The sequence below is a fragment of the Phaenicophaeus curvirostris genome, chromosome 3 (genome assembly GCF_032191515.1).
Source record: "Phaenicophaeus curvirostris isolate KB17595 chromosome 3, BPBGC_Pcur_1.0, whole genome shotgun sequence".
Classification (NCBI taxonomy): Eukaryota; Metazoa; Chordata; class Aves; order Cuculiformes; family Cuculidae; genus Phaenicophaeus; species Phaenicophaeus curvirostris.
The window spans coordinates 73,068,926-73,141,014 of record NC_091394.1 but is presented as its reverse complement, the minus strand read 5'-3'; the positions used below and the strand labels follow the sequence as shown (position 1 = coordinate 73,141,014).

Sequence of the window (72,089 nt, the reverse complement as noted above, 5' to 3'; positions counted from 1 at the left end):
AAAGCACTTTACTTTCATGTTTTATGCACCGTACCAATTGTTCATCAGAACATCTTCTTTTCCCTCCCTAATCTCTTCTTAAAGAATTAAATTTTTTTTTTCAGAATAAAATATAAGAATTAATTCATTCTAACATACTTATCCTCTTTTTAACTATCTGTGTTTTAAAATGCTGCTGTGTAGTGTCAGAATTCACCTTCTAGACAGGGCAGGGAGTATCTCAGTCATGTCGGCTCTACTTTGGGGCTCAATCTGTGAACCTGGCACTTCTCCAATGATATTTTTTGATGACCAGTGAACTGATACCTGGTGTCTCAGGGGTGCTTTACCTTCTCTGCCACTGCAAGGACTAGCTCCCTTCAAATCCCATATTGGCAAACGCAACACCATTGTCTTTATTCCAGATGTGACTCTTTGCCCAACACATGTGAAAGCTACTACTTAGGTGGCATTCTGTTAAGCTCTCAAAGCCATAGACTCTTCCAAAATATGGAGAGAATGTCTGCGTATTTAGGAAATGGTGAGCATTTTGAAGTGTAGAGGACATTACTGGTCTTGTTCAGTAAGTTTACGCAAATAATGCTCATTCTGTTGTATTCATCCTGTAACAAAATGAATTCTCTTTTTATCGTCATGAACTAAGTTAGGTCTACAAGACACAGGGCTTAAAGAGGTCACCCCACTGGCTAGACAGAGTTTGGAAAATGGGAACTCATAATCCATTTATTCCTCTGTTGGCAAAAGAGGCCCAGTCCTTCAACACAAAATATTAGGCAATTTGGAGCTGCAAAGTTTTGAACTCCATGGAGAAGCTGGACAACAATGAAAGTCTTTCATTAAAGGAAGTGTCAGCCAAATTCGCAATGCCTCTTTGATCAGAAAAAATGGCTTTGCATGTTATGCCTTAGAGTGCTTCCTCAAGGTCCTAGTTCCCTAATTTTCTAAAGATGTGGTTATTAACTCTTCAGGTACTGACTCATAGTCACTGGTGCAGAAATGAGCATTCTTCCTCCCTTGCTGTGCTTATTACCAGATGTAAAAATAATTCATGTCTCTCAACAGCTGAGGAAAATGTTATCTGTTCACCTTTCTTATAACTTTCTTTCATCCATTTGATACAGCATCATCCTCCAAAGGAAAAACTGATCCCATATCTTGTCTAGTACTGTATTTTGAGGAAGATTTTTATGGATGTATTTCCAGGTTCAGGCAGGACAGCACATGAAATTTTCATGGAGACCTCAGATGGGATTCTGAACGCTGCTCCAAGCCTCCAGACCTTCCTGATATAGAGTCTCGCTCAGAGTGGAGTATCATTGCTCCAATGGTTAAGAATAATTTTGTACACAGGAATTTCTTCAATAGCCCAGACGCAAATCCTTAAGTGTTTATTATATGAACAATGAATGTGAACAATGAATCAAACCAACATGTTAAAATCACTGATGTCTCACCATATTTTTAAGGATAGTCACTATTTTTCTATAGTTTACAATGTCTTATACCCTGCAGAACATCCTGATATGTTTTCTTTTGCTGTGTTTTGGTAGGAGGCAGGCTGACTGCAGGCTGATCTGCAGTAACCATTGAATTTATACCTAAGCAATTACTTTTTTTGAGAGAATGCAAAAAAGCTGAGTCTGGTAATTTTATCACATTTTTTATTGCATTGTATTGTATGAGAAATCAGATGACAGCACAAATGAAATCACGGGAGAGTCCTCCACTAGGATTTTAAGGAACAGAAATATTTTCAGTAGTAGTACATTTGCTTAAAGGCCTTTAGAAAAACTTCTCCCCTCTTCTTTTGGCTTTAGGTCTGTTTTGAAACAACATGGCTATTCTGCCCTTCTACCTTTCTACTGTCTCTGTATCTATCTGGAAATATTTTTCATCAGACAGGAGTGTCCTGTACAAGAGGGAAAGAAAACATTATCACTTGTTCAAAACAAAAAATCCAAAGGCTTCACTGTGGAATGAGAAAGGGTCTGGTGACATTTCCTAGCAGCCAGCAAATCATGCTGTCATGCATAGGGAAAAAGCCACTAAAATATCCCCAGCTAAAATATCACAAAATTATGTAGAGCTCAATCCTAGGGAGCCATCTGCCATGTGAAAGCTCCACTGATTTCTAAAGGCGTTCATTGCAAGCAGGCTTGCAGGACTGGACGCATAATTTGTCCCTTTTAGAAACTGTAGCTGTCAAAAAAAAGCCTTTATCAAAAACACTTGAGTGGCAGAGGCTGCCTGAAAAGAATGTCTGTGAATTCGATTGGGCAAAAAGCCCCACCACACACCCTCAAAAGGAGTGTGTGCTTGCTGAAAATGTACCACAACTACAAGTACAGGAATGAGCTACCCATAAAAGATCTGATCCTGCCACGAGTATGCATGGGAATCTGCCTGCTATCGAGGAGTTTTCTCTTCAGAGAGTGGGCAGATAAGTTTCTTCCTCAGTAGTCATCCTTTTCTGAGTTATAAGCCCTTTAAAACAAAAGTTAAATAGTACTAGACCATGTGGAGGAATTTTTGGCATGTACTACACATATATGAAGAGTTGTGTGTATAATATTATATGTGTATAATATTTTAGTATTACTTTTCACTTTGTTAAGAAATACCTGTTGGCAATGGTTTAGTGGGTCCTGCCTTGGATCCGTGCAGCCATTCAGATGGCTGAATAGTCTCTCAGGGTCCTTCTCCCAGCTCTGTGTTTTTGGAAGCACTGAACCTCTATGTGGAGGCAACAATCTGCAGAGAGGCAGAAGGGGATGTGTTTTATAAATTGCAGCCTGATGAGATCTGCAACAACATTAAACACCCATGGAGAGTTACTATAATACAAATATTAAATTAAAAATCTTTTATGGCACTAGTGAAAGCCAAGCCTCTGATATATATATAAAATAGATAAAATTCCATTAATTTTCAACTTGGGACAGACGGTATATTTGAATTTACAGACATGCCAAATGGTAATTTTGGCTTCCAGTCTTTGATCTATTATGGGTGATAACAGCATATGCTGCTTTCTGAGTCAGTTTCTGTTATGTCATGAGAAGCACCACCACTACTACTGGGAAGTGTTTTTACACTAACTAAATTACCAGATCAGGATCATAACATAGAAAATAGGTGGGTTCTAAAGGTAGATTCGGTATTTCAGATAGATGTCAAATCCAATACTGATGAAATAAATCAACAAAAGCAAAGCTCACATGACAAATCAACAAGGCGTGTAGCTTGTTCAGATTTTTTTCTTTCATGATGTCAAAGGCTTGTGTATCTTACAAACTTTCTTTAGCTGGTCATGCCTGGGAGAATTAACAGAGACATTTGGTCTTTGTCAGTCTGTGTCCGAACTTATATGTCCTGGGGAGGCACGTAGCTGCTTGAGACACCACAGAGCCACCACAAATAGCTGAGGAATGAGAGCATCTGAGTGCAATTTGATGGAGCAGATGTTGCATCTCGGCACTCCACAGCTGCCTCAAGGCTTCGTCTGGTGTCAGCCCTTTCCTAAATGAGTTTTCATAATGAATTCATTTGTTAATTGACACATAAAAATCTATGCTAATATAACATTAAGGACCTATCTTAAATTTACAAATGCCAGGAAACTGGATGGAAAAAAACCAGCCTAAGCTTGACTCATCAAAACTTACCTACTCTTTTCCATGGGGAAAAAGCCACTGAAGCAAACACATTTTGCATACCACAAAATTAAACCTCTTATACAGTATTTCTGTGGAAAGGTCTGGTGTCACTAGAGTTACCTCACCACTGACCAGGCCAAGCAGTGAGGCACTTTCCTTACTCCTTGGAGAAATGTAAAGATGCTCTTTCTCAATCTTTCAGTGTTACCACTATTTTGACAGCAGAGCCAACAAAACATAGTAGTGACCCTCATTTGAAACATAAGTTAAGGCAGCTCCTTCAGTACAATAGCCCAGTTTTTAACATTTAAGATGAGAAATCCAGAAACAATCACCTTTTCAGGCTGATAAGATTCAAATATACCATTTTACCTTCAGGGAATACCCTCTGTCAGGCAAGCTGCACTTCTAAAGAAAAAAACCTTGCATGCGGATCAAGGGCCTGCCAACAGCATATGGTTCAAGATTTTATGGTCAATATCACACAGTCTCATTCTCTTGTGGTTTCTTCCCATGCTCTGCTGCCCACCCAGTGCCTCCCTCCTGTCTCATCACAGCCTCACAGCCCACCAGTATCTTAGCCCTGATCTCCAGCTCTGCATCTGCATCATTTCAGGTATGGTTCAGCCACCACTGCATCTCCAGTACTTGTGATACGCAATCTGTAGAGCAGACTATCTGCCAATAGGAGAGATAGGAAGGAGCAAAGCAAGCAATTCTCTGGTCTGCAGAGCATTATGAGTCCTCAGCAGGTCACCATCTGTGTCTTGTAGGACTGAGAACTGAAGAGAAGAGACATACTGGATGTGTGTGAAATGAGGGCAACAGGTAGAGCCAGGCCAGTGCTGAACCTGAGCTATGACTGGCAGATTTAAATAACAATTTTACTACTGAAAATAAAATGACAACGATCACAAGTTGCAGACTGCAAATGTAATATTCCAAAACCTGTTTCAAATCTGGAAATACTCCAAGACCAAAAAAAGTACAATTTTTTTTCTTATCAGTTAGGATTGCTCTCATTTTTTCAAAACATGTCTTCCTTCATGGAGGTACCCTGAACTGGAAAGTTGGCTAGAGGAACCAAGCTAAAATGGAAAAGAATAAGTTCCAGAGATTTAAAAGCAGTCACAGAGAGAGCGAAGAGAAAAAGGAATGTGAAGCAAAATGTGTTTGAAATTAAGTATTTGAAATTGTGAGTTTGTACTGGAGTATAAAGTAACTACACTGGAGTACCAACTAACAACTCCAGTACTGTGACGACTAAACTCTCTTCAATAGGAAATGTCATGATGTTATTTGAAAGCATATTTTAGAAGGACTTTACTAACAGAGATGTAAACATAGGGAGTCCACAAATGCAGAATGGAAAATCAGCTGCAGACATTACAGCAAAATACTGTAATGACCATTGATACTACAGATGAGCTGGAGCTAGATAAAACAGGAATGATATTCAGTGTCTGCTGTATGATGGAGAGAAAAAGACAGTCCTTCTCATAACAACAGGACTAAGAAGATGCTGCACTTCTTTCTTTGCTACAGAGAGCATGCAGGATGGATCTGGTCTACCAATTATTTTGTTCTTAAGACTGAATTGGAAAATATCACCTGCTCCTTCCTGCTTCTCTTCAGGGGAGCAAAAGACAGACTCTTTGTCCCCTCACGTCATGGGCAAATATACAATCTGTACCAGCAGTTTACAGATTGAAGAAGTTGCATAAGGAACATGTAAATATAAGTCATCAGGAACAGGGCATGTTCAGGAGCAGAGGTGTATTTCAGGGTGGAGATGGATGACTGTTCTTTGGGTAATACTACTCTGTGTTTACAAAATCTCTCTCCATCTATAGACTACCACAAATAAATTGTTGACATAATTACTATAGTCTGTTTACACTGCAATTTTTGAAATAGCAAGTCATGACACAAGCAATCATGAAAGTAAAGATTATTTTTCAAGGTTATAAAGAATAATTATCAGATTACAGAAAAATACAAATCAGCGATGGAACAGGTCCTTCCCAGTCCTCTGTTTGTAAAACCATCTACTTTTTCTATTGATTTAGTGGTTCAGTCACCCCAGAAGCTAAGAGTGGTACAAATCTAAAGCAATTCAAGGGGTGTCATGTATCATTTTGTGATGCACCACCACTTTGCCTCTAGAGTAATTTCCTGAACTGATGAGCAAGAGTTTTAACTATGCTACCTGGGTCTAAATTTCACATTTGCTGATGACTTTGTTTATATAAAGTCTGTGATATTTGGCCATTGGCATCTTGGCTTGTATCAGAAATGGCGTGACCAGCAGGTCCAGGGAGGTTATTCTCCCTCTGTACTCGGCACTGGTGAGACTGTTCCTCGAACACTGTGTTCAGTTCTGGGCCCCTCACCACAAGAAGGATGTTGAGGCTCTGGAACAAGTCCAGAGAAGAGCAACAAAGCTGGTGAGGGGGCTGGAGAACAGGCCTTATGAGGAACAGCTGAGAGAGCTGGGGTTGTTTAGCCTGGAGAAGAGGAGGCTGAGGGGAGACCTCATTGCTCTCTACAACTACTTGAAAGGAGGTTGTAGAGAGGAGGGTGCTGGCCTCTTCTCCCAAGTGACAGGGGACAGGACGAGAGGGAATGGCCTCAAGCTCCGCCGGGGGAGATTTAGGCTGGACATTAGGAAAAAATTCTTCACAGAAAGGGTCATTGGGCACTGGAACAGGCTACCCAGGGAGGTGGTTGAGTCACCTTCCCTGGAGGTGTTTAAGGCACGGGTGGACGAGGTGCTGAGGGATATGGTTTAGTGTTTGATAGGAATGGTTGGACTCGATGATCCGGTGGGTCTCTTCCAACCTGGTTGTTCTATGATTCTATGATTCTATATATTCAACAAAGCAAAAAATGTGCAAAAAGTAGCTTCACCAAAACCTTATAACTATTAATTAAGTAACAAGGGATCAAACAATTTTACCTCTCAAATGGAATGTAAGACAGTGTATCCTATTAGTAGGACATGCTTTGTGACACTTAAGTGAATTTACAGGGTGTAGTGTAACTCAGTAATTGTGGAGTTTTTAATAATTCCTAACATTTGGCTGGATTTTTAAACTGTGACATCATCAGAAAGCACAAATGGGATAAAAAGTATTTACCATCACCCAGTCAGTCAGAGTAACAACATAGATTTTATGACAACTTGTGCAACACTTCAAGCCACTCCCTCTGTTCTTCTTAATCTCTTGAATGTACCTGGCATAAAAGACGTCTTTATTGGAAAACACATTAGAAAAAAATAAGCAAACAGCCATTTCTTTCCCTTTGTCATGCTCTCCACAAATGCCATGGAGCCAGAGTACTCCTAGTAAGGAAGGAGTTCCTCCTCAAATTATCTCTCAAGCCCCTGGTGAGAGCTCATCTTAATTTCTATAAGCCTGTTTTGGGAATGAAAACAATGATGTTGCTCAGCCATCTAACCCCAAAGTGATTTTCTTGCTACTGTGTGAACGTAATTAAGAAGCATAGCATAGCTCTAGAATACAGATTTTTATCAATAAGAATGTATTAAGAATATAGCCTCCAGGAGTTTATGGCACTGCAAATAGTTTATATATTTTTGCAAATGAGTGTAAAATCAAAAAGGTAGAGGTTGCATTAATTTTGGTAGAGGCAAATGCTTTCACAAATTACCAGGTGGGAAAAACTAAGCTGCTACTTTTAAGGTCAAATTTTAAAGACATGTCAATCTATTTTCTGTTAATGCTTGCCCACAATTCCTCTCTACTGAGGTAGACATAAACTGTATATAAGCAATACCATCAGTACACATAAATTGGATATGAGGAGCACCATCTGTAGATGAAATCGACAATTAAAAAAAGATGTGTTCAAATAACTATGCATACATAGAAGTGATACTGGAAAAATTGATCCAATGTCTCTCACAGAGGTAAAACTGTCAGACATCATACTCTCCTAAGAACAGCAAAGAAGCCAAACTTCTGAATGTAATGCAATTTCTTCTCTCTCATTATTAAGATTTAATACTTTTTTGAGGTTGGAGAATGCAACATATCTCATTATAGACTGGTTAGTACAGAATGTAAAAAAAAAGGAAGCTTCTAAGTATTGAAATAATGAGGGCATTTTCCTCCTTCCACATGTAAATAGTCTCATATTCCAATTTATTTCCTTATAAATTTATTGTTACATATGGTAATACAGAGAATTGAAACAAGGAAAAATAATTAAATGTGTTATAAAACATATGGAAACATACATATTATGTGATCTTTACAAAAAAAATCCATCTTAATGATGAAAGCACCATTTAGCATCCACTCTGAAACTGCACTTGATCATTTATTTATGAGACACTACTTTCTGTAGACAAAGAAAGTATCTTCCAAAAATAGGAATGCCATATTTTCAAGGCATACTGCTTATTTTATTTTTTGTAACTAGTAAATGTCAAACAGTATTCATACACAATATTGATGCATCAATGTTTTCATTCAACAGTGAAGGTACCTTTCCTTGTTACATTATATATCTATGACTCACAGAGTTGTCAAATAAATTATGTCAAAGCAGCTAAAATCAGACCTTATGACACTTGAATTATAGAATTAGGGCAAACAACCTTTGAAATGAAAGACATATGATGAGAATTAGAAACTTTTAATTTGCATAAATATAATGCTAACATTTTCTTCCTTATTATATATTTTATGCCTAATTTATGATTGTCACTATATTAATTTCTTAATATAAGTTTACACTCAAGTTTTTTCCTTCTTGTTTTCCTTGTTTTGGAGTGTGTGAAACAAATTCTGTAAGGACCACATGATCCAATCCTGATTTTGAAATACTCTGATTTATACACCTTAAATTTTTGCGGAAAACTCTTTATTCATGTAATGTGCTATCTAATATTTAGAATGAAGGCTCTGAATTTGATCCTTGGCCATCTCTTGAAAACCATCTTATATTAATGTTTTTGTAGGAAGTGCAGAATATACCAAAATGTGCAAAATTGAAGCATAAGATAGGTAATTCATGCATTTTCAATTTAGGAATGTAAAATCTGAGCATTTAAGTACACAGATAAGAATCAAAGTGAATGGTTAGGTTTTCAGAATTGTTTACTACTCAGAGTAGTACACTTATTGGCTTCATTAGTTGAAACCTGGTAGCAAATGAGACACTTTCTGAAGCTTCTGTTACAGGTGTGGAGTAGCTTTCACACCTCTAGACATCAATACGAACAGAGAAAGCTCATCACTTTGCAGGACTCAGTCCCTATTTCCAGGACTGCACAAGCCTATATATGCAAGCATGGTTAATAAAACTTTGAATTACTCTGAAAGCTCTCTAGGGATGTTCAGGTAAGTAAGGCACAAAGGCACAAAGGTTAATTTCTGCCTTAGGAGGGGACAATATCTAAACCCCTTATTCTTACTGGCTTTAATTCACCTCTTTGGGGATCATGAGACCTGGACCTGCACCACTGTAAGGAGACACAGACTTTGAGCAGCCTGTTTGCTACAGGGTGAGTCTGGCTCACCTTGCCCTTTAGCCTAGAGAAGAGAAGGCTCTGGGGAGAACTTATAGCAGCCTTCCTGTTCTTAAAGGGGGCCTAAAGGAAATCTGGAGAGATTCATAGATTAGTTTGGGTTGGAAGAGACCTTAAAGATCATCCAGTTCTAACCCTCCTGCCATGGACAGGGACACCTCCCACTGGAGCAGGCTGTCCAAGGGCACATCCAGCCTGGCCTTGAACACCTCCAGGGATGGGGCTTCCTCAACTTCCCTGGGAAACCTGTGCCAGTGCCTCACCTCTCTCATCATGAAGAAATTCCACCTTAAGTCTAGTTTAAATCTGCCCCTCTCCAGTTTACAGTCATTGCCCCTCGTGCTGTCACCATAAGCCTTTGTAAAAAGTCCCTTGCCAAGGGAGGGGCTCTTTATCTGGGATTGTAGTGACAGGAAAAGAGGTAATGGTTTGAAGCCAAAAGAAAGGAGATTTAGATTACATATTAAGTAGACTTTTTTTTTACTGTGAGGGTGGTGAGGCACTGTAACAGGTAGCCCAGAGAAGTCATGGAAATCCTATCACTGGAGGTGGTCAGGGCCAGGCTGGATGAGGTTTTGAGCAACCTGACCTAGTGGTAGGTGTCTGTGACCATTGCAAGGGCATTGGAAATAAATGATCTTTATGGTCCCTTCCAACCCAACCTACTCTATGATTCTATGATTCTGTGTTTATATTGTATTTTATACTATTCTATTATTTTACAGTAATTGTATTTGGACTAGATGGTCATTGTAGATGCCTTTCAACTGTTCTATCCTATCCTATCCTATCCTATCCTATCCTATCCTATCCTATCCTATCCTATCCTATCCTATCCTATCCTATCCTATCCTATTTTAGTGAAGCTAATTGGGATGTTTTGTGTTAAGCTCCAACACATTTGCATAATAATTATTCTTGAGAGCCAGAGTGAAGTCAGTGGTCAGACTGCACAAAGAAGCATTGAGGAATGGGTTGAAATTCACAGTAGACTCCAAAACTTAATCTAGGTGGCTTAGGGTGTTTCTTTCAATTTTCACCAAAGAACAGCAGTTGTTTGTGTGTTGACTCTGCAGGTGAAGCAAATACACTACCACCAGAGATTTGCAGAGAGCAAGTCAGGCAAGACACTAACAGCCCACTAGCAGAGTAATCAGTGATCTCCTGCCAGTCACTCACTGGTGTATGAGATGTGATGGTGTGATATCTTGGTCACTTGAAGACAGGCACTGTGTAATCACCAGTTTCGGTAAACATCAATAGTTCAGCAGAGGAGGGACCGTAGGGTGCACTGGAGAAACAGAAACTGGACCAGAAGTCATTTGCCCTTCAAGGAAAATGGGAAAAAAGAAACTACCCTCCCTCATGTGTTAACCATGGCTCTGTAAAGCAGTTCTGGTCTGACAGTGTTTAAACTCAATACAGATAGTTTTAAAGCAATCAAAAGGGCAGCTATGATCATGGATGCCTTGAACGCTCTGTTCTGCTGAGAAACAACTATCCTAAGTGGAGCCATGTGCCAGAGAGGGACTCTAATTAGCAGTGTATATTCTCAGATATAGAAAGAAATGTAGGCTAATTTTATAAAGCAAAATACATTACAGGAATATTACAAGTATCCCAAAGCCCAGTGTTGGAAGGTTAGGAAATTTAGAGTTATGACCAAATGTTCTAAGGGAAGAACTGTATTTTATCCCCAATTCTGTCCTGAGAAACAACCGGGCAGCAATCACAGTGTTATTTTGAGTTTGAAGTCTTATGCTGATGAAGCACTTTTTTAAATGACTCTGAAGGTCTTTGAGCTAATGGGAGATAAATATCCATCTCAAACCAGCCATTCAGCTGTGGAAAGCAGTGGAAAGTGGAAGCCACTTTGATTAGCACTACAAAATTGCTAATTTGATGCAGAGGATTTCATCGAGGGTTAATGCTACAAAGACTTTTGAAAGCATCTGTGTTGTTCCATTTACAAGATCATTCAGAACAAATTCAAAAGTCTGGTAGATGCGTCTTTGCTTAAGAACTTATTCTTAACAATATCATTAATGAACTTGTCTGTAAATTTTCAGGAAAAAAGCATTTAGGCATCAAAGAATAAATACAGAACTTAGTAGAAAAGATGCCATTTATTCATTTGTTCGGTTTACAGTTAAGTAGAGATCTCCATTCAGCTGTGACATACAATTGATGCTCTACAATTAATGTACAATGTAAATAGTTTCTAAAGTGTTAATAAATTACTAAAACTGTTTGAGGATTTTATTAATCAAATGTTACAGACTGTTACTGAGTCTGAGGATGTAATGAGTCATCTACAAACAACTACAGCATCTGAAATGAATGTGCTTGGAACAATGCACAGAATTTATTTCTCCCATGTATAACAAGCTTCTCACAGTTATTAATAAACCCTTTATAAAGTATTTATGAAAGCAGCCTTAGCAGAACATGTACAGCACACTTCTGGTCATCTGTGGGACAAAGCAGGGAATAACTCCAGGAGTCACCTATAATTGAAAGGGTAAAAAACGTTATGCACTTCTGTATTGTCTTCTACTAGTGTGGAATCACAAAGACCAGAAGCCTATCGATGCCTTAACACAAGTATGCAGTGACATGAAAATCACTCCCCGAGCCACCTCATCTACTTCAGGAACGTGCTTTGGGCAGAGGGAGTAAAGAGAGTCCAGACAAATGCATGTATGTAACTGCTGCTGAAAATGGGATGCTGAGCATTAGATTTTGCCTATACACTCCAGATGCACAAAGCACCCTTGAAGTTCTCTCCTCTCTGTAGTCCTAAATGGCCATTATCATTAAGCCATAAATCATTTACCTTTTAGCTTCCACAGTTTTTTTTTTAAGTTGATAAGGAAAAATCCTACTCCTCATTTTTTTGATTTTTTTTGTTTGTTTAACTCTTAGATGTTACTGCTGTTCTTCATGCATGGCAAGAAAAAATGAAAAGAAAAACATCATACATGTTGCCACATAACATATTGACATGATAGTATATTCTAATACAATTGATGGCAACATATAATCAGAAGCCAAATACTTGACCAATGAATTCTTCCATCCCATCAGACAGTACTGCACACAGAATTGGGCTGAAATGTGGCCTACACGTGATGTGTCTCTCCACTGTCATCTCTCAACTGCCACAGCTTAAGATTTCAACACCAAACGAATCACAGCTCAAACTAGAAATGCAGACTGGAAATGCTGGAAACAGGAGCAAATTTTGAAAAAAATATAACCAGTTTTACCTCTTTGATCTGAGCTAAAGAATACCTGTGGCTTTGAAAATGTAGCAAACCATAATAATAACTCACAACAACTACCAGAGGGGGAGAAAATCCAGTGCACTTACACTACATACATCTGCTTTCTCTGAATATACAGTGCTCCCACTGACCCTGGCAGGCATTAAAAAGCATGCAAAATGAAGTATGAAAAGATGGAAGAATAAAATAGCTGTGATATGATGCTGTTATTGCAAATGACTGTCTTTAACACAAAAAAAAAGGATAAGTAAAGCCATTGAAAATATTATGCACTGGTATATGGCTTCCTGCATATACTGTATCAATTATAACACACTGTTTTTAAGAATCCATAATGTCTCATTATTGCATGCACAAAACTACAGTTGCATATTACAACTAATGTTACAACAGAAGACATCTAATAGAATATACCCACTGGTAAACACAGCCAGTACTTATGTCTGCTTCCGAATAAATTGTAAGTAAATGTATATAAAAATATTATATAAAACCATTATAGAGCAATTATTCTCCGAGTAATGGAAGACGAAAGATTTTTTTTCTTTCTGAACAGCATATCTGTCATTGCTGAATGCAGTAAGTATACATGACACACAAAAGATCATCTATGAGATCCTCTGGAGAAGAAAGGAGAAATCATGGTGGAGTTCATTCTGAGTATGAGTACATCAAGCTAGCCATATTCAATGAGTTGGCATCACACTTCACTCTGTTCACTGAACTTGCTGCAATTCTAAATTGGGAGAGAGAGAAAAAATATTATACTACTTTCCTAGAATTGCATGTAAAATTAGCAGGTGAACCAGTGTTAGTTTGAAAATGGCACCATTATAAAGGCAAATCAAAAGGTTGTTTTTGATGAAGACAGACTGCATAAAACAACAGATTAGCCTCATCAACTTATCAACATAAAAATTAGAATGACACAACATTATCCTTGGTGGATGTAGATAAAGGTGCCTTTGCATTTCCAAACAGCAGCAGAGATGAAAATGAACCACAAAGACTACTTGGTTCAACTTCTCTTCTGAGGGAGGAAGCTGAAATGTAAATTGGAACAATCACCTTCCATAAATCTCTAACTTCTTCCTTCTGTTCTTTTCTATCCTAAACCTATCCTATTTTATCCTAACCTCATCCTGGTGTTTTTCTTTCATGGAAACACTCAAAGTTTCTACTGACTTCAGCATCTTAAAAAGGCACAGGGAGAGTACATAGACTGTGTTCGTTATAGTGTGGTGCTGCTATTGCCATCACATTGTCTTTTTACTCCTGTCCATCTTCTCTCATCTTCAGATTTGAAACATTAAAAAAAATATTTTAAAAAGCCCCAAATCACATACTTTGGATACTCTGAAGAGGCAGCAGCAGCATATATACACTGTTCAAATATTAGGCTGCATGCAAGCCTTTCAGAATAATCCTCTAAGCCACTATTCAGAGTGTTGATTTGCTTAGCAGCTTTGGTTAGAAACCTGGGATCAGTTGAGAATTGGGCTTCTGAGCTCTGATTCCACTGTTTCAATTTGAACATTTGTCCTGGTCTTTCCATGTCCCATTTTATGGAAATGGGAATGCTAGGAAGGTTAAGCAATGTCTATAAAGAATACAGAAATTTTATAACATAACAATCATCCTAATTCATCTAACTGGACCCAGATAAAATATACAATTGTCACCCCCATTATTTTTGCCCTGCAGTTACTATTTAGTAATTTTTTTCCTTTTATTTTTTTTTTTGCAGGACGACAAAATGAAAAATGTTGAAAAGCTCCAAAGAGAACATATGTTTCTGGTCAATCCACTAGTTGAACTGTGCCAACTCACCTTATCTGGATAAATCAATGGAAAGTGATTTTGTCCATAGGCAACTCTAATTTAATTAGTAAAATATGAAGTGGAGAAAAAAAACAACAACAAAACCACAGACTATGATGAGTTTAATGTCCCTTACAGAAGGCTCTGAGCCATGTTTGGAATCCTAAATAAAACCATGGGAAAGCATGCTACTTGTAATGGATGCTCAGTTACACTTGGTTTGCTATGGAAGAGGCTCACGCAGTTTACAAGGAAAGCCTAAGTTTACAGCCTTTTAACAAGGAAAGCAGGAATTATTATTGAGTGAGTAAATACATGTTCAAGCAAATGCATTTTCAAGCCTCAGTTTCTGAGCCAAGTCTTTCTTCTTCCTCTCTCTCTCTTCCACCTCGTGTAATTCCTCTCTTTCCACCAATGTCCACCAGCACACTACAGTGCAGGGCAAAGAAAACCTCATTAGCTAGAAAACAATGGGCTTAGTATCCAGAAGTGCAGTGCTGTGTGAAGTAGCTTTAAGCAACCCCAGCTAAGGAAAGGATTGTTGTTTCAGCACTGCAGAACGGGGTATGAGTTAACTTGCCTCATCAAGAAGAAACATTAGTTTTTTCTGGATGACGTTACACTTCCAGTGGAGAACACACCTAAATTAATTCAGTGCAACACAGTGCCCCTGGACCTATTGTAGAAGGCCAAGAAGTTGTTGCTAAAGGAGAGAAGGTGATGGGAAGAGGGTGCTAGCAGGAAAAAATTTATAAGACAAAGATTTCTGCACGAAATGTTCACGGGGTAACTAAGACTTCTCCCAGATTTTGACAAATTGCATCAGCATCCAAGAAGCCCTCCAGATTTCACCTACCCCTGTTGTAAGTCTCACTTGGTGAATTTGAATGGCGTTGATTGCCGAAGAAATAGATTCAAAGAAGACAGGCTTTTCAGATTCAAGATTTCCACCATACTGCATTGCCTTTATCAAGGAAGCTGCAAGAAAGAGAACATGAGCACTGATAAGGTAATGAGGATATACAAATCATTGTGTTAAAAAATTTGCTGTAAGCTGGTACTTGCCTTTGCAGTGTGCTAGAAACACATCGATGTGTCTGTTTTTACAGTCCATGTAAATCTATATGTGAAAATATGAAATTCAAAATGACCCTATTCAAAATACCAATAGAGAATAAAACACACAAAAGGAACACATTCAAAGCAGGCAGAGAGCATGAACTGCTGCTGTTGATGCTATACTTCCAGCAGCCACCAGAGCGAGACCTTATATAACGCAAATACTACAAACCCAAAACGATATCCTCCCCATCCTCAAGCTACCTGAGAATTAAATCTGAATTTGATTAACAATTTTTCGTTTTTTATTGTATTTTTTAGGGTGAATCAGACCTAGAAAACTTTGAAACTTCCATCAGTCTAGCAGAAAAGCACCATAACAATCACAGTACATTCTACAGTAAGTGGTTCTTTGCTCTTTCTTTGAAAATGCTAGACTTCACAGAGCTCAAAAGTTAAAAAATGTGAAAATAGAACGGAAGTAGGGATTTTTTTCTGGAAGATGAGGAACGCCCAAAACAGTTCCTATGAAACAATCCCTGCACATTGCAACAATTCTGAGACAAGAGATTCAATGAGAGCCACATAATACACTATTTTTAAAAATAAAAATAAAGCAAAAGCCTGATTCAGTCTAAAATTCCCTCTAAATCTAGCAGCAGTGATGGTATGTGGGAAGGAGTATAACAAGGACACAGTAAGTGTGTTCCTCCTCTGTCTAACTAAGTTTTGGACCAGCCTTTCACTCAGAGGCTGCACTCCCAACCTGCACACTTCACATGATGGGCTTAGCTCTCATAAATTTGTCAAACATTTCTTCAATGTTGTTTGCATTTCTAAGGTCTGTAAGATTGTTTGAAAATAAGTTTCACAATTTTTTTTTTAATTAATGCTTTATTGAATGCCCTATATTTTGAAGGGAGACATAATAAAGAATAAGTTCAACTAAACTTATTTTTCCAGTTTTCTTTTGAGTATATTCCTACCTATATATGTAGTTTTAATTTAACATTTTTAAGGCAGCACTTACTTCACTCCTTAATCACTGCAGTAAATTGAGAGAATGGTTAGGTTAAGAAAAGTCCTGGGCTGAGACCCAAGCTCAAATCTAATCTTCTATCTTGCTCAGAAGAATTACATGAACTAAACCTTGCATACCCACTTAAATCTGTACCCATTATAAAACTATTAAATGCTGGACCCAATGGAAATATAAGAAATACCTTTGAACATAATTTTTCATCCTCTATATAGAACTGTTCATTATGTGGTTACTGATTTTAATCTTCTGGGAGCTTTTTTGGAGCTCCTGCAATGCTGAAGGAACCCAGCCTGCTAGGTATGTAACCCACAGGGGAAAACATGGAGATCACTAAGACCTCTGTCTTAGCAGAAAGCAGGACACAGAGATAAAATCTCAGAATTTAAAGATGAAATTTTAAAGCAGTAAACCTGCACATGCCTGTACTGCAACTGATATAACTGATGTGACAGGGTCAAATATGACCTAAAACAGCCTTAAAATTAAAAATAAAACCAAAACTGTTCAGAAACTCATCTCCATCGCATACAGATACTTACATTTACACTGAATGTCACCCAAAATATTTAGAATTAATTTTTTAAAATTAATATAAACATCGTGCATTTTAATATAATACCAAATCTGCATTCATCTTTTCCATGAGTGACAAGTTTATCCACTGGTATAAGCAAGGTGACTAGTAGCTGGCCCCAATAACTTGTATATGTAATTATATTTCTACATACAAAATTTGTCTGATGCTATGAATACCTGAAGCAGCTCTGAGACTCCTGTGTAGTCAAAGAAATGCAGTCCACTGCAGTCTAATATCAAAGCAGGTTGCTCAATGTGACATGACTGCAATGACTCACCTACATATTTGATAAATGAATAACTTCAATTAAATGGGAGAATAGTCAAGAAATGCATACAAGAATAATGATAGTTCAACAAAATAATTACAAACTACCACAATAAAAATTTTACTATTATGTACTAAGGTATCAGTCAAGCAAATGGCACATATCAGAAGCACAAATGAAGGATCTTCAGAGCAATGGGATGAAGTGATGACAGGCAGAATATAGTATTAGTGAGATGTTCTAAACAAGAAGACTGTCCTAAGAATTAAAGAATTGTGTCTTCAGACATGAAATTCTAAATGATCCAGGACAATATCTTGGCTTGTCTGGAAGAGTTTACATGCAATACACAAATAATATAATCATTTCTGTGGTGCCTAAATGCCTGCTTACATATTAACTAATATCCTCCTATAAAGAAGAAAAATATGTGCAGTGGAGTGTTTCATTTTCCTAAAGGTTTACTGTGCTGGGTTTTATTTGGTCAGGTTTCTTTATACTACCATGTATTGACGCTGGATGAATAACATGTTGGTAAGATTTGCAAAGGTCTTATACTCATTCTGCAACCTCAGGCCATCTTGTGCTTAAATTAAGCACACTCTGTACTAAATGTGTCCTAAACTAGGGCATATATAAATGATTCTTGGCTTTCATAAAGGGAAAACTAGAAAATAACACACATCTTATTTACATTGCTTTGTGAACATATTTTTAGCTATCATAATGCACAAAAGTAAAAAAATAAAAATGAAGGAAAGGAATTCTGAATCCAAAGATGGGTTAAGCTAAATAGTTTTGATAGAGCAGAGGAAAAGACTTGGACTCTTTTAGTATTTTACAGTATAGCCCTGTATAGTCTTCAGTAGCCATTACCATTGTGTTGCTGTGTTATAGCAAAACATTCTATCACCCCTGAGTAAACTAAACACTATGGTATCATAAAAATGTCATGAGGCTGGTAAATAAGTGTAAACAACGTTCCTCAAATCAGATTCTTCACTGTGTCCTTAATGCTTCTAAGTGTTTTAAATAAACACAATATTTTAATTCCATCCATAATGAAGTTATCTGTACAAAGTATCTTCTGCAAAAGGTTGCTGAAGCTCTCCCCTAGGAGTGTATGTGCTCTGGTTTGATTTAAGTATTATGAAATGTGGGAAGAGTGGAACTATCCAGCTTTATCCTTAATTGATAGCAAACCCTTAGGGTTTTATTTTTTCTTTATTCTCTCCTCTACTGATACACACTGATGCCTGTGGTGTCACTGATAATTCAGTTGATGTTTTCTGAGATTTTCTCCTAAGCAGCATTAAAGAGCACAAATATTTAACATTACTCTAATCTTATCCTATTTTTACTTTTGCATACTAGTTTTCAAGTCCCACAATCAATGCAAAAAAACCAAAACCAGAGCATAGCAAACCAGCCTCCTAGGTGTCTGTCTAAAGACCAGTTTAGGCAATAACGTGGGAAGTGGTCCTCCTCACTATATCTCTGTCTCAGGATGCACATAGTGATTCCTGTGAAACAAACACAGATTCTTGCAGAAAAGGCATTTTAATGGGTTCCCTGCTTCTGAAATCTTAAAATCGGTTAAGAACAGAATAAAAATAAGACCTGTTTTGTCAAGGTTAACCAAGTTTAACACTGTTTAGCACTCACACTTCATTGAATGTTTGACCTAACTGAAAATATTAATCTCCAGACAACTTGAGTTCACCTAGAAATAAATAGAAAAGCGTGGAACCATTTTGCATACTTGCATCCATCTTGGTTTTAATATAATTTATAGATAAAAAACTCACCATGGCAACTTCCATTGGAAAATAAACAGAGCAATGTGTTCTGTTCACACTGAAATAAAAGCAACAAACTATTAACATACCAAGGAAAACTAGTCCAATGTATGTAAGCAGAGAAAATCAGTGAAATACGTAAGAATTCTGTTTCTCAACATGAAATTAACTCAAAAATTAATTCCATGCAAATTTTAAGTAATCTCTCTCTGTTTGGGGTGTTGTTATACTAATCCAAATCAGTTAGCCTTGCAGAACCAAGGAAATAAAGTAGCGTAATTTCCAAGCTGAATTTCTGAACAAGGAGAAGCCACCCATCAAAGCAGGTATGAGTACCACACCTCTTTGGCTGAAGAAAGCAGAGATGGTAGGTACACCTTGCTGAACACTGTCTTTTAACAACCCATGTAAGAAATGGTTATGATTTTCTCAGTCCAATATGCCAAACTGGATGAAATTGTGTACAGTAAGAACTGAATGGTATTGGAATGTCTTCATTGCCATGATAGAAAAATAACAGGAACTTCTTTTCCCTCTTAGGAAGTGTTGTAGGAAGTTGCAGTACTCCTGTACAGATGAAATCAAAAAATACTGTACTTACGGAAATTTTCTCCAAAATTGAGTTACACGTAATTTGTGTACTGTTTATTTTTGCAATATAATCAGTGCAGGAAATGAAACACTGCCTTTGAGAAGAACTCTAGCCAGTTTGTACCTTCTTCCTAATTATCCCATAATTATTTATAGTTAGAAACAGAAATGAAGTGTCTATCTCTCATACACTCATCTCCAGCAAAATAAAAATCATATTTTATTCAAGTAGATTTGTAGCTACTCGTTGTCTTTTTAAGATCACAACCTTATGTTAGTCAAGGTTATGTAATTTCTGCCAGAAATTTCTAAGAGTTTTGGATCAGTGCTTTAACGTCTATTACAGGAAAATATGCAGAAATGGTAGTTATATGCTTTTCAAGTAATAATAAGAAAATAATCTGTATTGGATCTGATTAAGATAAGGATTAACTTCATTCTGTTCCAAATTAATAATCTGCAATCCTACCTTCTTATATCCATTTCAGTATCTGGCTGCACTTTTTAAGAAATACAAGGAAAACAATCATGACCATCAGTGCTGTTCTCATGATTACTGCAGCATATAGTACATCCTACCTTGTTTACATCTTCACATCCCTGGATGCTTGTGCTATCCTTTTCGATTATCTTTATCAGGTCAGCATGAAATTTCCTGGCATTCAGAAAGACTAATGGGCTGTTGACTGAAATTATCTTTACCTGTTTTAATGATTCCTATGGAAAGAAATAAACATAATGTTGAAAAGATTGTATTGCTTTTGGAGACACCATTTTGCTAATTTTAATGGGCTAACACTTCAGCTGACAACACCTCAGCAGGTCAGCAGCAGACCATGAGGGCAGATCAGTGTTCTGATTCTGAGTTCTCCAAAAGGCTTTAAGTCCACAAATGTGCTATATGCAATAAAGTTTCCTATCAGTAGCTGTAAAAAGGGGTCTGGATACAGAAAATATCTGTTTACTACTGAAATAAAACATCTGATTATGTGAGTATTTTCTAACAAAACAAGGTCAAACTCAAACACCAGTAAGGGGAGCTGAGACATAGAGTGTTTTTCAAGTAGTTTGAAACAGCATAGGATTGCACTGAAAATACACAATTTTCCCAACAGACCTTCAATCAAAACAGGAATAGAAGTCTCCATCATAAACCATACAAACTACCTCCTTATTGTAGTCTACTATTCAGACTTCTGGGAACCAGACAATCTCGCAGACACCACCACAGCCACCATCATACAAACTAAGGAAATATTTCAAGCATCCAAAACTGAGGAAATGAACCACAGGAGCTTTACATAGAGTCTTTGTGCAATTTACCTATGAATGTGATTGTGGTAAATATCACATCATCAACATACCTTGGTCAGTCAAGTGGCAAAGCCTAATTGGCAATTAAAATGGCTAAGATTATATGAAACAAATATCTAAAATAAGAGTTAAACAGAAAGCAATAAGTGCTTAAATGTATAAATACCCAGACAGCTCATAGATTCCCATAAAACCAATGCTATACGCAGCTTGTAGTGGAGACATGGGCACTTTGGTGTCATACCAGAACTGGAAATGTGGAAGATGAAAACTGAGAAAAAGGAAGACTGATGTGCAAGGATCAAAGCTTGTAATGATCAAGAAGCTAATAATCTTTCAAAAATACAAGGTGTGAAATTTGAAAGGCTCAAATTGCAAGGCCAAGTCAAGCAGATGGTAGACATATGTATAAACTTTGTCCAGCATCAGTAAGGACAACTGTGACAAATTTGGCTCAAATATTCCTTCCTTTGGCTTGGTTATAGCTTCTTTCTCAATAAGAACTGTTTTGAGAAAAATTGACTTCTTCTTTGTTGTGTCCTTGCTAAGAAAGAAAGAAAATTATTTCAGGTGGTCTGTTCCTGCTGTCACTTAGGAAGATATTGGCAACTGCCCCATGGAGTCTGAACAGCACTCTCTATCCTTCAATAAGGGTTCAGTGATTGTCTGTGAAGCAATGTGTTTCACATAAGCTTCTAAATACCCTCTTGAATCTTTTCCACATTAAAGTGTCTTTTCTTCTATCGATTAAATAACCCCTATAAATTCACAGACCTTAATGGAATGGTAGGTCATTAAGCGTGCATATTTCCATGTTTAGTAGTCCTGTTGTTTATGTCTAAGCCGTTTTTTACCAGAGGAACTTGGATCAGTCTAACATTCATACATTAAAAACTACCCTAAATGCCTGCTACAACCCAGTGACTCTAAATTAAATTAAAAACATTTTTCTAACTCTTAAAAATATTTTCCTTCCTTGTTTTGCGTAATACGCTCTTGAGCAATTTTCTTTCTTAACAAAATGTTATTTTCCCCACTGTCTGCAGACACTAGTTTGTTATTACATGGTTACTGGCATTAATCTTAATGATTTAGGAGAAAAAGAGCAGGGGAGTGGTTAACCTTAAAAAAAAGACTCACAAGGATTTGTACAAAATATTTTCTGTACTGATACAAAAATAAGCAAGCAAATCAAATTTTGCTTACCCATCTCTGACAAAGTTACTCCAACATTTTTCTTAAGGATGAAAAGTGACATAATAATTGACAGCTGGGTTAGCCTCAACAACAGTGGTTTTAATTCACACTTTGGAATCCTCATTCTCATGTGCCTTACACATTCCAGCACATGCAAATAGGAACCTCCCAATTCAAGTTCAGATTTTAATCTCAAGATAGCTCTGATGGAAAACATTTGCCAGAAAAAATAAATAAAGGAGGGCTTCTTAATGGTGAGGTAATAACTGCTAAGCCTGTTGCTTACTGGTATTAAGACTTTTCACAAGCATCAAGAAAGGAAAGATGACAGAAACTGCCATGGCAGAGAAGGCAGGATATCCTAGTGATGGGACTCTGTGCTGATAACACATATGATTCTATTTCTCTCTTGGCTGCTGACCTATCATTTAATTTTGGAGGAGGCAGTTCACCTCTCTGGGTCATTACCCTTCTCTTCTTACCATAGGCTTGATCACAAGCAACTTGGCTGATACTTGCAAGGAAGATAAATCTAAAATCTCTGATTGCTAGGTTTAAGTTTGCAAGAAGTCAAATTTGAAAAGCAGTCTTTTGAAGAGATTCTTCCATTAATTTTCACATGAGTGTAGCCTTGATTGAGTACAGGGTAGTGAGATGTGTGCAGTTGTCTGTGACAGCTTCATAATGCTGTCCCTCCTTCCCCAGCCACACACAGTGTCCTCTCAGACAGTCTTATCATGAGGGCCTAGTGGCAGAAATGGGATAGAAAAGAGGCTGCGGATGAGAGTGCCAAAGGCCTTTCAGGAAACACAGAAACTTTACAAAAACATAGAAACAGCTATTGTCTGCTCAGACAGCCCTTGCCCTTCCTGACAAGAGGAAGACATAGACACATTCCTTAGACATAGGAATTAGTAAACTTTTACAAAGAGTAATTACTAACTTGAACGTAATCAATAAACTAAGATAAATAGATCTAAGAGGACTTGCCTAACTTCACTTTGCAGACCAGCAGCACAACCAGGAGATTATTCCAGTCTCTTATTCCTAGACCAGTTTTGTATTTACTACGTCATGCTGGCTTTAGATTTCAAGTGATCAGTTAAAAACAATAGTCCCTTGACTCACTGATTACAATCTGGTAATTAATGAAAGAAAATAAGCAAATCTTAATTAGTGAAGAACACATACACAAAAAGATAATTTAACTTACACAATTATCTTCTGTTTTGTATTTATATTCCACTTCTTTAACATTTTTAAAATTCAGTGTCTTTGCTCTGTAACCAATACATAGAGAACAACTTTAAGGCAAATCATTAGTGGTCTTAAACTTAACTCTTCCTTTAATAGTGGAATTTACCAAAAGTTTAGTTCTTTAACTAGGAGAAGATAAACAAAACAATACTGACTGTTTCAAGCAGAAACTATCTTCCATAACTGTAATTTTGACCAATTTTCATGCTGGTTCTGCAACTTCGTATGAGAACAGAGCTATGCGCAAATGCTTAATACCATTAACTTTAACAAGTGTTAAATCAAGCTTTCTATACTGTACTTAATTTTGGTGAGATTCAATGTTGATGCAATCAACCACCTGCAAGTAGGAAGTCATTTGCAGAACGAGTAAACTATGAATTAACTTTGCAGCACAAAATGATGATGAACCTCAAGGGACATTTTCCTTTAGTCATGATCCAAAGTAGCAACTGTACTATATGCAAAAGAATATATTAATTTGTACCAGCTCTAATTTCTTTGTCCTGGATTTTCTAATTCACACATAGGATTTATAATGAAATTTTCATTAGACGTTAGAATAGTTGCACAGTTATGTATTATTAATATCTATTAGAAGTGAAAATGTCAACTATCAACTGCTATGCAACACAGTATCTAGGAGTTTATAAAGGTGCTTTAGCTACTAAGACTTGTCAGACATACTTTCTCCTTAAGGAGCAAATGAATATCTAATGGAAACAGAAACTATATTATTGATATTCCTGTTGATTTTAATCTGACTTCACGTAACGTGTCATGGAGATGTGTGATACTGAGAGAAATCACAAAATAATGCCATAATACGAAATGTTTTAGAGATCCTTAACCTACAGTAAATGCAGAAGTGTGGGTTTTCCTTTTGAATTTTCTTATCTTGTGGTTTTTTGCCACTAAGTCCCTGGAATTTCACTATTATATTTGGTGAACTGTACATCTGTTCTGAATGTGAAGAAATATACAAGAAAGTGGACATAATGATGTGGTACCAGAACATTTGAATACATTTATTTCTCACCTGGGAAAGCGAAAAATCACAATTACTATAGTAGAGACAACACCATACAGCAGTCCCATGTTGGCAGCAAAGCATATTGTAAACACATAAGTACTAATCCATATGCCCTTTAAAGAGGGAAACAGAAAGCGTTGATTAGTCTTATTTTTTGTAGTAGTGTGTATTTCATGAATCAAAAATGAAGATTTTAAAAATGAAGATAGTTTTTCAGAGATTATTATTTGGATCTTTGAACTGGGAAATACTGAAGACTGAATTAGTGATTAAAATAATGTCTCCTCAACAGCATAATTCAGAAACAACTCAGTGGTTTTGTAAAACCTATGTAAGATTTTTCACATTGCAAGCTTTTGTCACCTTCTTCACTGCATCCATTTAAAATCTTCCTTTCCTTTTAGACAATAAAGTACCCTTAAGGTCACATATAAACAGCTCTTCTCCCTCTAATTTTGTAAGCAGGAATTATTATTGGTTAATTACAAGTGGCATTTGTCAGAGTATAGCTGACTAAAACAATTCTATAACAAATAAAAATTATTGGGGAACTCACTTCTACACACGGAAATGGAGAGATTTTAGATTACTTCCCCATCTTGCAATATTTGATTAGTAAAACTTTGGATTACTTTTAAATACAATTAAAAAACAAACAGATAAACCCACAAAGAAGCATATCCAAAACAAAAAACACTTTCAATAGGAATTTAAAATATTAAAACGCCAAAAGATTTTAACATTTCAAAGCTTTTTCTCAATGATTTTCTAAATGAAATGACCAGTTCTATTTCCGTACTACAATGATGTATATGTCAGAGAAATATCCAAATTTTACAATTGCAAGGAGAAAAATACAAATTACTTGATTTCTTATACCAACCAAATGTCAGCACATATTTCTTTCTTTGAGGGAGCCTTAAGTAAAGACTGCCACCTAATCTTTATTAAAAAAAAAATTAAAGAAGAATGGAAAGTATTTTCACTCCTGTGGATATACTGATCTCCACAGGTGCCTGCTTCACAATTGCAGTGCTTCTTGTTAATGTTTGCAGAGGAACGGATCACATCACAATGGCACAATCAGTGTTAAAATTATCCTTCTTGATGCTTCCACTTAGCTCAGGAAAGCCAGAGACAATGGAAAGCTTTCAGCCTAACCACAGGCATTTTGCCGAGGAGATTTCAGAATTGTTATTTTATGAATTATAAAATGTAAGTCAAACAGTACTAAGTTGGGCTTCACAGAGCGCAGGGTGTTACATGACTATACCAAGAAACTTTTTCCTCCTCATCTTCCAAACTATTGCAAAAGGTTTTGCAGTCTCTTTAACAGCCCAGGGGCTAGGTAAAGAGGTAGCTCATTCTCTGAAACAGAGCTCAATCTCCCCTTATGTTTTAAATGACATCTTATAAAAAATTGGTTTACATGTATTTGCAAAGGACATCTTTATAAGCAACAAACATTGAGTTCTGATTAATCAGTGAGAAAGTAATTCTTAGTTTTATGAATCCAGTATATGCTTTTAAAAAGCTAATAGAAGCACTACAAACCTGAAAATCAGAGATCAAGTATTAGGCAGTTCTAATAAGGCTGAATCCTTAACAACACATGAGATCAAGCAAATCACCTCAGCTGCAGACCTAAGGCTCATGGTATCTGACTAAATCACTGCTGCAAGCAAAATTCTTCTTTATCAGAAGAAAACAGAAATCATGAAAACTCAACACAAAGTCTACATAGGAAGCATCAAAGCCAAAAATGTTGAAGTGCTGCTGAGTACTGAGAAAGCTAGTTGAATGCATCTTCAGTAGGCTAGGATCTTAAATCTTAACTGTAATCAGAGACTGCCATTGTTCTGGAGGATGAGCCAAAACAATCATATTCTCATTTGTCAATCACCCTTCTACTGCTTTGTTTTGGCCTGGAGTCAGTGGTTTTTTAGGTAGGATAGTGTCAAGCTTGTAGAATGAAGTTATGTTGATTTGACAGACTTTTTTTTTGTGCAGGGGTTGTCACAAGGTTCAACAAATAAGTCACAAAAATATCAAAGCTTTTGTTGGCAACTTACTTCAAGTTGGTTATTGCATATTCCAGGGCAGATAGAATCAAATCATTTTTCAAGTTTTAACAATAATGTATTATAGGCACATATTATTCTCAAAAATCAAAACAAAATTCAACTTAAAAATATCCTTGCACTGTGGTAATTAAAAAAAAATCTTAAAAAGAAGGCAAGAAACGAGTAGGAGATATCGATTTATGTTGAATTCTGCATATATCAAAAAGTGTCTGAAGCATTGAGAGGTACTGTGACTGTATATATAGCAACAGCCTCCAAAAGCCTATGGATAGTGTGTTTTCATGTAGGCCTTTTCATTGCATAAGATCTACCCTCCCACTATCGAGGGGAATGTGAAATGGGAACTTGGAGGGGGAAAAAAGCATATAAACAGGAGAAGTGAAGAAGTGGGAGAGCACTGCCTGAGCCAGGGACTAAACTATGTAATACTAAGATACTGTGACACTGAATGTTTCTATACTGATTTGAAACCAGATTGTAAACTTCCCTCTTTGTTGCAAACTGAGATGATCAGCTATTGGGTATTAACTTGGCATTAACTATCTACTGCACAGATGTCTGCAGCAAGGTGAGCTGTCTAGATTCCCACCATAATCAATGGAGATCTGGTTATCAGAGTGAGAGGAATTTAGGATGCAGTTCACCACACTCCTACCTGATTACACTGCTGCCTACTTTGGGAAGAGATGAATCGTACCCTAACATGTCCTTCTTATTGGATCTGCTTTAATTGCTGAATCAGTAGCATTCTTTACACCCTTTTAAATTAATAAATGTGCTTACAATTACAATTCATATATCCATAACTACATCTCCCATCACAGCACCATGCAATTTTTACCATAGATTGTTGCCATTCTTCCTGATTTACGAGTCAGGTATACAACTTAGCTGTTCCTCAGCTGTGGTCATTTCCTGGTGAAGTCATTTGTAAAATTTTTAGTCTTTTTTTCTCTCCAGAGTTGGAAGGGGCCTGTGAGGAGTTTGGCTCCTGAGCTATGCCTTTTACATTTAACAGGATAATGTTTTATAAAGAATGAATCAACAGATAAATATTACTGATCCTGTTTGTGTTCAATGAGAATCTTAAAGAAGTGTCAATAATCAGAGCAACAAAAGACAAAATATTCTGTTTCCACACTGTCGCATTTGCCAGACTTAAGAGCTTAACAAACCTGACTTCTATGTTACATGACACACACCCTTCAAAAAGTCAGTTCCAGAAAAGGCAGCTGCTAATTATTTCCAAATGTAATATTTTTGAGTTTCTGTCTTCAAAACACTTTAGATAACCTGGGTAATGGAACTGATTAATTGCCAATGTCAATTTCAGGGGGGGGGGGAGGGGAATATTTTATAGATCAAAATCAACTCAAATCACTGGGCTTGGTAGGTTTCCTCAGACCAGGCAGCAGTGTAAAATCATTTATAGCCTTACTTTAGATGATGCTATGTAAAGCAAGATGATTTACCTTGTCAGGCTAAGGACTGATGGTGCAACTACTTGGAGATAAATCATTGTTCAAGTATGTCCAGTTAAAAATACACACCCAGAAAACTCTCCCTTTTATAACCTTTCTTAGAAATAATGACAGATGTCAGAGATGTAGTAACTAACTACTCGCCATCCTTTTCTGCCAACACCACAAACACAAAATTCAGTCAGGCTAGACTATGAAGATGCATCAAGTTTGGTGAGCTTCCAGAATATCCTGCTGGAAAACTTAATTACTTATTACCTCAATATACTGATAGAGTAGCTAGATCTTTCTCCTAAAACCACCAATTTTCTTGAGTTCTCTGTCACTAAAATAATTGCTGATCTACACCATCCACTCCTTGGAACAGTGGATATCTAGGTTAAGATGAAGACCAAACACAGTGCAAGTGGTGGATATGGCCAAAACACCTTTCTGAATATTTGTTAACTGAAACTACATAAACAGAAGTTCCAAAAGCTTTATGGGATGTCAATACATATTTATGTAAGTGGATAGAGGTTTTGGTTCCTCTAATTGGCCAATACTTAAAAAATCTCCCACAGAAGAGAAATCTAGGAGTCTTCATAAACATGGACTCATCTTTAATATTTGCTAGGAATTCTATCACAGAATCACAGAATCACAGAATAACCAGGTTGGAAGAGACCCACCGGATCATCGAGTCCAACCGTTCCTATCAAAATACTCAAATATTCAGCCTCTCTGCCTCTCTATGCAAATATATGTCAGACTATTCAGACTTTGCATTAAGCTAGTTTTTCATAATATGTTTCTTTACATATATCTGCATTTTCTTATGTATTCCTCCTCTCATACAGCAGAATTATTCATTATGTCAAACAATAAATATTCTGTCTGCAAAATTGGAAAGAAGTAAGGCAATTTACGTGCAGCACCATAGGACATGTATCTTCCTGCATCTCTAGTGTTTCCAGTTCTCTTTGTCCTGTATGGTCATTCCATATGCCCAGGGGACAAAGATACCAGGACCTCTTCAATAATACTACAATAAAAGCATGCTAACCAGCTAGAGAAGGCTTACAAAATTAGGGACACATCTGCTCAGATTAACCCGATCTATCTGTATAAATGTCTTTAGCATTAAATTAGGTTTTGTTCTTTATCATTTGCTAAAATGAATTTTTCAAATACAACCAACATTACAAATGGCATTATTCTTAGAAATTAAGCTGATAGTACACAAACCCTCTAATAATAATGGCTTGTATTTATCTCTTCTAGGGCCACAGAACTATTAAAGTTTATTTGGCAGGTATTTGTTAAAGGGTTTCAGGAAAAACTCCTTAGATTAAGTTTCACTTACCCAGTCTATTTTATCCATATTCCAATATTTTTTTAAGTCCCGGAACTGCATTAACATCCCCTTCAAGCCCACAACAATAATGCTTGCTAGCACACACTACAAATAAATAAATAAAAAAGTTATTTGCTGTTATTTTGATAGTCATTAAATTATCAAAAACCTGAAGTTAGTGATTCAAAAAAGGAACAAGCACTGGTGTCATTGTAACACAAATGTAACAGTATCAAACCCAACTTTTTTTTTCCTGAAGGCAATCTATAGGTCACCTAACTGTGTGAAACATGACAGAAAATTCAGGACTTCCTGAGACCTACTCAATGCATAGCCCGTCCAGCTACAGTCTGCCATAGTCTGGGGGACTCAGAAGCAAATCAGAATTCAACTTCTACACACAGAAGAATTTTAATTCCTCTTCTTCATCACCCAGAGAAGGTGTCTAAAGAAAAAAAAATCCATTAACTTTGAAAGAAACAAAATAATTTCTTGTTCTTCAAATCAAAAGGGGGTGGAGAGGGATGAAAAATCATCTGGAGCCAGAAAGGATGGAGTACATAGTGATAGGCTTGCATTGCATAGGTAAGGAGGACTCGAAAAGCATAGTAGAAATGAAATAAAATACCAAGAAAGTATACAAAAAAAAAAGCCTCAAATTTTTTTTTTTTAAATATGTGAAAGAAAGTCTACAGGAAACTACTCAAAATTTACATTTCATTCTTATAAGAATGAAGACAGGGAACCAATATAATAAGAAAAAGGACATATTGTACTCTCCACTTCAAGTGTCCTTACTTTATGTGGTTAAAATAAGCTAGAAAAGGATCTGTGTTTGAAAAGTGAGAACCTTCACATGACACTATGTAAACAATAGCACAAAGTAAATTTAAAATATGAGTTAAAATTTCATCTACAAACCTGGCAGAATTACGGATCATTGTGGAGCTGTACTTCACATCTTTGATATGCCTCTAGTCAAAATTAACTATTTGTAACACCAAAAGCTAGATATTGCTTATGCAAAAACACAACTTGTTGCTTTATACTCCTAGTGTGGAAGAGATATTCCGTGACAGATATATACAAATGCCTCATAATCTTTCTGCAACTAAGCTTATGTCACTATTTACAATAATTGTGTCAAATTTATTTGAAAACTAAAGTCGTACATTGTGTGTATAGCTGGAGAAAAATTGTGATTCTTCATTAATTTCTAAGACATTGTCAGTTTACAAATCCACAGCAATCCGAGCGTATATTTTTCATAAAATATGTGCTAAAAGTAAGTAGAATACAAATGCTTTCTTACATACTCGTGTTATAGCCTACGTATGTAACTCCATATGTCCAAAATTGACATATATTGCAATGTTATCTATGTATTGTATGACTTTGAGACTTGCTGTGCCCTTACTATTCTTTGTCCGATTAAAATTCAAGAAAGCTGTTTTAGAAGTAGCACTATATTTCCCTGAAAGAAATTAAGTAATTAGAAAATGTTTGACATAATCTTTAAAAAAGAAGGTCAGTACCATACCATAGGCAGCCAGTAGAGCATAGGTCCAATTGCATAGATCACCACAAGAATTAATACACAAGAGATAAGGCCAGCCACCTAAAACAATAGAAAAGAAAAGCAAGTCATTCAGTCTTACAAAAAATATATATTAAAAAGGTGTGAAAAGAACTAAGTATCAAATATTATAGACAAAGTAATGAATAAGATCACGATAATGCTACCTATTATTGTATCTATGGATTTTGAATACGTATAATCTCAGTTTCAATCTGGTGATTACCTTCAGCCAACTACAATAAAAACATAGTAAAAGATCTCAACATCTGTGCTTGACCCTGCTGACAGCACACAGATCACAGTATTACTTATAAACTTGATTAAAGTGTGTGTGCAATATCTCACCCCCAAAGTTTCACAAGACCCACTGTCATTTTGTAACGTATTTATAGCCACACACCCTATATTGCACTAAATAACAGATCTGTTATAGCACTGAGCAGAAAGTACATATGCAGAACTGTGTTGCTATTTTAGCACAAGATTTCTAACTTCTTTTACTGAGATCAACATTGAAAGGAAACAACTGTGCTAAGTCAGAAACCACCCGTGATTTCATGTGCATTTTAGTGGACTTTACTTTAGAAAATGTAACAACAGTTTTTAAATAAATAATAAGTGCAGGTGACATGAATCCAGGCAAATATATGGTGTTCTCATTTGAGCTAAAGCAGAACTGATTTTCTAATTTCCAGCTAAGTCTGGTCTAAGTAACATAATTTTTTGAAAATTTATTACATGTTTTCAGACATTGTCTGTCTCTAGAAGTGATAACATGGGGCATTGGCATGCAGAAAGGCCATTGTTTACATCTGTCCCCATGGAGACAAAGGTCATGCTTGAGCTGGTGAAATGATATGTATGAAAAGGGTGAAAAAGAGTCACACAGGCAGGGAGGAGCAGTGACCCAGAACTGACCTAAAGAGTATTCCATTCCATATACTTCATACTGAACATAAAATTGAGGGATCACAAGAGTCAAGCTGTCTTCTTTGATGGCTAGGGTCTAACGTGGACCTCATCTGTCTTTTTGCCCCAGTCCTGGATACATGCATTCCTGAATCCAGTCCTTGAGTCCAGCTTCCATCTGCTGTCCAGATCTGCTGGATCTGAGTCCAGCCCAGGATCTTTCCCTGAGCCTGGTCTGCAGCATCAGTGGTGGCACAGTCATGAGGAGAGTTTGATTTCATATTTCTATATGTATTTCATTATTTTTCTATTAGTAGTATTTTCCTTATTTTTTCTTTTTTTATTAAAGCTGGTTTATATTTAGTTTCCAACCCACAAGCCTCTCTCTTTCATTTCCCTTTCCCCTTTCCTAGAGTCAGGGGGTGGGACTGGGATACAAAACTGCTCACATCTAGCTGCCAATCAGGCTAGGCCAGAGCTAAACCATGACACTGGTCTAAGAATTATATGCCTCTTAACAGCATTATATGGTATTAATCTGGTGGAAAAGTACAGAGTGGAGCCTCCTGCTCCACTCTGCTCACAAAGTGAAGTGCTTCTGGTCTCATTAAGGTACAGCCCAGATTCACAGAAGGTTTTTGATGATAAGTAGACAGATGCTCGCTTTATTTTTTATATTGATAGTATGTTTCTTTACTAAAATAATTAGGTTTCATTTTAAGAGACAAGTTGTTAAAAACAAAACCAGGCGAGTTGTTAAAACACTAGAAAATGAAAGCCATGGTGTACTTAAAAATATCATCAACAAGGATAGACAGAGTGTTTACAGAAAAGAGACACAAAATCTGCTGGTAGAGTCACAAGGAACTTTTCTCTCTTTCTGCCTTCCCAAAAAGAAGAAAAAAGGCATTGAGTCTATTTGAAGAACACTTCTACCCATGATACAGGCCTTGACTTCTATATTCTCTAAGGAAAAAGATATCACTGAAGAATAAATGACATCACCAAATCCCAAGTATAGATGTTGGAGAAAAAAAGGGCTTCTCTGAGCCCCTGAAACGCTCTTCACTTTTCTTTCATGACACACATCAAATTAAACTGACTTCTTTCTACATAGTGAAAGCATCTCCTCGCTCTTCTTTTTGCCTGTGATCTGATCAACATTTAGTAATGATTTTCTTTGCATCTCGTCATTTATCCTACATAGAACCAAAAGCAGAGGTTTGAGTGGATGTTCTTCTTTCCAAAGAGAAGGCAGGAGAGAAAATTTTATGTCAATTAAAGTACTCTCATTGTGCTAATGCATGGCAACACTCTAACTTTTGGATGCAGGCCCTGCTGTTTCGTAAAACCAATGCATAAAACCAAGCAGATACTTGTTATTTTTACTACGTACTTCCTACCCTGACATAAAACCATGGTGGTTTCTTTTTCCATGTCATATATTGAATAACCTTCTGTTGGAGCCTATGCCTACTTGTACCAGAGTCAAGGTGCTCAAATACTCTGTATGTCTTCAGGTTACCCTAAAACCTCCTTGGGAAAGGCATGATTCAGTAAAATGGGAAATATATGAACAGGTAACAGAAGAGGAAGTCTGAGTGGATAAGGACACATGGTATGACATTGAATACAATTTAAAGATATGAAATAGCTAATAGCAAAGTAGCAGCTAAACTATTTGCATACAAATGCTTTAAAAGATGATTATTGGATAAATTATTCATTGTGATTAATTGACTTTGGAATACTGTATAGGCTAATTAGCAAACAATTAACATGCAGAGCTTTAAAATAAAGCCCCGTATCATTTCTTAGTATTGTGGTATCTGCATGAGAAATAATTGCAGGACACGGTCAAGAAGAAACAGCACCTACCGACTCTGCTTAGTCTTGTCAATTGCATCTCGTTACCCTGTCCCTTGTAATTAATGATCTTTGCAAGGGCAAGAGAAGCAGATATAAAAAGACAATAGCAACGGACTCCAAAGGACTTAATATTTACACGGCAGAGTGCCACCAATGGACCCTTGGGGAAGGAGGGAGAGGCAATGCTTAGGGGGTTGCCCCAGGGTTGTCTCAGCTGCAGTGGGCTGTGCAGTGCCACCACGTGCAAAGACCATAGATGAGCAGCTTGCTACCTGTCTTGTTCACAAGTGCAGTTTGAACATGTAACAGACTTACAGGTTCACAACTATAATTTTCATCAATTGAAGCTCCCTCTTTTCTGAACTACTGCATTAAGAAATTCTGGGTTTGGTTTCCAACTGTAGGGAATAGACCAAAAAGTCCTTAATAATTTGAGTGTCGTCTCCATGGCTCAATGTATACTGAGGGATGGGCAAGTACACCATGTCACAGGGCAAAAGCTGGGAGATTGCCTGGGTTTGTTAGAAGCAGCTCGTAGAGTTACTTTGACATTATTTTGAAAATCACATAGAAGCACTAAATGAAAACTGTTTTTTTTCTAAAACTTCAGTTTAGCCTGTATCTTTAAATCCATTAAACACCATTAGAGGGCACTTCAGTTGCAGTCCTAACAATTTCACATAAAACTGAAAGGGCTTGTGTGTACTTTACTGCAGTTTGAAAACACAACTCCTAAGCTCCTTACTGCAACAGACTTTAGAGTTGATATTGGATTAAACAGGTAGAAATGAGTAAGTGGAACCATTAGCTTTTCTAGTAAGATAGTTTGTGACCAGTTTGTTCCATGCAAATTTTTAAAAATGACAGGGCAGAGCCATTTTCCAGGACAGAGTAAAACGGAGAATAGGAAAGACAATGGATAAATCAGTTCAAGTTCCACAGAAAATATCATAGCCTCAGTTCTCCAAAGTACTTCACTCTAACCATTTACCTGGGTTTTGGCACCTGTACTGTATAAAAGAGCCGTCCGTCCCATCGCTGCAGCACTTGGTATGCAAAAGAAAAATGAAGGAATCACGTTGCTGAGGCCATGAGCCAAAAATTCCTGCAAAGTTGTTAGATAGAATATGTGTTTTTCCTACTGTTTTGTCATTTCAAATCTTCTTGCCCACAAAGGAGTCCCTATGTAAATACTAGCGATGACAAAGGATGAGGGGAAAAAGTCACATATATACATGACAAAGATCTCCCAACATAATATATCTTCTCACAATTCCAAACTAATTTGAATAATAGTGGTGCTGAACTGGATTGATCAAAAGCAGGAGGCACATTCACAGAATAAACAGTATTGCTAAATTTTGAAGATTAAATTTAGCCAAAATGTTTACATCTTGATCCACATCTGCTTTTTAACAAGCCAGAGTCTCAAGTAGAGGGATATGGACAGTGTCCAGGTTGTTTCTGGCTTATGACTCCACTGGAAAAAGACAGTCAGTGATTATTTTTCTTTTAGAGCATGCTTTAGTGAAAGGGAAGTATGGTAGCAATATTATCTGCATGCTGTCTTTCATTACAAATATACTTGGTACTTATCCACAGTCAAAATGCAGACATACCTGAAGAAAGATTTAGAAAAGTAAAAGTGGGGAATCCACCTTGTATCTGCAGCCTAAACTGAATCTTGTTTTCTTAGAAGGTGCCCCGGCTTGTCTACCCAGCACCAGCCTTCCTCTCCAAGAACATGAGCTATAAGGAGCTCATTTGTCTCCTGAAGACAATGTGTAAGAAAAGACCTCAGTACTGCTGGAAGTGCTTAAGACACAAATGGTATTGTATCCAGCCAGGTCAACACTTGATCATAAGTTTGCCTTCACTGCACAGGACACCTTAAGTATTCTCCAACACTTCAGTAGTTGAGCTGTGTAAGCTACATATTTTCCAAAGATGCAGAAAGACATACAGGCTTCTGTGCTCCATTTAGTGTTCTTGAGACAATACAACACATTGTCCTGAAGCCTGAGTTGTGTTAAGGTCAAAGCATTTTCCCTCTGCTCCCTAGAAGACATGGCTCTGAAGCATCAACAAAAATTCATGGCACAATGTATTAATTCTGAAAAAATTTTTAGAGACCTTAGTAGACATGAACACTCCCACTGTATTTCCCAGTACCACAAAGAGTGGTAAAAACCATAGCAAGGCTGTTCAAATAGACCTCCAGATGCAAAACCAACTGTGCTTCATTCTACCTTTTGCTGTTCATCCCAAACCAGTTAAGAGAAAGTTAGAGGCAGCATTTTCATCACATGGCACTATTGCCAGGTAGATAAAATGAAGTGTTTCTTACCACAGTACTTGAATAATTGTCTTCATCAATTTCCAGTTGGCTTGGAGTTACCCACACACCATGACCAGCAGTGGGGTAGTTGAGAAAGTAAACATCCCACTGTTATTTAAACTCTCCCACTGTAAAGTGGAACTCTGCACAGAAAGCTGCTATGGATGCAAATTTGGCATCATTGTTGAAACCCACCCTGCTTTATTTCTACAAATGAACCTTTATTTCTGATGAGACTTCTACTTTGCATAAGCTTCATTCAATAATGTCAGATATGTCCCGGGGCTATAAGCAACTAGTTTATTTTCAAATCTGCTTTGTGTCTTTAATCAATGGCTGATTTAAAATCTCAGTTGGTCTTTAAGAGCTCTCAGGTGATGGAGAAGAATCCGTCTTGTCTTAGAACAGTGGAAAACTCCATTAACACCCAAACTGGCTGCTGGCTGCACCAAATGCAGTATTATAAGATGGACCTGGTGTATGCGCTTACCCAGAAGGAGAAACTCAACAAACTAGGGCATTCTGCAGAGCTGATTTGGACTAGGCTTTGGATTTGCTGTAATAACTGGAAAGCCTCAGGATGCCATAGGGAACTCAGGCTTTCCTACTGGCCACTCATCTATAATACATTTCCATAATAGCGAAGCAATTTCCAGGCTTGCTAGCAATAAGAATAAAATGCTTTACCTGGTTATCATCCACAGTGTATTTAAACTTTTTAGCAGAGGCATTGGCAATTGCTAGTGATGCTACATAACCAACCAGTGCTACTCCAAAAGCTTCAGTGACTACTTCAGGCAGGACATTCATGGGTGGTGTCTTTGGTGATGGTAACCTATAAAAAATAAAGACAGTCCTTTCTGCAAAGCCTGGAATATAACTTTGATATACCTGTAATTCATGAAAACATAAGAGAGACAATCTTTATGTGCACAGCTGGCTTTTTAAGACATGTAAGATGACATTTTTCAATATTTTAGACTAGTAAGATCTGTGGGGAACTGCAGGGGATAATTTGTATAGGAGGAACAAAGAGTTTCAGACAGAGCATTCCACTTGTAAACTTCAATTGAGAAATTATGAAAGGATCCTTATAAATTAGCTCCCCCACTGACAGGTAAAATTAGCAATCATTGCCTAATTTTGTAAAATGCAATAAAAGAAACTCTACTAGATTTTTTCCTTCATTTTTATAGTTGGTTTTCCTATGAAGTTTAAATATTTTAAAGAATTTAGTATTCCTGATCATAGATACTATGTACATTTATTCCATTTAATGGAAACTTTCTAATGGGGACTGCTTTGATACACCTCAGCTGAGAACCAAATCACCCCAGATTGTCTTTGTACTCCACAAAAAGACATCAGCCTCTCCAGAGCACAAATCACACAGCCTAAGAGCCAAACTGAACTCTGAAGGTTTTCAGTGTTCTTCACTGATAAGGCAGCTAGTTAGATATTTCAGGTGAGTTCCTAAAAATACGTAAGAATGATCCAGGCTTCTGCTCCTGTTTTTCAGCAATGCAGAATCTTCTCCTGTGAGGTTAGGCAGAAAATATGCTCCTGATTAAAGCTCAACCAATATAGTTTAGCTGTTCATAACCCTTATCAAAAGGGCACACTTAACCCTGTTTAATCTCAGATATGTAGCATGCAATAGAATGCCCTAAATACTCAATTTTTTTTCCTCAGTAACTCTGCTTGTTTTATTTCTATCTATCTGTGTATCTGCCACAAGCACACTCATGTAGTCGTGGACTTCTACTTTGTGAAATTCAGGGAAACTCCTCAGTTTCAAAAAGGGAGCTTACACAACAGCTGTGCCACTCCTTACCAAACCTTAGAGTTTGAACACTCTCTGACATCAAATCTAAATTCTCTTTCCAAGTAATTATACTGATATTTTATTTCCTTCTCTTAAGGTCATGAAGAATTAAGTATATCTAAGAGCTTTACATTTCCTCAGAAATCACGTTTACTAAAATTACTATATAAGTGAGTGGAGTAGAAAGAAGTGAAATAATATACAAGCCTTATTTCTGCTACAATAACCCAAGGCAATGCTCAAAAACCAGGTTGCAATAATCTTGTAAATTATGTACTATCCTCCTGTCAAACATCCATCAGCCATCATCAGGTACCTAGTATCTACTTTTATTCCATAAAGCAATGAAATAGCCATGAAAATGTACAAGAAATCCTGCATTTTTATGATGATATCTATACAGATATAACAGGTTAACATGGCGTTGAATTGTAAGAGGGTATTTGAGGAGACTGTAAATGAACATAACAGATCTCTGCCATTTCTTATTTCAGAAAAGTACTTTGACCTCTTCAGAGTCTGTTCTTAGAAGTAAACATTTAAAAGCCACAAGTTAAGAAAAATAAAAAACATTACCCTTCAGGAATATGTCCCACAACTTCTATTCCATAGACATGTTCCATATCAGCATAGTAGCAGGCAATGGATGTAGTGATTATCTATTGATTCAATACAGAAAAGATGTTATGTTTCTATTCCTTTTAGCTTCTCCCTGTTATTGCCATACCTAAACACACAACGGAGTTCATGCATTTATCCTTAGATCAGTCCAGTAAGACAGAGAAATATTATTACAAAAATCTTGGCCAAATACAGAAGAGAGTCAAAAGAAACTAAGATCTGGACCTGATAACAAAGGACTGTATTGGAGTTTGGATGTTCTATGTTAATGAAAGGGATTTGTATAAGTCTCTGTAAAGCCTTAGCAACCTTGCTAGTCAGTGTCCAAACTGCCTCTATACAGCATGTGCCCCACATCACTGCCATTCATGTGAGTGTCTTAAGATAATTCATAATTTAGGTGCTCCTGAGTGGTCAGTCTGATTTAGTTGATGTTCTCCAAGCACACCTAATGCAGACTGGCAGTGTTAATTTTGGAAGAATATACAGCAGAAGACATTACTGCCTCTTATATTTATTTTCCTGAGGGTATAAATGTTGCTGAGAGAGTGGAAAGTTTGGCCCTGAGAAGGTTCAAACTCACTTCCAGTACTTTTTGTAAGATGGACATACAAAAAGAACAGGTACAGGTTCCAGTTCCTCAGTTTGCTGGTGCATTTTGTCCAGTATTGTTTTAAAGGTGACACCAAAACAGATCTTAGACCAAAGACCAGAACTACACTACCTTCTTTTCGCCCAAGAAAAATTATTCTTTTGTAAATAGCGTTTTCCAGCAAAAGAAGAGTAAGTGTGATGATCCATTCTGAAAAGCACTTGCCTTTCAATTTTTTTTTTTTAATATTTTTTTAGAGGTCTAGAGAAAAACACAAACCTTCTGCCCTGAAGGTGATTGACTGTAGCTTAATGCTTAAAATAGGGATTTACAATGCAATAGCCAATTTCAGTTTAACATATGCCATGTGAAAGGAAAACTGTAAGTAAAATTACATAAAGCAATAGTTTCAGCATTTAACTTTGTTGCAGATAAATAATTATGAACATCTCAGCCACAACTAGCCATCACAAGACTTACCTGGAGTTACAACAGGCTTGTTACTTTTAATTGTCTATTTCAAACTTCTTACACTTTAGCATTCTAGTATTCATGTTCTTGTGATTATGTAAAAAGTAGTAAACACATGAAAAATATTATACAAATTAGGAACGTATGCTACTTCTTTGTTAATCATTTAGCCAAACTATTTCCTTTTCTTATATTTAACATACAGCCATGAAATTTAACTATCCATTTAATTAGCAGCAGGTGTGGCTGTGGGTAACTGTAGACAACACAGTAAACTTCAGCAGATTAGCTGAACCATTGAAAGCTTTGTAAAACAAAACTGCTGATGTTTGATTTTGTACTTACCAGAACTAGATCAATGGGAAGAACAACTTTAATATTTCTCTGAAATTTCTCATTCAGTTCTTTAACGAGAACAAGCACCACGATGCTCAGCAAGGAGAGAAGTAAAGCCTCCAACTGAACTGATCTGATATTCTCAAATACATAGGCGTAAATCTACAGTGAATGGCAAATAGCAATCACTGATCAAGAAATGCATCATTTTGGTTCACATGCTACAGCATATTCTACACAACAGCTCAAATGATCTGTGAAAGCTGAATCAATACAGCAGGAGGTGGGTCATCTGAAAACTGGCCTATGCTTAAGATTTTACAAGGCAGAAAATCTCCAATTTACTATTTCTAAAATACCATAGACTTTTGAAAACTCAAAAACTGAAGTGAATATTTATATACATGAATCTACAAACTCATATTGGTAGAAAAAAGGAAGAAAATTCCAGTAAATGTGATATGTAACTTTTTCTTATTCAGTCTCATTAAATTCAGTGAGATAAATGAGTGTTGCACAAAAACATTGAGAGAAGCCTACATACACAAAGATTTATTTTCATCATCCATGGCTCATAACATCCATCAACTCTAATAGTAAAAGTTACTTCTAAGGAAAAATTTTAAAAGACAGAAAGGAATGGGAAATAAGGAGAGAAAGCAAGAATGAAAAGGAAATAAAAATGCATTACTGCCTGGATGGAAAGAGAAAAAAAGGGAATCTCCCCAGATAACCATCTTCTTCAAGGCATCCTTTCCAGTGCACAAAGGGATCCATCCAAATACTTTCCCAGAGTAACTGTATAGTTTCAGCAGGGTGCACACTATCTCCCTGTTGGTTGTTCTTGCTTTTTACACAAACAGTGCTTCATGGAGCACACTGATCAAGTCCAGATGCTGTGCACGCTAATTAGCTACCAATGCTACTAGTCTCTATTATGCCATGTCTTTCCCTAGCGTAAATTTATAAGATAAAATCTGCAAAGCAAGAGGTAAAAAGAGAGTAGAGGAAGGACTGATTCCCACATCAGAGGCAATTGCTTTCCAGGGGAAACTCTCCTTGGCAAGGTGTGGGAAATGCAGATGCAAGGGTGCAAGGGGTGGGGCACAGGGGACCATGAGGTTCGAAGTCCTGCTGCAGAAGGCTCTGGGTTTCTGGGGAATGGCTACATCACTGCACATTAAGAGACAGACTGCAGTGCTAAAACAGAAAGAGGAGACTGGATCTGCAAATAGGAAGCCCTCAGCATTTTAAAGGTTAAGTTGCGGTGCAAGATGCTGTAAAACATGGCTAGAACAACTAGACACGTTATAAAGACAACTGAAGTTAAAATCTAGGATATAGATATACGCTGCATCACAATTAACTTCTTTTTAAACCACAACATCAAGTATAATAAAATCAAAGAACAGAGGCTTGAAATGCTAACATAAAAAAAATGTTTTCTCTAGCTACAGCTAAGATGATCACTAAGATAAATGAAAAGTGACACTTGTAACTTTATCAAAATAAAGATTAATAATTTTCTGCCTTAGAGAACCTATTCTGAAATACATGTGTAATGCTAATAAAGTTTGACAGTTTGGAGTTAAAAATACATACATTATGTTGGACAGGAGAAAGGTACTCAAAAAATTATCTTAGGAAAGAACCATGTTCTAGCAGAAAGGCGGTCAATGTGATGAAACAGGTTTTTACCACCGTTCTGATTATGTCATTCATTGAAGAGATTATGCTCATTTTGAAGACTGAGTAAATTACAAATAACTCCCAGATTTTTCTTCTCTCTCCCTTTCTAAGAATATTTTCATAATCTGTAAGGGGAAGGGAGGAACAATTGAAAACCATCTAAAAATGGTTACAGAAAAGAAAGAAAGACAAAATGAAGTTTTCTTCGAAGAGGAATATTTAGTCCAGTCATTTGAAATTTAGCCCTTGGACTTTTGATTAAAAATGCACAGTATAACCCAGCACAAATGGTTCTCGAAACCCAGGAAAACGCATTTAAATCAACTTGTTAAATAATGTGATTCATGTATGTCAAATCTGAAGAATCGTAACGAAACCACAGCTTTCAACCACATATTGCCCCACTGTGGTCAGACAATGTGGACTGCGTCTTGAATGGCTTCAGACTAATCTCTGTGCATCTAATTTTCCAAGAATGCATTTTCAAGAGTGCACAGGACTTGGCACAGTATCCAAGCAGAAGCTGCAATTAATTAAGACAAAAGGAGGCAATTTGGAAAACTATATTGCAAACTGTGCCCACAGCTTAGGAAAGGCTGAGCCAGATCTTAGTTAAAACAGTAAGAAAGGGGAAGAAATTTATTTATTCCTAATTGCCAAAGTCAAAGAGATGCAGGTTTATTTTTGAGATGAGCTGTGTCAGCATTAACTATCTGTGTTTATGGCGTTGAATGTAATTTTCCTACAGAAAGTGAGATATAAGGCTGGGTGAATAATGTTAATGAAGGATTACAAAGAAATATTCATTTCTTTAGAATTTAGCTTTTAGAATTTCTACCTTTCTTCACAAATTGACGAAAGAAGATTCCATTTAATTTTTAAAATATATACCCAAGTCTTGTAGACCTTTGCCATATCTTTTTCTGATGTTACAAAACCACTTTATATAAAGAGCCCAGTGTATTCTTTGGTGCTTCTCTTCAAATCACGCCCTTCACTATGTAATCTACACAAGCAAATAAATGGAAAAAATGGGATTGCCATTGCTTCATAGCTCATACAAGTTCAGTAGCACCAACAGTCCTATCCCAAAAGTGTCTGTCATACACTAAAACAATTCTGGCAGTAATATATAAATATTGAATCAATTCTTCTCTCAACAGACAGAAGAGCTTCCACTAATTAGTCTGTTCCCGTGTTCCCAGGTAAGCATTCTCTGAAAACATAAAACCACTCATTTCATGATGCAGCTGATGATCATCTCACTCACAGGCTCTTCAGAAAAAAAAAAAGGCATGCAGATCTTAACATGAATGTGTTTAATGTATACTATGGCTATCTCTCTACATTATACAGCTCATGTGTTAAGCTGTCCAGTCAGTTAGTGTACTCAACGAAGGTGCATGCGTAAATCTTAAACGTTCTCACCTAAAATTCAAGTTTGTAATAGTGCTGACATCTGATTCAAAAGAAATATTTATAAATGTTTTCATCATAAACATCATTATAAATTCAGTGGCTTACATATATTGATGATGCATTTACTGAAATAATTTAGTAATTCTGTAGCAGAATTTCATTTGCTATTGTAGTGTAAAAAGCAGGTTTTTGTGTCATTCTATAGTTAACAGAATTTTAAAATACAGTAATAATCTAGTAATAGAGCTACTTGCCTCGTATTTTTATTTTATGGCTAGCTTTGTGTAAAAATTTATAATGTAAATGTTCTGGCAATATTATGAAGAATCAGTGAGCATTTTGGGGATTGATGTAAATCTGCACATATGTCAATAAAGTGATATTCTAACTTTGCACACATACATATATATACAGAGACTGAATGTCCTTGTTCTCATGAGAAAGTAATGGCTTTGAGTTCAACTATGTTTTTACAGAATTTCACAGAGTAATAACGAACACTGTAATGGTCTATATTCTAGAAATGTGTACATGAAAACCCAAAAGATTGATTCTAAAACTAGCATAGATGCTAAAGCAAACAAAAAAAATTGAGGTTACATATTAGTCAAAACACTTAACACAGATTAACAGTAGATGACTTCATTTCATTTTCAAAAATGTTTCATTCTGATATTTGTTATACAAATATAATACACTGTGGGAAAGAAGAACAAGCAACTATTGTGAACTGTATAGGGAATAAATAGGGAAAAATGTGGGGGAAGGGAGGGGAAGCGCTGATAGCGGGAACGTGAAGATTTTTTTATCTAATTGCAGCACAACCACAAGGATTTTGAGACAAACTTGCAACACATCTAAAAGAGACCTCATTTAGCAAAGCAGGTTTGTTACACTGCTGATGTTCATTTTGCAGTGCTGCATTTTGTCAGAAGTTTGTGGAAGGATAAATTTATCTGCACATGTATAACGGGCAAACAGATATTTTCTTCTGTTTGCAGATATTAAGTAAAACTTGATGACACTTTTCTTGTCCTTTGTGAAAATTAGATCTGGTATCCCCCACCATTTTTCTTCTTCACCTACACCTTGCCTTTCCTATTTGTAAAGAAATGCAATTGATGCAGTAATAAGCAGCACTATCGCAATGTTAAAAACCATGCACAGGGAAAATGTAATTTAATAAATTACATAAACTCTGTGTAAGCACAGAAACACCATAGGCTCAAAGCCAGTGTACTAGACTTGTTCTCCACATATAAAACTTTTTTTTACATATCTAATCATGATCTCACTTGCTGTAAAGAATCTACTTCACTGGCTTGCTTTGCTTTCAACTCTTCTATCACACTTTAATAAACATTTTTATTCTTGCTTCGCCAACCCAAAGGCTGCCGGAGGCAAAGCAATTGGCTTTGTGAGTGGGAGGTGTTTTAGAGTGGAGAAAGAAAAAAAAATACAAGTAAAAATACCAGCTTTGGGTTTCAAGATTTTGAAGTAAAGAATATGTCCAGAGAGACACGCTGAATTTGCCTTTCACTCTCTAATCACATGTGCACATCAACATGTATCTAATTAGTGTAATTTTCATATAAAACTACCACCACAAGAAAAAAGTGTTTTAACGTTTAAATCTGATGCTTCTAATGGAGACACTGGACCTTCTTAAGACAACCTGTAAGTCTGAACAGATACCAGAAACCTTTCAAAGCACTTAAATGGTAAAACACTCCCTTCTAAATACGGAGACTTTTTTATTATTCTCTTAAGTTGTACAGAGAGTTTCTTGTTTGCTCATTAGTTTCCACAGAATTATACAGAGAAGTTCAGAACCTAAAAAAATCAGGAATATTTTTCTTTGGAAAATGTTCAAAGAGGTTTGATTTCAAAAGCAAAGCAAAGAGCAAATGACTTATTTCAGGTACATTAAAAAATACAAGGGATAAGGGAATAGATTTCTTTGAAAGCATTTGAATGACCTCATTTATGATATCACCAGCACACCAATGTGGAAATATTTCTTCATATCACTGCTGCTCTTTATTATTGCTCGTAATGTATATTTTGATTATGTCTTGGCTGTGGCACTTAACAACAGTCATCTCTACAAGATGACAATATTCCTATATGTAAGTATAGTCTCCATGGAAACGCCATGAAAAAGAGGCTAGATGCATTATGAGGAGGTTTCTAAAGAATTAAAACATATATGAAGAATCATTTGTAATAGACTCACAGGATAACTGCCTACACATAAAAATGGCTGTGACACTTTTAGTTATGTCACGACAAGATAAATTTCTTGTGCTTATTGCATGGCCCTAAATTACTTTGTGTTTACTGCATGTCCCTAATTCTCAAGAATACATTTCCAAAATAATAGGAAAAAATAAAGAGCAGGACACTGCAAGAAAAATACAGTAAACTTTTTAAAAAAAGGTGTCCTAATTTTGTGGCTAACTAGATGAAATCTCACTTCATATGGTAATCAATTAATTTATTGCTATCAGCACAATACAAATATTACCTCAGCAAGTAAATAAAATTTTATTATAAGCAAAATATGAATTTGACAAATGCTATTTTAACGATACTACTTCTGTCAGGAGATTATGCTCATAACACCTAAACTCAGAGTTTGCTGGCATGAGATACCATAAAGAATACATTCTCGTATCTTTTATGCAACAAGGTTACACAACTTTGCCCATTAAGGTTTCAGCCAATAATACCTCCTTTCCAAAGAGAGTAACCATGACACTCTGTGAAAGGCTGTATGTATTTTATAAAAATTACCTTAAAGCTATAAATTTGCTGTATTTATGGCAATGTAATATGATGTCATAAAGCACTAAGGAACATATCTAGGGCAAATTTTGCATAAGAGACCAACAAATTGTGTCATTTTCCTTTTGCTACAAAGATGGTCAGATTTCATTCTAAATATGAAGAAAAACCCTTTAGAATGATATTCGGATATATCCCTCCCGCATGTTGAAACAGAAAGAGTTAACCCTCCCTGTACAAGTGTATAATTTCTCATGATAATGAATGGAATTACTGATTCTGTAATACATATCTTTAGACTGATTACAGTATCCTTTCAAAATAAGGCCCATTCCTGTTAATTCTTCATGAAGTGTTCCTAATCTGCTCTTACAAACAGACCTAGTAAGAGAAACGTGTTGGTATTATATCTTCCAGTCATTCACATACATGCATAAAAAACTTTTTACGCTTATATAAAGCCAAACATCAAAATTATTTGAGAAAATGCTACCTAGTGGAATAATACATCTCTAATCAAACTCACATGAAAAAATCCCAGTGGTCCTGATATATATGGCATTTTCATTCCCAGCAGATACTTCACTTGTGAAGTCACAACATGTGTAGCTGCTCCTGTTGTCATTGCACTTATTACCGGTTCTGTTAACAAGAAAGTGGCACTGCCCAACTGCAGCATAAACATTGTTACCTAAAAGGCAAAAGCATGACTATCAGCAATTGCAATAAAATGCAAATTTCTCATAATAGGACAACGAACCAGGATCCTTTTAATAAACAATATGATAAATGAGATAAAGATAAAAAGCAAAATTCCTTTGAAGGACAACTATAGCTGCAAACAGACCCCACTGAAACTCTGTGGGTTTATCTGCATTATCTTATTTGCATCACTAGTTTAAGAGACTCTAATAATGGTTTAGTAACAAAAGCGGACTGAGAAACTATCTTCATGAAATGCTTAGCATTCTGTCCTGCTCAAATAGGTGAGCACAATTAACACTGTATAAACATCGGCTTAACACAGCAACATGAAGTAAAGCAACTCCAAAGGTGAAGGTGGTACTAATACTCATTTCTTCTGTGCTGCTATTCTGGCTGAGTAAGCATTGGACTTTTTCTTGGTCCAGCTTGCCATTTGCCAACATGTCAATATCGGGATTCCCAGCATTAGTAATTTCAACAGCTAGCAGATTTATTAGGTCCTAAAGCTACAAAGAGATGCGAATCATGGTGAGAGCTCTGTCATCCCACAGAGCCCTGCCCTACCCCAGGCTGTTGTGCCATTAGATTTCCCTTCCAACACAGTCTGACAGTGGCTTTGTTCCTCCCGCAAATCCCTTAGCCTCCTGGTGTGCCAATGACCCTGCACATTCAGTTCAATGTAACATGATATTTGGTCCTCTCATGCTCATGTTTTCTAAGATTAGTTTGTATTGCATGGATGTGAAATTTCTAACTGTGCAACAACTAATTTGCCAGAGAATGGGATGGATGTTTATACCACTGCAAATTCAAAACCACAGAGACAATTCTGTGAAGTACATAATATCACAAAGAAATATTAGTTTAATATTAGCATTTCAGTGAATTACAGGGAAATGGTGCCATGATTGCAGAATTTAGCAATTTTGTGATCACTCTCACGCTTATCTTTTTTTAAAAAAATTATTTTTAGTTTAAATCTTCAGCATTTTAGGGTGGCAAGAATGGCTAGAGTTTCTTTGTGCAGCTTTTTGACATCACACTATCTTAAAAGGCTCAGTAAGAAGTAATGATCTTGAGATTAATCTTGCTTTTAGTAGGCATACACTCTTGATTAAATTCATGTGAATGAAATAAGGAGCTGTCAGAGAAAGGGAAAGAAAACACAGGAGAAAGTGAGGGAAAGCAGCCTTGAGTTAACGCACAGTATAGGAGAAATTATCATGAAAATAAGTTCTAAACACCAAATGATCAGACAGAAGTGGTAGAAGGTGTGATTTCTAAAAGAAAATATAGAAAATAAATAAGAATCATAGTTGAGAATGGAAGAAAGATAATACAAACGGAACCTTTTCTTGCAGCTACCTTTACTGCTTCACAGTTTTACCCTGACAAGTAGAAGATAAAGAGGATTTAACCAGGAGAAGAGAAATGAGTAACTGCAAAAAGCAAAGACTTCATGTTCATTAATTCAAGCCCTTTTGGTTCTTGTCCACTTTCAGTACTTTCTTCCCATGACAACACGCTCAGTTTATTATTGTTAATATTCCATTCACTGTGTAGTTGATCTAACTCCATGGCTGGTAAAAATTTTTATCACATAACAGGCAGTTGGGAAATCACTGCTCCTAAACTTTCTGTCCTCAGTAATGGAAGGCTGATATCATATTACCTGCTGCATGAATTCAGTTTTAGAGAATGAATTTGAAATCCCTCAAAACCACTTTCTAGAAAGTGCAGCTTATTTTTCACTGTTAAATCAAACAAGAAGTGGTGATAACCTTTCTGATCATTTGCTGTGTGGGCCAAGAAGACAAAGACAGTCACAGGGAATATCTCGTGGAAGGAAACAGTACAGAATGTGAGCCTCCCATTTAGTATGTTGTATCAGTTATCTTGAAATTGGAGGCTGCAAAAGCAAAGACATCTATAGACTGTGTGGAGACCATCAGTCAGACAGAAAAAATTAAGCTTGACTGTCACCAACTTGAAACTCTTTGTGCCCTGTCTCAATAGATATAATTGAGAGCTTTTGGTCTTTTGAATTATAGATCTTAAATTCACTGTGGGTGGCTTGAGAGTGTTTGGTAGCTTCTGATCGTGTGTGGAGTGAGCCTTCCTCACTCGAGGACCTGAAAAAGATTTCTTTCTGTGGTCTTTCTGGACTAATGTATAGCACATTGTACAGTCATTGTGGTAGCCAGGGCTACCATCCAGCCTTGCTGTCCTTTTCAAGATATAGAATATGAGCCTGCAAGAAGATATTTCCACTGTGAAAGAATAATGAACTCTTTCCTAACTATCACTGCATGATAAAGACTGATGTTTGTACTTCATGAGTAACTATGTATAACATAGAATAATGCAGCGTAGTTTTTCCCATGGGGAAATAAATCTTTGGACAAGAATATTAGCCTTAGAGAAACACACTTTGTATTCAAATATGTTCTTTCATTATTAAGCAAACTGACAGTAGACTATGTAAACTTGTTCTCCAGATAACCAGATGCAATTTTTCTTTCCAGTACTGTACATCAGAAATTAATTATATGTAATTTTTAAAAATACAGTAGCTGAAAATCTTAGCAGTAAAAATGTAGAAGACTGAAATTCAATAGCCAGATATTTCTCATTTACGGAAGAGTAGCGCAACTAAAATCTATAGTCCTGTGGTTCTTAGGAAAATACAATGCTTTTCTAGGATAAAAATTAGGTTTCCCTCACTTTGAACTGCAAGTAGCTTTCCTTTATTCAACAAATTTTATATTGAATTTCAGTGTAGTATATTGAGATTTGTTACAGACATATATATTTATGCAAGCATTCTTGCACGTATAATGTATTAATAGGAAAAAGCAAATGTACACAAAAGCTTTTTTTTAATTATTTTTGGTGCTATGAAGTCATCATGCAATTCTGATTAAGAAATTATTTCATAGACATCTGCTATTTTTCAACATTTCCTCTCCACACCAATACCTCTGAGGTGTTTAATATCAGGGAATAATTCCATTAACTTGATTAGCTTCCCATGCCCTGTTTATCTTTATAAAGTAGCAGTTACATAAAAATAAAAAAAAATCTACATAATACGTTCCATTCTGCTTTTAAAAATGAAATTTTCTCTGTGACTGCATTATTTTAAATGCCTTTAGTAATTACAGTTTTTATTTTATGTTTACTTCTTTTCTTTTTTAATACTATGTCTTCTTCATCAGGATGCCTCTTACGATAACGACATATCTTGCTTCTTTCATAAACATTCAGGAATCTGAAATTAATTAAATGAAAAATTTGGGCAGCTAAGCCTCAATTTTCAAATCTTATAAGTTCCTGGTGATTAAAAAACAGTTCCAATTTATTTCATGCTTTGACAGATCTGAACTTCACAGACCCTGTTCAGAGCTTGCCTCGTGCACAAATCATAGAATCATAGAATTCCTAGGTTGTATTTCTGTGTTTGTTTCTGGAAACCAGGTGCCCAGGAGGTGTTGCAATGTCAAGTGTCAGAATATTTTTTCATTTTAATATGTACAAGGAAAGAGGGAAGTCTTTGAAGATAAGCAACTGACAATGGAGAAAGGAACTCTCAATTACATCATCCCTCAAGACAGGATGGGGGACAACATGACTGAGAGCAGCCCTGTGAAGAAGGACTTGGGGGTGCTGCTTGATGAGAAGCTCAACATGAGTTTGTAATGTGTGCTGTCAGCCCAGAAAGCCAACCGTATCCTGGGCTGCACCAAAGGAAGTGTGGCCAGCAGGTCAATGGTGATTCTTTCCCTCTGTTACTCTCTCATGAGACCCCACCTGGGGTACTGTGTCCATTTCTGGAATCTTTCAACATAAGGAGAATATGGAGCTGTTGGAACTGGTCCAGAAGATGATCAGAGGTCTGGAGCACCTCTGCTATAAGGACAGTCTGAGAGAGCTGGGGTTGCTCAGCCTAGAGAAGAGAAGGCTCTGGGGAGCCCTTATAGCAGCCTTCCAGTGCCTGTAGGGAGCCTAAAAGAAAGCTGGGGAGGAAGGGACTTTTTGCAAAGGCCTGTACAGGAGTAGGGGAAACAGTTATAAATTGGAGAGGGGGAAATTTAGATTAAGCATTAGGAATAAATTCTTCACAATGAGGGTGAGGAGGCACTGGAACAGGTTTCCCAGGGAAGCTGCGGATGCTCTCTCCCTGGAAGTGCTGTGGGCCAGGTTGGGTAGGGTCTTGGGCAGCCTCGTTTGGTGGGAGGTGTCCCTGCCTATGGCAGCGGGATTGCAACTGGATGACTTTAAGGTCCTTTCCAAATCAAATGATTTTATAATTCTATGAACTCAGTGTTTGTGGCCAGAATAGAAAAAGAGAAGAAATCATTTGAATAAACTTCGAAGAATCATTTGAAGACATTCTTTTTTTCTAATTTATTTTTCTTTAATGATGTGTGTGTGTGAACTCTACAGAGAATTTAAAGATGTTTCCCCCACTGTTTTTAATTATTCAATATTTTATAGTATTTATCTTCAAGCGACAAGTAATAGAAAACTTCAGGAATATGTCACTGTTTACCAGGAGCTGATTCATGTTTTATTTCTGAAGGAAAAGGAAAGGGAGCACCAACAGCAACTGAATATATTGCTGCCTGAATGTGATTTTACTTCATATTGCAGTACATTGGGAAAACTGGTTGGATGGCCGGGCCCGAAGAGCTGTGGTAAACAGGGTTAACCCCAGCTTGAGGCCAGTCACAACTACCTGAAAGGAGGTTGTAGAGAGGAGGGAGCTGGCCTCTTCTCCCAAGTGACAGGTGATAGGACAAGGAGGAATGGCCTCAAGCTGCACCAGAGGAGGTTCAGACTGGATATCAGAAAAGAATTTTTCACAGGAAGGGTCATCCGTCACTGGAACAGGCTGCCCAGCGAGGTGGCAGCATGTTTAGTGGCAGATAGGAATGGTTGGACTTGATGATCTCAGAGGTCTTTTCCAACCTGGTGATTCTATGATTCTATGTACACAGACAATTACTACATCTCAACAACGTAGCAGTAGATTCTTAAAAGATGTTAGTTTCCTCATTCATGAACATTGGACCAAACCCATGGTCAGTTTTTCTCAGAGCAATGAAAATAAAGATATTACAAAAGTCATAGCTGTCACAAATGCAAATACATCAGTAGCTTACAGAATGTGTTCACCACTGACCTGAATTATTCCTCCTAGAAACGAAACAGCTGTTGCAACTCCAATTCTCTGCATTTCAAACCCTGATAGGCCCAAAATGTCTGAATTATTCCTTGTAGTGAAATTACTGTTGACTGAAGGGACAAGACGCTCAACTGCATTGGCAGATATTAAGGAAGTTAAAGCAAAAGTTCCTACAAAAAAATACATGCATTAGTCACTAATAACTCTATTTCTGTCTGCACTCATCACTCATGTTGTCTTAAAAATCTTGGCCTTTATGAGTAAAAGTACCATTTTGTGCATTCCTGTCCTGATAAGAACAATTTCTAAGCTGATCTTTTAATGTGACACACATTTCTTCACATAAAATGGCCATTTTCTGCATGCCATTTCCCTCATAGTCCCCTAGCATTCGTAGCTGTTGTGTTAGGGAAGTACATCCTTATCTGGGGCTTTTAGATTTTGTTTATGGACTAGCATTCATTAATTTGACAAAGCTTTGTTTGAACCCGTTTGTATTTTCTGCCTCCACAATGTCCTCTGGGAGCAGGCTCCAACAGTTCATCATATGCTGCAATATTTTCTTTCGTGTATACTTTTAAAGGCATTTAAAGTGATCTTTCATCAGTTTCATTGAGCTCTCCTTACTTTTACTGTTGTAGGACCTACTGAACAGAGTTCTGCCTTCACCTTGGCCTTTATGGAGTAAAAATCCCAACACAAATTCCTTGGGAACCTATTAGGGACAACTCCACCCTGAAAAATGACCACTAGGACCTACTCTTTGCTTCTTATCCTTTAACTCACTAATAATTAATAGAAAGGCTTTTTTTCTATCACAAGGGCAACTTAGTTTCTGTAATAACTTTTTGTGTGGAACCTTATCAGTAGCTGTTTGACCATTCTGATATGCTATACAAAAAGTATTTCCATTTTCCATGTGCTTTCTGACACTCATACAGTACTCTAGGAGGAAAATCCCATGTAGGACTTTTCTTTACAGGAGTCACATTAACTCCACTCCAACAGACTGTAATTATAGGTTTCTTTTAGTGATCTTATTTTTTATTATAGTCTATAATAATAAGACTGCAAGACTCATCACTCATCTCATTTCCCAAGATTCTCTCTAGAGCCCTTCCAACAGATGAAATTCCATTGCTAACTTAACAGTCCTGTGGCCTTGTCACAGAATGTCCCTGTTACACCCTTGTCAGAAAGGTGCCCTACCATTTTCTTTCCAGGCTTCCTAATTTTGATGTATTTAAAAAACTTGAACTATCACTTTGGTCATCCTTTCCATGGCACTCTTCAAATTCCTTTTTTTAGCCTTCTAAACTTCCTGCAGATATTTGACCAGCAACATGGCCTAATTCGGTCAAGCTTTTCATTTTTCAAGTGCCCAACTCTCCCCTGTGATAATCCCTTTAATTTTCCTGTTGACCAATGAAAGGTTTTCTTGGATCATATTTTCCTTTTTGAATCATGATACACATTTTACTTCGGCCTATAACACATCTTTTTCAAGCAATGCTGAGGATAGCTGTGGATATTTTGCTCTTCAGATTGTTCTTCTTTTCTTTTAAATCTGTTCTTTTTTTTTTTTAAAAAAAAATAGATAAAATTGGATTTGAAAGCAGTTTATGTAAATTCTATCTGAAATCAAAGACCTGTATGTAGTATTATGACAGATGAAAATGTCTCAGAGGATGCTCCAAGATCAATTACACCAAAAATCATCAAGAAAAAGGTGTAGGGGTTAGTTGTTCAGGTCAGTAATCTTTTAAAGGAGATCAGCTGTGTCACAGAAGACACATTTTGAGTGAGTTGATGTTGACAGAACTGGGCCACTGATCAATTTTCCATTTCATATTAATATAATTGACTTCACTAAAAAAGGACGCTTTAAAAGCCTGTACACGTATGGAGAGCCCCACTGATCTTGCAGAAAATACTGGTAGGAGAAGAGATTGTCACCAATGGACATGAATTATGGATCATGCGGGGATCTGAAACAGGCAGCATAATTCCAGTTCATCCTGCATGCTATAACACAATAACGGAGACTAGTGGAATGCGTGCATGAGAAATTTCTACTGAAAAGATCAACAGCATATGTCACATAGATTCATTTTAAAAAGTCCTCACAACTGCAAGAGAACTGGTTTGTTTGCTTTTATCTTAAGATTAACTTCTAGAATAGACACTTGTGAAAGGAACAGGCTTCCACACCAGGGTCTTGTTAGGAACCTGTGACCATGGAGATGCAGAACTCTCAGTAAATCATTCTCTGAACAGTATTCCTTCCCAAGGATAAAACATCAGACTTGGTTTCTCAAATTTACCCATTTTATTCTCTGTTTTCACTACTAGAATTTATGTCAGATAGATTCTTATTTATTTACTTTTCTACATATGATCATATGATGAATTCTTTTCTTCCTAATAATTTTACATCAACAAATTGCTGACAATACAATGCTAAATTAATTTTTAATAATCGTTCATGTTTTAATATATTTAATAAAAAATAAGTTAAAAAAATCATACTAATCTATCCCTACTTGAATGTCAAATTTATTTTCCAAATTCTAAATTTTAACTTTTTTTTTGAATGCTTTTTTCTTGAGCTGAATACGTTCCATCACTCATTACAGCATCAAGTCACTAACAGCAGCCACAGACTCTTCTTAGGCATACAAAGTCTCAAATACTTTCTGTGCCTTTAGTAAAAACAAATTTTCAGCTTTCCTTTCACTGTATGACAAGTTATAGTTGTTCAGCAATGTTTAAAAATTTAACTGAATATTTATGAATAAAAAAGGTACTCAAAATATGTGGCTAAATTCTTACTAAAGCATTCCTCAGCACATATACTTGAGCAATCAGATTCTGCACAATTCATTTTGGGCATTACTACCTAGAACTATCTTTTCTCCTTTTTGGAGGTTTCCTCTTCCACAAATAAAATATACCTTCTCCCTGCTTATATTTTTTGATGACCACAGTGTTTGCTTCCCTTTACCCAGTCCGACTGTGCTTTCCTACTGGGCCTACATCATCCCCCTGCAAGCTTTAGAGGCCACCAAGTGCCTATTTTGCCCACTAAAGAATTTTTTTTCCACCTTCTATCCAGAACTTGTGGTCTTTGAAGTCAGAGCATTTGCCCACCTATTAGGAGATCAAAGTCATTCAACTCTTGCAGCTGCAGTCAACTCAGCTGAGAGTAAGCAAGTAGCTCAGAACTACGATCATAGTATAGAATCATAGAATAGTTTGGGTTGGAAGGGACCTGAAAGATCATCTAGTTCCAACCCCCCTGCCATGGGCAAGGACATCCCACTAGATCAGGTAACCCAAGGACCCATCCAACCTGACTTTGGACACCTCCAGGGATGGGGCATCCACAACTTCCCTTGGCAATCTTCTCCGGTGTCTCACCACTCATGGTGAAGAAATTCTTCCTTATGTCAAGCCTAAATCTGTCCCTCTCCAGTTTATACCAGTAACTGGAAAAAAAGCTGCCTGCCTGCTTAGTCTGCTAGTGGACAGGATTTGTATTGAACTCATTGGGAGGATCTCTAGTTTTAATACAACAGCAGAGAAAGTTGGGTTTTTTCACTGAGAAATGTGGGGTTTGTGTTTTAGACAGGTGAGAAATTACGTGTTTTCCATGGTTTAGAAGCCTGCCCAGTCTTTTCCATTCTTGTTTGCATATATCTATTGTTGTCTGAGCCCTTTGTTAAAATATTAGCCTGAAGCAGATTTCTAAAGTAGAGTTAAAATACAAAAGCCCTTAGTAAACTACATTTACAAAGGAAGAGTCAACGCAACATTAAATTATAATGGCAGGAGTAACTCCAACATATTCTAAATGAGGCTTTCTTCAAGTACTTAAAGTGGCAAAAAATAATTGTATAAAGAAACACAAAAATATTCTTTTTCTATTTAGTCTTGGATAATTTTCCTGCCATTGATCTTATAACAGCAAAAAAAATGTTCAGTTTCCAATTCCTTTTTCCTGAAAATGTTTTCACCAAATATACACTTACCTGTCGCAACATGATGCCCCATTCCAAATATGGCATATATAATGACAGGGAAGAAAGAGCCATATAAACCAAAAACTGGATGGACTGAAGACAGAACTGCAAAGGCCAGCCCTATAGAAATTAAACAGAATTAATTCACTATGTGAAGATAAAACTGTTCTGCATTCAATTTGTTTTTAATGAGAAAACACCTACCATCTTATTAAGAGCAGGAAATAAACCACCACCGTTTACAAAAACCCAGACCATAAGCCAACTACTGTACAGTGAGGGTCAGGAAGAACTGTGGAAGGTTTTTCATCTATTGTCTGTCATCAAAGTCCTGATACTTTCTCTGATTCTCGGTCACCAGCAGAAGCAAACAGGTCAAAGATACATTCTATGGCACCAGCTGCCATGTTTCCAGGCTGTCTCCAACAATGGTTCCAAACTTTTTCTTAACAGACCATACTCACAGGAGGACACAGCACCATTTCACTCCCACCCTAACAAACACAGGTTGGAGACTGCCAGGGCTCCAGGTGATTGGATGGTTATTTCTTTCAAGTGACTCAAAACCTATAATTTTGGCTTGGATGGAGCTGATTCAGTCTGCTTTCTTTTAATTTCTTAAGTAAAAAAATATTCCAGAGTTCATTCTCTTTAGGTGCATGGGGGACTTAAGTGTTTAGATATTAATTTTTTGTTATTGTTACGTAAAGTTGTCAATCCAGAAACAGAAACTATTTGACATTCATTTTGAGGTGGACGGCGAACAGAATTGGTTAGGACTTAACTTTACAGACATACTAGTTACCTTTGTTGCTTAGCTATAGAAGACAACATCTGTCTTTTTTCTTAGAAAGTCTCAGAATATGCCAAGAAATCATCTTTTAGCAGACACATCCGTGTAAAGAAACAGGTTTGCTTGCTGTTAAACTTTAGATACCTAAGATAGCAAACAAGCCTGCACTGATTTCTCAAAAGCCTCCACTGCCATTTCATACTTTTTATGCCTAGAAACTATGAGTGGGAGAAATTGCCGGGCAAAGTTGCTCCTTAAATCTTAATCAATATCTTCTTATGCAGTAAGGAAGACATTGACTTGTGTAACACACAAGGTGCCTTTCTGAAGTCCACCTTCAACCTGAGTGATGAACCTAAGCTAGGTATACATGTGTGCGTTGGGAGAACAACCATGCATAGTCTGTGACAGAGGTGATTCAGATCTATGAAAAGGAATTGTCTTCTGTGTACATCTGAAATGTCCAAAGAATATTAAATTTGTAGGATTAATTGTTCTCATCAAACCTTCCCAACTGCTCCAGAAAGCATTTTTTACCTGGTGTATGGGATTTTAATAATATAGAGAGTGCCAAAAAGTATTTTTCCTTACAGGCTTTCAGTGTCAATTCTGAACATTTTGACTCAAGGGGTCCCTTGAACTTACGCTTTGGTCTGTAATAAAGAGCACATTGTGGGGGGATGGAATAAAATACCAAAAGGCCAGAAGCATCAATTTTTCTATGAAGCAGACAAGGCCCAGCAGTTCACCTGTTCTTAGGAAAACATTACAGTGAAGATTTTGCTAAAATGGATCATACATGGATCATCTTCATCCACACTGCGCTCAGCAAAGTAGCACTATCAGTTATGACCCGGAGAGAAGCTATTTAATACACATCTGTTTGAAACTTTGATGCCTTCTTTTAAACAGAAATGGATATCATTGCTCTTTTTCTTTTTAATTAGTGTAGTTACTGATCATCACTTCTGCTTTTTAATCTTAACATGCCATTATCATGGACCAGAAAGATCTCTGAAATTTTGGTTCTAAACCCATGTTCACATGATCAGGACATGCAAAAGAAGGTTCTGACCCAAAAGCAACATAAAAGTTTGCCCCTAGGAGAATAAAAACAATAGAGGAGAGAACTGCATGACCCTATCCAGGCAAAACTGAGCAGGCAGGGTGAGAAATAGAGGAAAGGAGAAAGAGATTTTCAAGACTTGTTCAACACCGAAAAGCTCTTCCATTATAACTGTGTGGTGAACAAAACCAAACCCAAACAAAAACTTTCTAATTAATTCACTAGTATAATAAGGTGCCACTCACAAAAATATTCCAGTCTTGCAGAGCTCATTTATTTTACTCTCCAAAAAGTAAAGGAGCCAGTAAAATCAGTATGTCTTCAGACATATAATTGAAATGAAATGATCTCTCTGTGTGGACAAGCATAAGGGAAATCCACAAGATTCTGTATTGAACGCTGAGCTAGGTATGTACTGTACAAGCACTTCTGGGAAGTTGTTTACAAAATCTGGTTAAGACCATTTGCAAAATTCTCAATGTTCAAGATACTCACTCATTAAATGGAATGAACTCTCTAACACCCAAACAGAGATTACAAACACAGAACATTTCCTTCTGACAACATCCCTATTTCCAGAAGTTCCTATTCTCTCACTGCAGAACAACTAGCTAGCTACAATACATAGCTAACTCCCCTCAGTGAGTTCCTTTTCATGCTCTCAATGCACTTTTGTTCTTTTTATATGTTTGCATTCCATCAGTTATTACAAGGGAAGTACAAAAACTCCCTCTTCGCTAGGAAAGGTTAATTTTTTTAAAATATATTTTGTAATATCAAGTCCATTTTGCAGAAGGACTATGTTCATATCATTTTTTATGTTCGTGCCTCAATTGTTATAATTTTGGACCTTGAAGTTTTCCTTATAAAATCTGCATGGTTCACTTTAAATATGTTTTCACCCTATGTAACCTTTTCACTCATTTCAATATGAGGTTAGCTTACAAGTTGTACAAAACAAACCTGAAGGATATAGTAATGCACTGCAGGCTAAGCTAAAATATTTCCAGAAGACAGACTACCACTTCTTTTAAGATTCAATATTTTGAATTAATGTAGGGTTAAGAACAGTATATGTTATACTTTCCTCTCCACATTTACAAGGAAAACAAGGGTTCAGCTACCACAAAATACTGTGTCACCATCTGGCTGTAAAAGCCAATTTTCAATTTTCTACATGTGTTTACTTTGTTTTTACGTTCCCTTAGCTGTTCTGAATCTGAAACATTTGGCAATTACGGCCAGACTGTTTGATCCAGCATAAACCATAAATGTTGTGGGTAGAGCACAAGAAGCTCAACCCAGCCCTAGATCACACACACAGAAACTGTGCCAACTGTGTTCAGGTCTCTGACCAGGGCTAGTGGGAACAGAGAGGCACTAGCTTAATAATATCTAATGGTTAGAACAACCGGCCAGCAGAAATCTAGCATGAGTCCTGTAAAACTGTGGAAAAGGGGTTATCCTGCCCTGCAAACCCCCATAATTTAACAGGAATTTTGCTTTACTGACAGATCTGCTGCAGAGAAAATTCTCATGTTTACAGGTGAATAATCTAAACATAAATCTGGCCCTTGAATTTTCCCTTTCACACACAGACCTTTCACGGTCTTTTTACATTAAGTATCTAGAAGCAGTGTCTCATTTTTTCCATGGTGAGGTCTGTTTGTTAGATTTTGGTCCCTTTACTGAAGCATGTGAATCGTGTACAAGAGCAGAGAGACATTATCAAACAGAACTAGCAAAGTCTTCAGTTTTTCTAATTAGGCATATAATGTTCTAAAGGTTCGAATACTTTTAAAGATGTAATCAGTAGTATATTTCAGCTTATTTCCTTAATTTTCACATTAAAATTCACTACAATACATTCCATATGCTCAAGGTTAGCACATGGAAAGACAGGATTATTTTATTTTTTTCATTCCAAGCAGTAATAACACTCAAAAGAAATAGATCATAAAATAGTGATCCCACATAATCTTCACTGATAATATGGAGTAGCCTCCATGGCAATGACATTAAGGTTTTCAAATAAGAATATAAATTCCACGGAAAGAAATGCAAACAAAGAATGAACAATAAGTTCAGATACAGTACATTAATATTGTGGTTCTTTGTTTTAACTACCGCCTTATCATAAGATAACATTGCAGGACACAGTTTGATTGAAAATCATGCTCTCTGACTAGCACCAAATGCATAACAATCCTTTGGTGTGCCACACTGAAAAGCCAGAGATGTTGCACCACTGCTGGTAAATGTCAAATGCAGATAAGTACAAAATAACAAGCTTAATACCAATAGAAACTAGGCCATGTCCTACCACAGGAGAAAGGTCTCGGTTCAAGTTGATAATTTCTGTTAATTAGGTTTGCGCCAAAACTACAGCAATAAAGAAGTATTTTCCATAGAAAGAACTATGAATCACCAGCGCATGGTCAATTAGTTAACAATTTTGTGCATCAGGAAATACGCTCATGATATATACATATATTCTGAGAAAAGCTACACCATGTCATTTGAAAATATGACAGGCAAACCAGATTTTAAATGAGTAAGCAGGAAAAGCAGTAAGTCTGTAATTAATTTAAGAGGCTTCAAAATTGATACCATTTACTATTTACCATGAAAAGCTGTAAATTTAGAAGTTTTTCTGGCTGTGTATATATTCAAATAACTTTTTCTTATATTATTGCAATCTTTTATTCTTAAATGTGACAGTATTATGATGGTTAGACCCCAAGTATAGGGAACCCAAAATGACACTAATACCTCTCATCTCACTCAAAATGCTATCTGCAGTTGTGGTCACTCTCTGATACTTCAGTAAAAGAAAACTTCTCCCTTTGTTCACAAAGATGAATTACGTAGTAATAGAAGTATTTTCTGCAGATGCCCTAAAATGTAGAATTAACAGATATTTAACGAATGTCCTATCAGTCCTTCTTGGAGAACCAACAAATCAGACACTCAATGACTCATATTGCAGGCTTTAATTTTTAAACCCCGGATAGCTAACTTTTACTGAAGGAAAAGAAAAACAGCCCAGGAAACATTTTACTATTACATTTCATGACAATTTTCGTACACAAACCTACAGTTCTGGAAGATTCTTTGAAACTGGGTTGTTGAAAACCATTAACACAAAATGATCCTTTGGACATAATGACATTCACCTCCAAAAGCTGCAAAGTATCAGTTCTGTCAATGGTGCACTCGTATAACTCATGCTTGCAAGATCTCTATTTCCCACTACCACTTCTAGCTGGGGCTAGGTGTGTGGATTGTATAACAAAACAAAGTACCAAGAGCTTAAAGTCATTCCTTAGTTCTTCTGTCATTCAAAGCCTGAGGCAAATTAAGAGTGTAAAAGCAAGATGGGAGGACAGATGCTGAAAAAATGTACCAGAAATCTTTCAGAGACCACACAATGTTGAGTTAACAATCATTCTCTCTTTTTTTAGAAGGATGCTTCAGTGCAGTTCCTTCCCATGCTACTGTCTCCTTTAGTCTGGTGAGAATTAAGCATTTCAGTGTATTAGTCATAGCACCTGAATTCACAGTATTTCACAGTATCTGAAATGCAGTTTTCCCAGTGTGCCATCTCACAACTACATCAAAGATATATTTGTGAAAGCACTGTTTTATTCTACTACTGTGCAGTTCTCCAGATGCTGGCACTTGTATCTTGATGTTCAAAAGAAAGGATATACAAATATTATGGCAGAAGAAACAAGTGGATAGTGTGATCCACTTATGAATTCTCTACTCAAGACAGTTTGAGCTGTCTGTACATAAAAAAAGCTTGGATACACCCAAAAGCAGAGAGAAAAAAACAGTCTAGTACTAGTCTATACTTTTAATGGAGCTGCTGGAAAAAAAAGCTATGACTTTTCATAGACAATCAGAGACTAAACGTTTAGACATCTTTAGGATGAATTTGACACAGTATCTTAACACCACAGAGATTTTATAAACTGTAACATTATACAGAGAATTCTATGTGATACTATAAATTGGTCAGCTATAACACCTGAAGAATACAGTGGTCTCCAAAATAAAATTAAAGAGGCTTTTTGAAAGGGGATTATAGGGAAATTCCACTGCACTTCAGTAAGAAGTTTCAGGCAAACAGGTAACTATGAGCTAGTCTTTTTAAAAAGCATCAATGCTGTGGAGAAACAAAGACCAATCGTGACTCATGACAGGCCTTAATCCAGACGAACTGGACTCTTTGAAAGCCATGAAAAAGGCATCTATTTTGACAGGCTGGTGGCCAAGGATCTCAGCACTAAGAGTTTTCCTCATGTTTCTGATCTGGAAGATTAAAAGTAGGTCTTATAATTTCTTCTTTTTCCTCCAGGGAACCAACATTTCCTGGGTTTGTCAGTCTCTGTCCATGGTGCTCAGGCAACCTCCAGGAGTGGGGCTTGGACATCTCTGCAGCATATATGGTCATACTAAGGCAGGTGTACCCAGACACTAGGCTCCAAAAGATTCCAGAGGTCATCCAGAAGCTGAATTCACATTTCTAGTAGTCTGTCAGTCAGATTTGAATTGTCACATGTGTAACTTGGAAGAATTTTAATGGATATTAGAAATGAAATATTGCAGGCACAGCAGCATCAGTGCTGGAACCTTACGTAAATATGAAACATTGCCCTACATTTACTTACTAACATGTTACACTTCGTGACCAGCTTACATCATTATTCTTTACATGAGAGAACTATAGCAGAGTTCAGCTGGACACTCTTCCGCAAACCATTCACGAACTACATGGGTTCTCCAATGCATTCTCTAGGTGATTTTTCTGGATCTGTTTCCAAACACGCTTGTTCAATTTCATCTACACATGCTATTTGAATGCCAGATGTAAATTTACAAGACAGCTCTACTCCTTAATAAAATCATTAGCTCCAGTTAGTCCGCTCAGAGCATATTTATGTCTACATTAATGGTAAGAGCCTGAAAAAAAACAACCTGGCAACCCCCAACCTCTAGAAAACCCAGCTGGGGCTCCTCCATGAAAAGCTAGTATGTGTATATACATGGGTTTGGCATCATGCCTTCCAAAACACTGGACACCAGTTCTGGAATGCAAGACAGCAGTATAGTTCATTTTCTTAATGGCAAGGTCTCCAGCCAGTGTTAAGGAATTAGTTGTTCAGCAATAAATCCAGCTCAAGATTAAATTAACTTTAATTAAAACATACAAACCACACCAGTCCTCAGTGAGCTATTATTGGGCTTACAGAATGAAGAAAGAGTTGGCAGGAATAACAATACTGATTTCATCCGATGCCATCTACATATTTCAATTTTAGAGGAAATATGTCTCAAGGGCCCTCCACCCCCCATAAAAACAGCCCACTGAAACCTGCTCGAGCCAAAACATTTCTTGTTCATGATAGGTTGCCAGAAAGCCAGAAAATGTATAACACTACATATAGATTCTATATGAAGTATATCCATGTGCTAGCTGAATACAAAAAGTATTTTCTAAAAATTATGAACTCTACTATAGTCCCAAATCTGATAAATTTGAAAGTTTAAATGTCTATACCTGAGCCAGGCCTCTGATACACTCAGTGGAAAACTTACCAATATAATCAATCAACCTTAACAAAGTTGATTATTAGATTTAGTCAACTGAATCACATCTGTGGTGGGTTGATCCTGTCCAGTAGCTTAGCACCCAACCAGACACTTGCTCATTCCCCCTCAAAGAATAGTGGAGAGAATCAGAAAAGCAAAAGTGAGAAAACTTGTGTGTCAAGGTAAAGACAGTTTAATAAGTGAACAAAAGATAAAGAAGAAAAAAAAAAAGTGATGTGAAGACATTCACCACCTCCCACAAGCACCATACATTGAAAAACCATACGTTTCACTAACTCTTATTAACTAGATTTCCATTGACTACAGAGAAATCAACAGCGGCTCACAGAGCACTAGATATCTACACTGCAGAACCTTTGTTTTATTAGTACAATTTCAATTTGGAGAAAAAAATTGTTGGGTTGGTTTCCACTGGCCATTTTCATAACGTTTGTGGAAACGTAATTATCTTTACCACTTCTTTCTCCATCATCTGTAGATTTAGCTAGAGGATTGTAAAACTAGAGGACACATACAGAGACCATACAAGTTTTGTCTTAGCAGGTAAACAGGAAAGAATCATAGAATCATAGAATCATAGAATAACCAGGTTGGAAGAGACCCACCGGATCATCGAGTCCAACCGTTCAGCAATGAGTTTTGGAACTTGGGAAATAAGATTAACTTGGCATTTTTAGCAGACAATGACACAACAACAGATGCACTTGGAGAATGACTGTTTGGTTTCAGCACTAACTCTTTCATCACAAATGCCAAGCAGCACATCATGACAATCGCATACCTTTCCTTCCCACCATCCAACACTTCTCAGTCTCTGCATCCCCACAGAAGTGCTGGATCCATTCATTCTGCTGTTTGCTACTGATCAATGGATTTCCTCTGTATGGTCAAATATGACTTGGGTATGTTTTAAGCAGGTTTCAAAAGCATTTGAAAAGTAACATCAGAAGACACACTCTCTGTGGAAATTATTAAATAATTTCTTACATATTCTTTGATAATTATTGTATTCTTTATTGGATAACATGAGAGAGCAAAGATAACACCTTAGGCAAGAGGAATGTGATTTTACCTTTGCTCACTGTTAGGCGAGGTAACATTTTACCTTCTAAAGGCCAATTTCTTCCACACTGTACATGGAAATAGAGACACTTAAATACCCAGGTAGCATGTCTTTCTTGTACACTCTTCCTAGACTCTGTCATCACAGGACATAGTTTCTAGTTTATGTGTGTCATGTTGGAAGATACTTAAACCTAAACTGACATATGAACTCAAATGTTTCGCTTTTCAGCTAGCTAACTGAAGGTATCTTACAGGAGTTTGAAAGCTTAAGTCACATTTAGAAACATTTAGAAATAATTTTGACCCTGACAATCAGAAGATCATAGAATCATAGAATGATTTGGGTTGGAAGGGACCTTAAAGATCATCTAGTTCCAACTCCCCTGCCAAGGGCAAGGACACCTCCCACTAGATTAGGCTGCTCAAGGCCCCATCCAACCTGGCCTTGAACACTTCCAAGGAGGGGGCAGCCACAGTTTCCCTGGAAAACCTGTTTGGATGCCTCACTACCCTCATTCTGAAGAAGTTCCTCCTTATGTCTAGCCTAAATCTGCCTCTCTCCAATTTATAGCCATTCTTCCTCATCCTGTCACTATATACCTTTGTAAACAGCCCCTCCTAAGCTTTCTTGTAGGCCCCATTCAGGTACTGGAATACAGCTATAAGATCTCCCTCCTTCCTTCCTTCCTTCCTTCCTTCCTTCCTTCCTTCCTTCCTTCCTTCCTTCCTTCCTTCCTTCCTTCCTTCCTTCCTTCCTTCCTTCCTTCCTTCCTTCCTTCCTTCCTCCCTTCCTTCCTTCCTTCCTCCCTTCCTCCCTTCCTCCCTTCCTCCCTCCCTTCCTCCCTTCCTCCCTCCCTTCCTCCCTTCCTCCCTTCCTCCCTTCCTCCCTCCCTTCCTCCCTTCCTCCCTTCCTCCCTTCCTCCCTTCCTTCCTCCCTTCCTCCCTTCCTCCCTTCCTCCCTTCCTTCCTCCCTTCCTCCCTTCCTCCCTCCCTTCCTCCCTTCCTCCCTCCCTTCCTCCCTTCCTCCCTTCCTCCCTTCCTCCCTCCCTTCCTCCCTTCCTCCCTTCCTCCCTTCCTCCCTTCCTTCCTCCCTTCCTCCCTTCCTCCCTTCCTCCCTTCCTTCCTCCCTTCCTCCCTCCCTCCCTTCCTTCCTCCCTCCCTCCCTCCCTCCCTCCCTCCCTCCCTTCCTCCCTTCCTTCCTCCCTTCCTCCCTTCCTTCCTCCCTTCCTCCCTTCCTCCCTTCCTCCCTTCCTTCCTTCCTTCCTTCCTTCCTCCCTCCCTTCCTTCCTCCCTCCCTTCCTTCCTCCCTCCCTTCCTTCCTCCCTCCCTCCCTCCCTTCCTCCCTCCCTTCCTCCCTTCCTCCCTCCCTTCCTCCCTCCCTTCCTCCCTCCCTTCCTCCCTTCTTTCCTTTACAAAGGGAACACAGCTATGCCTCCTAAATATGAGAAGTTGGAACATGGACACATCACAGCAGATCAGAGCAGTTTCCAACCTGAAGAGTCTGAATATGGTCAATGGCAGATGATGAAAAATCCCCACAGCAGGAAACTATGAAAGACACAGCTCAGTTGAAAGGTCTTTCTTAATTATTCTCAAGCTACTGGACTGCTCTCTACCCTGGAGCACGCAGCCTTCATCGCTCAGAAAACTGTTGCATATGAATACAACTGCAGATTTTTCCATACACTTCCATAACTCAAGCTGATTTCCTTGAATTTACTTCTGCTGCTGCAACACAAAATGAATCCGTGCTCTCTCTATGTCAGTCTTACTGCTTTATTCCTGCCATAGTTAGAATTTCTGCCTTTCATTTCAGTACAAATCATCTTGGTTTACTTTGTGAGTAGGAGGAAAGAGATACAACTAGACCTCTCGAAATTTGGGGTCTTTTCCTTTTGTGCTACATAACAAATGGGACTTTTTATTTCTTGCATAACTACCTCTGTTATGTTCAAGTTAAAGCACCGCAAACATGATAAAATCCTCTGATATCTCATCCTCCTCCTTTTACATCCCCTCAAATAATTCTGAATTTTTGAGAAGCAGTGAGAAGAGAGTAAGGAAAAACAGGTCAGCAGGAGGAAAGAGTTTCAATGTATTTGGTTTCAAAGATTAAATAATAGGTTAATATTACTAGGGTACTTAAAAATAATCTAGAAAAACAAACCCAGTGTTTTCTATCTTCACTGGACCTTGTTAAATTTATCTGTTACATTAAACTACTTCTTGATACAAGACTCAAACAAGAAAATCCTGGCTAAAACTACCAGCAGTCCAGAACTGCTGTTTAACTTTATATTTTTAACGAATGTCAACATACTCTTATTAGCAGCATTTTAATTACAGTTGTTGTATATACACATACCAGTGAAATTAAATATTTTGCAGTGTTACAGTATTACGGTTCTTAAAGTTAACTCATGCCAATACAGATGTTCCTAATTACTTTAAAAGCACAAATACACAAATCAGTTATTTTCAGCTCCTGCATAATACAATTAAAGGAGTTCTTATAATTTAACAACATGAAAAATAGTTAAGCACAGCTAATATGGGAAATTGTTAAGAAATAATATACATAGTTCACATGAGGGAAGGAGTTAAAGCCTATCTGAGGCAGATAAGAAGTTGTGGTTTGCCTAAGACAAAACCAGACTAATGCCGAAAGAAGGTGACACTATTAAAGACATACCAAAAAGCAACAATAGCATTTATTTCCCACTGGCAATCACTTTATAAGCATATTTTACTGGGACTTTAAGTTTCTGCAGGTCATTGTGCAGCCTTTTGGTTTTAAGTTTTTAGTGTTTCAGTTTCTGGGGTTTTTTTTCTGCCAAATAGAGTCTAGCTCCACCCCTACTTTGTACTGCTGCTTGAGAAAGACTTGGTAGGTAATCTGATACAGCATTAAATCAATACAGAAGCTGAAGTAGGCAAGCCATGGTTGCAGGCAGATTGTCTCCACGAGTAATGCCTCTGGCAAGAGCACCCTTTATGCATAGAAAGTTGTATATTTACTCTGCTGTGCTCTGGGCTTCTACAGATAGTAAGTAGTACACTGCAAATATTTCTTCTAGAACAGCACCTCTTACAATGGAATTATCATGTAGATACACTTTGCTTTCCATATTAAATAGGGAAAAATGTAGCCATTTAACTGATAAAATATTGTATGTAACCATAAGCTATGTAAACAGAGTTACTGCTCACTTATCTTCTGTATTAAGTCTTGAAAAATTGTCACAGGGATGGGGATATATAGTAAAGTTCCAGCACACAGAAATTAGCTACAATATCACAAAGCATTTCTATCCACATTTGCATATTGACTATATATATATTTAAAACTATACATTCTTTCCATGTATTTTTATTTAGATTAAATAAATATTACATATATAAACATGTCTTTATTTTAACCAAAGCTTTATGATAATATTAGTTAGGAAAAAAAAAATAAAAAAGAGAGGCAACCAGACCAATTCAGCATGACCAGATCTCAAAATATGAATCTGAAATGAGTTAACTGTACCTTGAGCAACCTGTTGGATGGCTAACATCATCCCAGAAACTGTATCAGAAATCAAATTTTCCTTCCAATTGTAGACAGGCATCCATTCCAAGATGGGCAGCCTTCTCATACACCAGACTTTGATATCTTCAAAGCGAACAGCCTGGATCTTTCTCCAGACTGCATTTCTTTTCCTTTTTGCTTCTGTCATCATTCCCACCTTCCAAATGCAGTTCCTGTTTCAGAAGAGCACACAGTTGAGGAATCACCCTGACCTGTGTCAGTCTCCAGTTTTCTTCCAAGATTTTGCAGTTGCAAAACTACAGAGAAAAAAAAGAACAGAAGCACTCAAGATTTCTGCAGCTCTCCTCTAACTATACTCAATGAAAACAATTATTAAACACCGAAATCATATAAACAGCTACATGAAATGCAAGAACTGTTTATAGTAAAGATCACATTTTCTGCTCTTTGCAAAAATTTGGTCTAGTCTAACATTAGTTTGCGATACTTTCCAGTAACCTCTCACTTTATATTCTCTGTAATGCTTGTGCTTTTGGCCTCAGTCCAGTGGCAAAATGAGGTATTACTCTCTGTGTGTGTGTGATATAGGCTGGGCTATGCTAATAAGAGCAGGAAGTGCCCAGCAGTGCAGGCATCTCCCTGCCAAGCCAGAGAAAGTAGCCTTGCGTCTCCTGGGAGGAGCTTTTCTGGCTCTAAACAGAAGGCATGAAGTCCTCTGTAATCCCAGTGCTAGCAAACTTACTCCATCTACGTTTTGTCTTCTAAATGACAGTGAAAAGCTTATTTATGTAGTAAATGCAGAATATCAGGTGGTAATAAGCTCTGCTGAAAACATGTACAGATTCTCTCGTGACACCAAAGCCTCAGATTTAACTGAAAAGCTCAAAGTGCAGTGTAAGGACTGCACGTGGGAAGTGCCAAAACCACTTGTGACGATCATTCTTCTTCAAAGGTACTCCTTTCTGCTCTTGGTAGTCCAGCCAGCAAAAGCTCTCTGAATGAAGGCAGCTCACCAAGTGACTTTTGATCTTGTAATAACATCATGTACTTTGTGTGCAATACAAAGTGCTGAGACACAAAGTGATAAGAGCATGGAAGAGTTTTAAATGCCTTTTCTGATATGGAGCAAGGACACAGTGGATCTCCTCTTAAGTTTTTTGGATCTCTGGATGGAAAGAACTTTAATTTAAAATGTAAGATTCATCAGATGGGTAAAGTGTCTTCTCAGTTACTTCATTGCCTTGCAGAAGGCAATGTAAACATTTTTCAAATGTGTCCATTTTATTTAGATAAATTAATGTCTATTTTGTTTTTTAGATTAAGATGAAAAAAAAGAAGCATTGTCCGTCCAAAAAAACTTTTAAAAAATGAGACTTTGTTTCCAAATGCAATAGAAAGAAAAGCACACGGGCAAATACAGCATTGTTCATTCTACTGAGTGATGCTCAGGTGGTGTCTACTGTTGTGTCCCTTACAGGTGTAAAGAGCAAAAGGAAAAAAAAGAAATAGCAGAAAAGTTTGCTTAAGACAGACTCTCTAGCTGTTCCAGGCATATTTATTCTTTTCCCTGCCCATCCTTTAACCATGTACGCTTTTTAAAGAACAGAACAAACACAACACATGCTTTTCTGTTCACTGGAATAAACTTCTAAGCATCGATCCTTTCCCTCTCCCTTTCCCTCTCCCTTTCCCTCTCCCTCTCTCTCTCCCCTCCCCTCCCCTCCCCTCCCCTCCCCTCCCCTCCCCTCCCCTCCCCTCCCCTCTCTCCTCCCCTCTCCTCTCCTCTCCTCTCCTCTCCTCTCCTCTCCTCTCCTCTCCTCTCCTCTCCTCTCCTCTCCCCCTCTCTTCATTCTTCAGATTTCTTGTATCAAAATGCTGGAGCTGTTTGAAAAAGTCTGAGATTGGGATTTTCCCACCTCATACATGCAGAGTCAGTAAATCTAGACTGTTTTCATCATTCTCATATTAGTATCTGAACTTCTAGGATTAGCTATATCAACAGACTTTTGTCCCTCACCAGCAACAAGGATGGCATCTCTCTATGGTTATGTGCATGTGCGAGTGCAAACATCCACAATGAATACTTGAAAATAAGTCTTGGTAGACACAGACAGAACTGCACATGCTGAGACTCTGGGATGTACATGCTGATGTGAAATTGGTGGGGAATTCTGTTTTAGTTGAACGATTACTTTGATGAGTAAAATACTGCATTATCACTAAATCTGGAGTTGATAACATAACTAATCTTGGAAAACATTGTTTCTTGTTGTAACTTTGAAATTAATAAAGTACTCTTAGTCAGCAATGACACCAAGCAACATACCATTTACAGCCTCCAGACTAAGAAACCAACATTTTTAAGGGAAAACAGATGTACAGCAATGCATGACAGCAAGCCTATGCTTCACTATGCAATAGCCCGATATTTGAACCTTAAAGAAACATCAAAAAACACTTTACTAAAACACATCAGCATCCTAACTGAAACACATATCACATAACACACACACGATGATTAAACATTTTCCCATCAGGTGGATTTCATTAATCCATAAAACTTAAAACTCATAGAATATGCAGACTTCAAACTGTATCACAATGTACCTGAGCTATCAGGACTGTGAGACTTCCTGAAACAGCTGTATAAAACCCAGTTTTCTTGAACACCAAAGGATATGCATAAGGAAACTTTGGTTTTATACATTTAAATCAGCGTTCACGCACACACTGTTGCAAGGTTACATTTTTGCAATTAGCTCTTTTGATGATATAGTATAAGGACAGACTATTTGTAAGTGTTCAGAAAGATGTTCTTTTCTGGGAAATACACAAATGTATGATTCTAGTAGTGCATATGTACAATGCTAAGAAAATAACTACCATAAGCAAAAATTTAGAATACAGATAGGATATAAAAGGAAAGAATTATTGCATCATAGATGAGACCTGGTGGGCTTTTCAAACCTGATTTATAATAGGTTCAATAAAAATGGGGTAAACTTTGTATTTTCATCAGCTCCCTTAATATTTACATACATTGGATATTTACATATGGAGGTAAGAGGTTTGATTCTCTAGCTCTGGCTTCAAATGACATAAAAAAAATATCTAACACCTTACTCTAACCTTGACCTCAAAGAGAAAAATTTCTGGCAAACTCTGAAATAGAAGCCCTAATCCCCACTTCATATGGGAGCAGCTTTTGTAGGAACCCATTGGACTTTTGCAAGAAAACTGCTTCTAGTTTTACATAAACTGACAGGAAAGTTCAAGAACTATACTTATGTTTACATATGCTCACAGAAGCTAAATTAAATTATTCATAACTTTGGCAGGCATAGATAATTTACTAAATATCTGCAAATATTCAATATTAAACCAATTTAGGCTAACTAAACCTGTATTCCTGCTGGTGTACATGAGGAAAAGTTTCTTTACTGTGAGGGTGACGAAGCACTGGAATGGGTTGCTGAGTGAGGTTGTGCAGTCCCCTTCTCTGGAGATATTCAAAACCTGCCTGGACACATTCCTGTGCAACCTGGTCTAAGTGAACATTTAGCGGAAGTGTGGGCTAGACAGTCTAGAGAAGTGCCTTCCAAGCCCTACCATTCTGTGATTCTGTGATCATTTGCTCCCCAAGAACATCCAGTGCATCAAAGTCACTTTCCTGTGTTCTCCCACCTACCCTCACTGAGCAAGGGAAAGATTGTGCTATCTTTAATCCAAAGCTACATGCAACTTTCTGGCTGGTTGGCCACTTCCAAAATACAGATATATGATTGAGGTCTGAGTATATACTTAACAAATAATTATTGAGCTTTCCTCACCTTTTCCTCAGTGAGGAAACTAATCTCCTTTCATGCTTGTCCTCTGTCCTGACCAGCAATTTCTATGAACTCAGTTTTGATACTGCTGTCTTTTGGTCAAATACAGATAACTAAGGATTAAGAGGATACTAGATGAAAGACTTAAAAAAAAGACAGGCAAAATCTTGTGGTTTTATGAAAAATATCTAAAATTCCAAGAATAATCCTGGTAAAAAGTCCAGGTATGTTTGACAAAGCACGGCTAGATAGTAATGGAAGTCAGGTTTTAAATAAGAGATGATAGATACTACTTTGAAGAGACCAAACTATGCAGTTCTTATGTCACAGAACACAGCACATGAGAATATTATGCAAGCTCTGGGATGATAAGAGAGTGCTGACAAATGGAACAACAGAAAAACAGTGACAAAACTCCACACCTTCAAAAAAGCATTCCTCAATTTTGAGAATTTGTAAAAAAAATTACGTT

The 72,089-nt window shown here is 37.1% G+C and overlaps 1 protein-coding gene across 3 annotated transcripts; it reads right to left on the bottom strand.

Annotated features, from left to right (window-relative positions):
* Window positions 1-13,072: 13,072 nt before the first annotated feature.
* On the bottom strand, window positions 13,073-68,394 carry SLC26A7 (solute carrier family 26 member 7). 3 transcript variants are annotated; one of them, XM_069853128.1, is made up of 18 exons: window positions 67,788-68,324; window positions 55,722-55,832; window positions 51,688-51,860; window positions 46,324-46,488; window positions 39,912-40,064; window positions 38,459-38,541; window positions 36,745-36,892; window positions 34,711-34,824; window positions 30,903-30,980; window positions 29,372-29,467; window positions 24,468-24,574; window positions 23,385-23,451; window positions 20,240-20,377; window positions 19,079-19,127; window positions 17,179-17,279; window positions 15,390-15,444; window positions 15,181-15,302; window positions 13,073-13,239 (listed from the first exon to the last, which is right to left on the bottom strand). In XM_069853128.1, exons 1-18 carry the CDS (start codon window positions 67,978-67,980, stop codon window positions 13,204-13,206), a joined length of 1,989 nt encoding a protein of 662 aa, XP_069709229.1. In that variant the 5' UTR covers window positions 67,981-68,324; the 3' UTR covers window positions 13,073-13,203. The 3 variants fall into 3 exon arrangements, with proteins under 3 accessions (XP_069709229.1, XP_069709228.1, XP_069709227.1); XM_069853126.1 differs by lacking the exon at window positions 13,073-13,239 and having other exon boundaries at window positions 15,227-15,444; window positions 67,788-68,086; window positions 68,296-68,394; XM_069853127.1 differs by lacking the exons at window positions 13,073-13,239; window positions 46,324-46,488 and having other exon boundaries at window positions 15,226-15,444.
* Between the last annotated feature and the right edge of the window lie 3,695 nt (window positions 68,395-72,089).

Bases quoted from the DNA above. Each gene is read 5' to 3' on its own strand.
- SLC26A7 (XM_069853128.1), bottom strand. From the start codon at position 67,980: ATGATGACAGAAGCAAAAAGGAAAAGAAATGCAGTCTGGAGAAAGATC. The intron at 30,981-34,710 runs GTAAATGGTTAG...CTATTGTTTTAG, and splicing joins GTACAGGTGCCAAAACCCAG to GTGGCTGGCCTTATCTCTTG. The intron at 29,468-30,902 runs GTATGGTACTGA...ATTTATTTGTAG, and splicing joins TGCTCTACTGGCTGCCTATG to TGTGTGCTAGCAAGCATTAT.